This window comes from Charadrius vociferus, unplaced genomic scaffold, assembly GCF_000708025.1.
Source record: "Charadrius vociferus isolate BGI_N301 unplaced genomic scaffold, ASM70802v2 scaffold61, whole genome shotgun sequence".
Classification (NCBI taxonomy): domain Eukaryota; kingdom Metazoa; phylum Chordata; class Aves; order Charadriiformes; family Charadriidae; genus Charadrius; species Charadrius vociferus.
In genome coordinates, this window is record NW_009646945.1 from 15,987 (window position 1) to 88,075 (window position 72,089).

Genomic DNA, 72,089 nt, shown 5'->3' on the forward strand with positions numbered 1-72,089 from the left:
TGAATTTTATTTTAGATTCACTATGGAATTGGTGTCAGGTTACTGGAACTTGGGTGTTCCAAAAGCTAATTAAAATACCAAGTTTTTTAATGAGAAAATCTGAGGATGGATGGGCATCAAAACTTTAACTAAATCTAGCCTCATATTCATATAAATTTATATGTCTTTATATATTTTAATTTTTGTGATGTAAAAACCAAAGCAAATTTAAAGCTGTTTTTATTCATGGTGCATACTGTGTTTTTAGTAAGGTATGCTTTTCCTTGGCTTTATGATATGTTAAAAAGCTGAAAATACCATGTCAAAACATCTGAACTGGTTAATGCCTAGTCTTGTTAATAGCGACGGTGCTCATTCCTAGCTTGAGATCTAGTGTGTTGGCGGATCTTAAATTGGAAGTGGCCCTGGGTTTGGTTTAAATTTTCTCTGATCGACTTACTTAAAAGGAAGCTCAGTTGCCTTGTTAGCTTTGCCAACTCTGCTCTCCTATTTCTCTGCAGACTATTTCAGCTATTTTAAGTTGTAATTGTTGTTTCAGAAATCATTTATGCTGGAGAATGAATTTTTATGTTGTTTTCAATGTTCATCATCGAAAAATTTTGAGTAATCAATTCTAAAACATTTGAAATGTTTAACAACTGGTACCCCATGAAACTAAAAATAATTTCTGTTGAATATCAGGTTTAAATTAAAAAAAAAAATCCAGTAATTAAAAGTTTGTGCAAATAAGATTTTGACAGTAAAGAACATATTCTCCAACGTTTATGCAAGAAATCAAACACAATTTGATTTTTCTTAAACAGGGGAAAGCAGTAGATCATGCATGGTAATATTAATTGGTGATACTGTCAGGTGGTTTTAGGGATGTTAAAATGCATATTTGGCTTTAACAGGCTGACAAATTAACAACAGCTGCCTGGTTAAGTCAGGTGCACTTTCACTCATAAGTTTGTGGGCTCTTTTACTATCAAGGCAGTGAAAAAGTGAGCTGTCAAAAATGGTGGAAAGCAGTTCAGAACTGTCATTAAAATTAATTTCTGCTTATCTGTAAATAAGCACATCTATTAAATTTTGTGTCCTAACACTTGATGTTGTATAATACATTTTTAACCTGACAGTGTCCCTAAATTATCATGTCTGTTTGCTTTCATTTTCCAGCTGGGTTTTAATTTTGCATGCGTTTCAGTGAAATATAGTATGCATAATAGTTACTTCCTGGAAGCATTCTGGGGCTGTCTCTGCTAGTGTTCTCCAAAATGAGCAAGGTAGTGGAATTTATTTTTCTCTTGTGGAGGTTTGTTAGCTAATGGATAAGTAATACAGAAATGATCCACTTTATTTACATATGCATATGTGTTTTTCAACTTAATGTTGTTGGAAGAAGAGCTATAAGTAACAGGGATCCCTTCTTTTTAATGACAACCCAAACAACTCCAAAACTTAGTAAAATTAAATATTTCTATTTAAAAAAAAAATAAAAATTAAGCTCTGGTTAGTTTGGCAAAGCAATTTGTAATGTGTAATGCTTTTCCTTAGTTTATCATAGGAGCCTCTGTGAAGTTGTTTTTTTGAAGTAATGCCAATAGAAAGTGGAAGTTGTGCATCTGCTCGCCAAGCAAAGCAGAAACGTAAATCACACAGTCTTTCAATCCGAAGAACCAACAGTTCTGAGCAAGAACGGGCAGGACTGCAGAGAGACATGTTGGAAGGGCAGGTAAGATAATACACTGCTGCTTGGGTAATTTCCTTAACTTTTTTTAATGAGGAGTTTTCTATGCAAAGAAATTAAATAAACCTAAGTAATGAAAAATGTGCAGTAAAGCTGCAGGAACAGCAGACTTTCTTGGTTTTAAACGCTGACTGTCTTTGGAGACTGTTGATGTGGATGTTAACAGTGTTTCAGACCTGTGGAGCTTTTTATTAGCTTTTGTGTATTCTTACATGAATTATAAAACCATAGAGAAATACAAAGAAACAGCTTCTTTATTTCACTGCACCTCCAACCTCCCCCCTCCTTAAAGTTGAAGATTGATTCTTGGTTTCATAAGTTTGAATTTGGAATAGTAGTAACACAGGAATATGAATAAACCAGACTATTTGTTATTATTACTCTGATAGGGGAAGGTATTAGTGGAAATGCTGTTCTGCATTCCTTTCCATTAAGTAAACAAATATTGCCTGCTTGACAGGCGTGAGCTAACTTAAATTTTTGTTCTTTTAATTTGGCTGAAATGAAGGTGTAATCTTCTGTGTATTAAACTTAAGGGAAAGAACAACAACTATAAACTTCTGTAATTTTCTTAAGCATGTCAGTCTGTGTAGTGGATGCAATCTGGAGCCACTTGGAGTGCTTCACCTAACGATATTGAGATTAACTGTTGGTGAGGTTCCTATAGGAAGTGTTTGAAGTAGTGCTGCCGAAGAGGAGCAAACAGCAGTTTGAAAACTATTTACTGTCAAATTTAATACGCAATGTTAATGCCTGGCAAAGATGATGCAAACTTTATTTTTATCAGAGAGGTGTTTAGAAATACTGGCAGTGTTTGGCTACGAGAAACCTCACTTTTTGGACTCTGCAGATACTCTGAAGGGAAAACCTTGTGTTTTCTCAGTGTTGTGATAGATTATTTTTTTTTTAATTGAATCTATTACTCAGTTAATTACAGCGTTAGTTTTCTGGGAACTAACAGAGCCCAAGTCTTTCCTTCTAGTCACCTAGAAGTCAGATAGTGTAAGTACTTGGATAGAAAACTATTTGTGCATTTTGACTGTTACAGCCTTACTTTAGGAAAGGAGTGAAGGGCAGCTGAGAGGTCAAGGCATACTGTCACTTATGTGCAGTGAACCAAAATTTTAAGCTGTTTTGGTATTTCTTATCAAACTTCATAAGTGTATTATGCTGTAATGTTTTAAATGTTTTATGTATCATCCTATTTAATTTTGTTGACCTTTAGCCTTGAACAGCCAGTAGTAGATTCTAACGAGTAGGGAGTATTAATGTCTTTTCGCAGTGGAGCTGTAAACAGCATGAGATCTAGAAAAGTACTTTTGCAGAGAAATAGATAACATTATTACATGGTATTTTAATAGAGTAATTTAAATCATGCCAACTTTAAAGAGACTAAAGGAGTTGGATGCGTTTTATTATGCTGGTTACTTTAGGACAGATTTAGACTTGCTTATGTTTTCAGGCTCTGAGAAGTGGATTGAAAACCTTTCCTACATCTCTCTTTCTGTTTTGAAAGTTGTAGGAGGATAACTTAGTTTCTTTCATAACCTTGCTGTATGGAATTATTTGGTAATTGGATTGGAAATAATTCTTCTAACTGCAGTGTCTCTCTTAATAGTGTTTCATTTGTATAATATTCTTGTTTGATCAGTTTTGTTACAAGTTGGTTTAATCGGGATCTGTTTCATGTTCTGGTTGACTGTGAGTGCATGAACAAAACTACTGTCTCAAGGGAGAGGCAGATAAAGGTGCAGAAAGGAATATCCTAGGGGGACATAAGGAGCATGGCACCACTTCTTTCAGCACAATGCCGTAGCTTATATAGCAGCTGTGAAACTGGTGTAAACCTGAATTATGCACAAAGCAGATGTGCTCTGTGTCATGGTTATTAGTGGTTTCTCTTGCTCTTCTCTTTAAAACTGATGCTCAGAAATAACTTACACAATCGGGATCATTATAGGCTTTTCTAATTGTTTCTGAAGACAATCATCTTGACTGTATGAACCAAAATGTGAGATTAAATTCTGGTTGTTTAGATGCTGACTTGGTGGAAGGCTCATGCTGCCCTCTGATGGCTAGTAAGCACACGATTTATCCTAATTCAGTTTATAGGAATGGAACCAATTTCTTTTGGTTTGGGTTTGCTGGAACACTTAAGAACAAAACAAGCTATAATCATCCTTAGACTTGCATTGAATAATGAAGTTCATTTGAATTTGGGTGGTGTCCTGTGCTCCCATTCCCACTCCCATGGGAGTTTGTACTCCCATTCTAGTAATGCTGCTTCTGTACTTCTAGACCTGAAATAGTAGTTTGTGCTATGGCAGAAGCTGACTCAATTTTCTTTTTTTGCTCATAGCTGATGATTTCAAGATCTTGAAATTACATACTTTTGCTTTGTTTATAAAAAGCAGATGTTGCTGATGGGCATGTTCCCTGTAAGTTTGATAGAAGAACGTTGATATGTTGGTAATATGGTATACATGATACAGTATTAATTTCACTTTGAAATCTGGTAATTTGTTTCCTTGCATAGATATTTTTCAGTTTTTGAATAGAGCTGCATTATTTACAGGTTTGTCCAGTAATAAAATGTTGTCTTACTGAATTCTAAGATGCTGGGTTATATATACTCCAAAGGAGTAGCTGAACTTTTTTCTTCATTAGGCTCAGTTAAGTGGAAACTTCTCTTAAAAAAAAAAAAAAAGTTTATAGCTGGCTGCCTAAATAAATAATAAATGCAGTAAGTCAACTTACATACTGTGGTCCACCAGCAACTGAAGAACAGAACAGCTTTAGTAGAATTTATTTGGAGAGGGAGCAAGGACAGATCTTCCTTTGATCCATACTTGTAAAGCATTAATTGATTATAGTTATTAGGCTAACGTGCTTTAAATTTTAAGATGTTTGTTAGTATTAGGTACTCAACATACTGCGGTCAGTTGTCTTCTGCTTTACTCACTGTCTGCTCAACAATGTTTGATAACAGAATCATTGATACAGTGAGAACCTTGCCTCTCAACAGAAATCCTTGTTTTGGATATGGTATATGTTTGTTCAGGGGAAATATTGTGCTGATCTCTGTTATACAGGCAGATGAATAAAATCTAAATAACTTGCCAACAGAAACTTGTGGTCAAGCTTGGTATTAAGCTCTGATCGTATGAATCCTGTGTTAGTGGTTTTATGACATACTTGGTTTTGTGCCTTGGAATTGCTATGGAGCTTATACTGAAGAAAAATATCAGCCCTTGTCTGTGAATTTCCTTCAGAATACTTTCTGTGAAGAGGATATGCTTGAATAATATCTGGGGAGGGTAGGATTAAAAACTCCAGTTTCCTTTACACTTAGTTACGGTTAGTGACAAAAGTAGGTAAATGTTAAAAATATGCTTGCTGGGAGATGGAGAGAACTGTTGAAATCAGTTTAAGATTGAAGGGTAACTACACAAAATATTTGTAAAGAAAAATATAAACCCTGATATTTTCCCTCCTAGGATTCTAAACTACCATCTTCTGTCCGGAATACGCTCCTTGAACTTTTTGGTCAAATAGAGCGGGAGTTTGAAAATCTGTATATTGAAAATTTGGAATGTGAGTATCTATTTTTTCCAGCAACATATGAATTCTTTGGATTTAGGGTATAGTAGGAATAATTGAGATGCTTATGTTGGATAGTGTACTTAGCATAGTTTTTCTGTGAGAAGTTTAAAAATTGTTTTGAACTTGTAGCCAAAGATGGGGTTTGTGTCTTTGCAGGAAAATCACTTTCTTAGCTCTTTGACACAAGTAGTGAGAACTGATGAGTGTCATCCTCCTTGACTCTCGGACAAAGAAAGTGAAGTAGCTGTCTCCTTGTCATTGTAGGCTCCGGTATATACCATGTTAATCTGGCAGTAATTCTGTTCAGCCATTGAAGTTTGTGGCTTTTTTGTATATTTACAGGCTTAATTTTAATGATTTAATATTAGTAAATAAAATTGAAAAAATGTTTTACTTGAAAAAGTGTAAAATGTGGTGTTTCCGGATCATACTACTTAGTACATTGTGTAGCCAGCACCTGCAACTGTTCATGAATTTTGAAGTACAGCACTCAGATAAAAACTCCAGGTGTTACCTACACAGAATGTGTTTTGTTTAATGACAGTGCAGTCATATGGTAATAATGTAAGTGATCCAGGGTGACGTAAGAGGATCCATAGTAAGTAACACAGGCAGTTATGCAGTAAAGCCTCTGCTCAATTTTCCTTGGTGGATTTCGGAAGTTGTGTTGCGTGGCTTCGCTTCTGAGTTGTGGAGTCTGTCTGGTTTGGCTACAAGTCAAATTTTTTGTCACACCTAATCTGTTCCCACAGTTAAACCAAACACTCATGTTAAAAAAAACGTTCTTGCGTGCTTTTTGAAAATGTGCTGGTTTTTATTCTCTTAAAACCTCAAGATGGTGTAGGTTAAATGCTATCATCACTGCACATTTTTTAATGATACTTCTCACAATGGAGTTCTTAGCCTTCTGCTGAGAAGTTGGCTGGTAGGAAGAAAAGTAGGGATTGTCCCCTGCTGCCCCACTTCAAAAATGTTTGTCAGAAAACAAGTGGTAAATTTGTTTGTACCCTCCAGAGTATAACTATTTTCCTTCCATTCCACTTTTGTTTCTTCTGCATCTTCAGTCTTCACCTCACAGTTCTAGTTCACTCCTTTCAGGCAATTCTTGTATGTGCCTGGCTTGTTTGTTTCAGTCATCTGTTACTAAAAGCCTGTCTCTATTTACTTCTCTTTCATATTGTCTTTGTTTTATAAAAGTTTAGGTGTATGCGTCTGGAAACACAGAAATAATCTTGCTTTGCTCATTTCAAACAGTTGGATGTGATATGCAAATGTAAACTGACTTTTCCAGTGCTTAGAACTGAGACTTCTGTGAATTTCTCAGAAATGGCAAGAAGCATACTCCTGATGGGTCATATTCTCCCACATTTCAAACCTTGGGCGTGAACGACTTTAAAAAAGTCCTAACAACTTGTGGAAAGACAGGTCTAGACTTATTCTCAAGAACAGTGAAAAACCGCTTGGTTAAAGCTTCTCAGTAGAATTTCACTTGAGGAGAACACTTAAAGAATATCAGCCCAGATTTTGAGGAAAAATGTTCTTTATAAAATGAAGTTGAGCAACTTTAAACGAGCCCAGCCACTGGAAATCACTTATGAGTACCTAATTTGTTTTAGCTATGCCGTCACTCTGTCTTGTGTTGAAATGGCACTGGTGAGTATTATAAATAAGTGACAGAAAAGCATATTCTTGTTACAAACACATGGTTTGTCCGATGTGCAATGAAAATGTTTTGATCATATTTAATGTTTCTAAAACACTTGAATGTAAAATGTATGTGTCATTCTAAATTTTTTAGTGTATTTCAAGGGACAAAATAATACACATTTGCTGCACTACCTTTCTTAGTGAAACTCTAGCAGTAGACAGATATTCCTACTATTTTGTGATTAACAAAATCTTTTGTCAAGAAATTACATACTAATTCTGTGACTAAAAATATTTATGGTACTGCAAATTTTCTGTCCTGTTGGACTTAATTCAGTACAGGTGTGCCATGTATTTCACAGAAGCTGTTTTGTTAATCTTAGTCACATTTATTAGCAAAAGTAACAGTAATTAGAAGCCACTAATACTTTCCTTGGAATCTGGGTCAAGGTTGGTCTCTGGAAAATTCAGCGCGAGTCTTGGTTTATGTCTTGGGGAGACCTGCTTTTATAAAATCACAGTTGATGTCTTTTCCTGTCCTTAGCTTAAAATAGATTACTTACTTACCGTAACAGTTTTTAAATAGTATGTTAATGATACTGATTTTCTTGTATTAATGGGAATTTTTGTTATTGTTAGTACGTAGAGAGATTGATACACTTAATGAGCGTTTAGCAGCTGAAGGACAGACAATTGATGGAGCTGAACTGAGCAAAGGACAACTGAAAACAAAAGGTAAGAGAACCATGAAGAATCCTGAACTAGTATTTTTGAATTTACTGTTTTTATACTGAGCTGGCCAAAACGTAGAATCTTATTGAAAGGAATTAATACCAGTTACTTATACAAATAAACTAATGCTGTATTTGAAATATCTTCCTTTGAATTTATTTGTCTCAACAGCGAGTCATAGTACCAGTCAACTTTCTCAGAAATTAAAGACAACTTACAAGGCATCTACTAGCAAGGTATGAGACAAATTAAACCTCTACTCATCAATGTGTACTCATGAGACTAACATGACTGTCTTTATGTTGTAAATTGTGGTTTCTTTAGGCTGAGTAGTGCTGTTCTTTAAGTTAAACCTACATCATGAGGAACAGTATGTTTATCTTGGATTCATCAGTTACCCATTACTTCAACCACTCTATATGACATTTTTGCAGTAATTGCTCATCTTTTTTAAAGAATGAATGTTGGAGGGGAGAGCGTGTGTGCACGTGTATATGTGACATTACTCGTTTGTGAAGAGCTAAGAAGAATTACTCAATTTCATGAGGGAAATGGAGAACTTAGTAGGTAGTAAATTTCTGAATAAAGATTGGGGTATTGCAGTTGAAATGGGGATTTAAGCAGGCATCTACATATGTGCTTTTATAGTTTTGGTTTGTTTATTTTATTTTTTAGCTATGAGACTAGAACAGTTTGTTTCCTTTATGTTGCAAGCCTTGCAAATTAGTAGCTAGTGATCTTTTTGCCTGGTATCTTAGCAGAGTTACCCTTTCATGTGCATCTGTCTGGTATTTTTGTTTTTCTCTTTTTCTCCCCTTTTTCAGTTTTCCTAGAGAGTTTACCTGCTGCTTTTTTTGCCCTGTCTCAGGGTCATTTCATGATACTTTATTAAGGTTAAGTGAAATGTGAGGAAACCGCAGTGGGATCTGGTATGTGAACCAACTATATAAGAAGCTCTATGCTGACCTGTGTTGCAGGCTAATGAGAGGTTACAGAGTGACTGTAGGTGTCTTGGAAATGCCATCTGTTAAGTAGTCTGAAAGTATGAGAGTAAGAGTAGTGTGGTGAAAGAGATCTAAGTTACTGTGTTTTACTTGGTCTCCTTTCTATTTTATTGTTTTTCAAACTTTCTTTTTTATTCTGATGCATAGAGGTGCCTCTTCCTTTTTCTTAAGAGTTAATGACTAACAAATTCTTTAATGAGCCCACTTAAATAGGGATAACATGATATTAATAGGGACAATATAGTATTAGTACACCTACTATGTAGTTATAAATTAGTACTTTATGTAGTGTAGTGTTGGGGTTTCTGTTGGGGCTTTTTGTTGTTGTTTTGTTGTGTTTTCTTTTTTTCTTTTTTTAAGGCTGGTGTTAAATGCTTGTCTTCTTTTACTTGCTTGCAATGTAGCGCTCATATTCTTTCCCGGGCAAGGCAGGCGGACCTCGCAACTTCAGCATGGGAAGCTGGGAAGTATGGGGTGGAGACTCCTGGGTAACTGCTTTGCTTCATGGTGTTCGGATGTGCATGCACAGCAAAGTAGTCATGAGTAGTGGAACATGAAGAATTGAATACCTTATTATAGACATCGTACATAACTAGTTTATCAGTCGATACTCAACAGATGTTTGAATGTGCTGGTGTATTTCTTACCACAACTCTGAATCAGAATTTACTGGAGGGCAGAGAGGAGAGATGAGGGAAATGACAAAGTTGAGAGCATCTCTCTCCAGTGTGTTCTTTGAAACCTTTCTGCATGTCATGGGAATGGCTTTGGTTCAATTGCTGCGTCCTTCCTACACAGAAGAGTCAAAGCTGCAACCTTTTGTCTCTTGACTTACAAAGAGATTACAGCCAAAAGTCAGGAAAGACTGTATTAAGTTTCTAACAAATTAATCTTTCTGTCTGTATCCTGACTGGATGCAGTTAGAATTACCTAATACACTATCTTGGAAAAGGACATTTGAAGAGTTTTAAGCGTTCAACAGCTTTGAAATTCTTATGTCTGTATTTTTTATGAGCATTGACTGAACAATACTGTTCACCAAAAATGGGTTGTGTTTCAAACTCAGTGGGGTAGTGGATCGCAACTTTTCTCTTTAGCCCATCCTTTATAATGTTACTGTATGCCCAATTTAAAACTTGTCAGAAGTCTTTTTTTAATCTTTTTTCCCTGTGGGTGATTAGAAGAGACTTAAGTTTTACAAACCAATTGTTTTGTGTAGTTGCACATGATTATATTTTTCTGATTGCCAACCAATAGAGTTTAGGTTTGTTCTGAAAAGAGCTTTCAGTATTTGCCTGTTGTGAAAAAGCTGATCCCTGACTGCTTTAATACTGGTAAAACATGCTAAGACTGAAGCTGTTCATTTTCTTGGGAAAAATGCTGAGGTAAACATACTTAATATGAGTCTTTCATAGAAGATTCTCGTACTTCGATACTTTTTGTCCCTTAGCTGAGTTAGAAGTATGAATATTAAGTTGACAAACCTCATATCAGAAAAGGATGCTTTTAGCAGCAGATAGAGTAGATTTGGTGTTTGGTAATGTAAAAATAATTTTTTGTATATGTTAATGGACAAGATCCTGTAATTTAACTGTAGTTTGTAGATGGAGGAATTGCTGGGTGAAATTCATGTTTTGATGTTAGCAAGATGTTATTGCTGATGTTAACAGTCTCTGGGTATAACAGCTGTTAAGACATCAGGAAAACATAAACAGTTTATGCAGAATCCTAAAATAAAATGAAATTATATAGCTCAGTCCATCATGAACTAACTTCTAGGATTTCTCATTCTTTTGGATCGGGAAAAGGACTCTTAGAGCAAGGTATTTTTTCACCCAGCTGTTGAAGGGAATAAAACTTTTTGGAAGGTGTAATTTTCGACCTCACTGCTTAATGTTGCTCCACAGGAAATTCTTTTAATCAGTCACAGTGTAATGCTGCTGGACTGGTCCTGAGTTGACCAAGTTTTCATTCTTATTTCTAATGTGTCCTGTTTGCTTTTGCTTAAGAGACATTTTTACGGGGTGTTTCAATTTGTTTGCCATGCAGTTGTTTCCATTTGTATTCGGTTTTCAATTGTTCACATGGTAAACAGTTGTTTTCATGGTGTTTCAGTTTGCAATTTTCTGTTGTTTACATGGCTAACAATTGTTTTCTTATTAACAAATCTCTATAGAAGGAAGTACGTGAAACTATATGGATTTAAGAAAGAGGACAGACAAAACAGAAACCCGCTCAAGATATGATTGCCCACTTATTTGCAGTTGTAGATGATAATCTGGGATTTGCTGAAATTATTTTAAAAACTTTCGGCAGTAGAGAGGCATCTTTTTAGCAAGTTCTATGTTATTTAAGTATTTCCTTTCCTTTCTTGGAAGATTGTTTGTGTATGGTTAAGGAACCAGGAAGTTCAGCCTGGAGAAGAGAAGGCTCCGGGGAGACCTTATTGCGACCGTCCAGTACCAAGGGGGCCTACAGGAGAGGTGGGGAAGGACTTCTTACTAGGGCGTGTAGTGGTAGGACGAGGGAGAATGGCTTTAAACTGGAAGAGGGCAGGGTTAGATTAAACATTAGGAAGAAGGTTTTTGCTTTGAGGGTTGTAAGGCACTGGAACAGGTTGCCCAGAGAGGTTGTTGAGGCCCCATCCCTGGAGGTGTTCAAGGCCAGGCTGGGCTAGTGCGAGGTGTCCCTCTCTGTGGCAGGGGAGTTGAAACTCGATGATCTTCAAGGTCCTTTCCAGCCTAACCATTCTATGATTCTAAGTAATCCAGGGACTATCTAGTTTATCCAATTATTGGTATTTGAAATGAGGGACAGCAAAAAAGAAAGAAGAAAAAAAAAGAAAGGATGTGTAGAAAAAGTGTGCATTAAATATCTATATCTGGATATTCAGTGTTAGGTAGTGTTCTTGAACTCTTATCTTCTGTGTGTTCATTCAAGACTGCTAGTACTCCAAAAAGAGTTTTACAGTCTTGCTGTTAAATGATCAATGAAACAACTGCCCAGCAGTTTTGGAAAATTTGTGCTTGTTGATGAGTAGGAGATTTGATGCAACATTAGAAAGACAGAATGCAAGCATAGTTGGAGTGTGGGGCTGAGAGTTGAAAAACTTCAAGTTTGGAATTTGAGCTGAGCGCTATATTGGACCTTAACTGTTTACTTAATTCTGCTGTTCCACTTCTCATACTTGACTCCATTTAGTTTAAGGGCTATATTCCATGTGAAAGTTGCATCTGTAGGATTGTATTCAAAGCCTATGAAACTCTGCACTATGGTTGAACTAATAATCTTTGCCATTAACCCATTTTCTTTTCAATGCATCCTTAATGATTGTTCCTTCTGCTGTGAAACCAAAATGCATATTAGCTGTTAATTTGGAATTCATATAGGGCATTATCATTTCATCATTGGAAAGTTGACATGCTTAGGATTTGGAATGCTCTTGCAGATATTCTTTAACTTTTAAAAACCTTTTCAGAAGTAATTTGCTTTAATGACATATTAAAGACCTGTTTTGATACGAAAAACTAATGGGATTTTAACCTTAGTTTATTGTATCTGAAATGTAGACTTAATTAATTTTCTAACTTTTACTAAGCTGTAGATAAGTCTTAATGTGATTTTTGTTGAAGCATTAAAGGTTTTGACTTAACTGGTCAGATAGGTACCTGCCCATAATTGCATGCAGAGGAAAACACTGATAAAGTCGTCTTTTTGTTTCAGTTTTAACAAAGCTTTTCAGACAGTCTTTCTCAAAGCATAGTTATGACCTTCAAGACTTGTGGGGTAAAAATAGGGTATTTTTAACAGTGGGTTTGCTCTTACTGGAGTAATTTTTCACCACTCCTGATTTCATCTGCCTCTGGAAGTGTTACAGTGAGACAATTTTTTTTTTTTTTTTTAAGTATTGCACTCCCCTGTCACCTGAAAGTGTAGAATTTCTGCAGTTAAGTTCCTGTCTGTATATATTGAGTGTTTTCAGCCTTCTTGTATTATAGTGCCTTGTAGTTTTACCATTTTTGTTAGACTTCGTCCTTTCATTTGGTATTATTTATGCACATACTAATTTGGTTTTAATGAGTCTTCTCAGTTTTCCTCTAACAGCATTGACTTTGAGGGAATGTGCTTATCAAATGTTTAGATGAGTTTGACGTATCTTTAAAAAAATGGTTTGTTACACAAATAAACTGGCATATGCTCTTGGATTAATATTTGATTAGCTTTTTGCAGTTTTGAAGAAAAACAGCAGTGACTGTTTTAAATGGGAATGTTTCTGGATTTTACTAGTTATCTAATAAGTAGTACATTTTTTTCAAAGACGCTACACTAGATAACATGGATCATCTCTTAAGTTATCAGATGTGTCCTTTGGGAATAGTCAAGAAAAGGTTTTTTTGTTGTTTTTCTTTTTGGTGTATTTTTTGTTTCATCTGTGGTTTTGGGGTTTTTTTTGTTTGTTTGTTTAAAAATTATAATCGTATACTCAAACTGAACGGGAAGTGCACACTGCATTTGTATAACTCATTACTCCAATGAGGTTGTGTTATTGTAGTACAGAATAGTTTATCTTGCCTTTTGTAAAAAGGAGGGGTTATTAAAAAAGAAAAAAAAAAGTAATTGAGGTGCATTTTCATCTGAACTCACTTTCCAACCACCAAATGTCAAGTTCTTGAAAACAGTGAACTGTCAGAACACTAAAGAATCATTATGAAAAAGTTAGTATCTATTTGTATTTGTGAGATAATTATGTAATCTTGGGTCAATGTGGAAAAAAAATGTTGATCTCTCTGCTATTTCAGATTGTATCCAGTTTTAAAACCACAACATCAAGGGCAATCTGTCAACTGGTAAAGGAATATGTTGGCCACAGGGATGGTATTTGGGATGTCAGTGTGGCGAAAACTCAACCCGTGGTGTTGGGAACTGCATCTGCTGGTAAAGTTTTGTGTTCCTTGAATCTTTAGAAAATTCTGTTTTAGTCCCTCAACTATAGCAAATGTAGATCAAAAGCATACTGGAATACTGAGCTTCATACTGAAAGATTTGGTTTAAAGAAGTTTAGTAGCTGAAAAATTCTTAAATTGATGTTTCCTTGAAATGCATTTAACCCTTAGAAGGTTTGGGCATCCATGTTGATCTTTCTAAAGTATGTGCTGGTTAACTTCCATGCAGGTCATGCTCTCCTTAGTCAGCTGTAGCCTGTTGGGCGGTGTAAATGGGGGGGATTTGGGGAGCTGCTTGCTTGGAGAGGTCTCTCACGCAGAATGCTATACGGCTGTATACAGAGATCCCCACAGACTTTCTATCATAGGGTTGTTTAGTCTTTGTTTTATAGAAGCCCTAGACTTGGTCATAGTTTGCATATTCTTACATTCATCTGTCTTTTGCCTAAGGATGTAGGGTCAGCTAAAAATCTTAATTTTTCGTTCTTATTAACTTACTAGATTCCTTCCTTCCCACTTGAGAGGGAACAGGTACTAATGAGTAAGTCACTAAATCTATTATGATCCAAAAATCAATGTAGAGGCTTGTGTGGTTTTAGAAAACAATTAGTGAAATAAACCATAACCAGTTAGAATTGGTCAGTTTGAAGTGACAGTTCTTTGAAGCTGGACCAGAATCTGAATACACTTACTGGACATAAATATTACGGACTGGAAATCTCTGCTTCATAAATGGAACTGGTACTATTTTTATGTGCCCACTGAAAGACACATTTTGTCTTTGTGGGACATCTTGTCTTTGTCCTGATTTAACTTGGAAACAGCCATTCCCCAATTCAGCATTAAGGTTCACCCCACTTACAAATACTTATATTAATTATTTATTTGGGGTGTGGCAGGGTAAAGGAGTGGCATTTGGAGTGACTTCCTTTACGTAAGTTTTTGTAGTGCTCTGCGGTGACCTATATGCATTTGGGACTTCTGTGCAGCAAGTAAGTAGTTTGTGCATAGACCTCCCGTTTGTAGTGACTGCTGGACTTTTTTCACCGCTGAATGTTTCTGCGTTCTTTCTCTATCTCATGATGCACAGTTGGAGCGTTATACATAAGTATATAACCAAGTTAGCAAAAATATCAAAAGCAGAATTTGCCTTTCAATATGTATGGCAGATTAATGCAATTAGGACAGCACTTTTACTTTTTTGGGGAGCCGTGTATTAAGTTATGGTGATAGGAAGCTTTTATATTTTATATATAAGGTGATAATCAAGAGGATTTGGTCTGTTCTACGTTTGAAATCTATTTCATATGGTATGCTCTACATTTGATGATAACATATTTGTTGAATCGGTTAAAAGTGAAAAACACACATTTGTGACAATATTTACAGCGACTTTTTCATCTTTATAGATCACACTGCTTTGCTGTGGAGCATAGAAACAGGGAAGTGCCTTGCCAAGTATGTAGGGCATGTTGGATCAGGTAAGATAAGGGCATGTTGCGAACTGGAAACTGGGGGAGGGGGAAATGTGTTTTGGACAACTACAAAAATGTTTACTGTAGTTTCACTTGCAGGTTTGCCAACACCATTAACAAGTCAGTTGGGAAGTTCCACTAATCTTCATACAGAGGATGTTTTGTAATATGATTCTTTCCTGGAGAGGCTATTAAGACAGTTCTGTAAATGCTAAATCAATAAACAAGCCCATATAAAGAAATTTACAGGCACAGTTGCAATACTCAGAAGTTAAATGTCAGAACTCATTGAGCTCTCGCACATATGTAGAGCAAGCGAAGCTTATATAATCAGAAATTAGCTGTTTTGCAGGATCTGTGTTATATTTGGGATACAAAATACAGATGCTGGTTGAACATCTATTTGCAGTTCTTCGTTTAATACATGATCCTATATATAATTTGTTGCATAGTATTAAAACCTTGTTTTGGAGATAGTTAATTCAATATAGGTATTTGTCTTCCTCTATACCAATATGAATATTTCAGAAACAGTGAGTTTTAAACCCCTCCTAGGTTGAAGAGGTGCAGTGCAGTGAGTGTTTTTGATATTAATCTTAATTTTTGGTGTCCAATTTGATAAGTGTCTGATTAGCCCACTGCTGTCTCATAATGGGTTACAATATCGGGTTTTATATACCAAAGTTGAAGAGGTTTTTCATAGCTTTAACTTGCTGTTGGGAGTTGAGCACTTTGAGTGATTGTACCCTGGAGTGTAGAGTCACTCACCCAGAAAATAAGGAACGCAGTTATTGACCTGGTATGTTTGGTTAAGTAACTCAGCTAGCGTATCACATGAACTTTGTGGCAAAGATACAAATAGAATTAAGTTCTCCAGAGAGTAGTCAGCTGCTTCAACCATGAGTTCTACTTTTTTTTTTTCTGCTGCTGCTATATGACTTACAGCTCCTACAGCACAAAGACGCTAATAGATAGATGCATAGAAACAACTGGTGACACTTTCATTAGTTCAGATATCTCGGGTTGCTCGCTGCATGGAGAGGATACCTTTAGCCTCCATAAAGTTATGTTTAAAAACTCCAATCACTTGCATTTTCGTGCTGACAGTTATTTATTTTAAATTGCTGCTTGAATAACCATGAAAATATTAAAAGCTCTAACCTGTATTTAAACAGCTGTGTGTAAACTAAGAAAAAAACCCCCACTATAATTTATCCAATTATATATTATATTGAAAAATAATATATTTTTAATTTAGTAAAACTCTTTTTACTTGTTTACATTTGACAGTTGATTTGCAATGTAGCAAAGGTGTCGGGTGCCAGCAGTTGGTGCACCATTGAGTTAGTTCATGGTGAACAACTTAAGGAGTGTCTTTTTAGACTGTTTACACCGCACTCTCTTGACAGGAGAATAATCTATTTTACTGGATTTATAAGTTCTTTCTTGAAGAACTGTTGAAGAGAAGCTTATGGATTTTGCAAATGAAAGTGCTTAATAATGAAAAGTAATTGAATCTTATGCACTGAGATAGAAAATGAAGAGCTTTGTAGACTGACAGAATTCTTGCAGGTCTATTTTAAAACGATCATGTTTTGGTTACATATGATTGCAGGACTGAAATATAATTTGTATTATTTGCATTAGGTTTTTAGGCATTTGTTCCTGCAATCTTAAGTAATAATCAGAAAGTTGATGGTTATATATAGTAAGTTTTCATTATGTTAGACATAGTTACAAATACTTACATTCTCTTAATGGAAGTCCAGAGCATTATCTCCTGTCAGCTTGCACATGATTCTTTGAATGTGGTTTGTTTATCCTCTGTAATATGGAACACTTGTACTACATTCAAGAAATAACTTGCTAGAAAATATGTATTGTTTTATTATCAGCTATAGTTGCTTGCCTTGATACTACATAGGTTTATGTAATCAAATAAAATACCTTTCTGCTTTATCTTACCTAAGAGATTGCTATACTACAAAAAATTACTTAAAATTGGACTTCCTGATTTTTCCAATGCTTTAATGATAAAATGTTGTGAAATAATTCTTTTAGTATACTAACTTAAAACTTTACTTTGTTTCACACAGTAAATTCCATAAAGTTCCATCCAACTGAGCAAGTGGCTCTTACAGGTATGTAAAGTTTTTTCATTTGCTGAGTATGTTAATCATGATGGAAAAATAAGTGTCATTCGCTAGCATCTTTTTGGTTGTAGACCCTCTCCCTACTGCTTTGTCAGTATCCTTATTGATTGAATTATTTTTATATTTTAAGGCATAACAAATCAAAACTAGATCTTTCCATCTGTGTTTGTCATATCATTGTCATTTGTGCTTACCTGCTCCAAACCAAACATCTAGAATCATAAAACAGCTGAATGTTCACAAGTGCACGGGGCCGGATGGTATTCATCCCATAGTACTGAAGGAGCTAGCAGATGTTACGGCAGGAGCCCTCTCGATCATCTACCAAAGGTCTTGGGAGTCTGGGGAGGTCCCTCCTGACTGGATGTGAGTCAGCATTATTCCAATTTACAAGAAGGGCGTGAGGGAAGACCCAGGGGACTACAGACCTGTTAGTCCAACCTCAGTCCCTAGAAGAATTGTGGAGATTATACTGGGTGCTGTTGGAAGGCATTTAAAGAATAATGCAATCATCAGGCACAGTCGACACATGTTCACAAAGGGAAAGTCCTTTTTAACTAATTTGATATCCTTTTATGATAAGGTCGCCCACATAGTGGAATGAAGGGAAGGCGGTGGATGTAGTTTTTCTGGATTTTAGTAAGGCTTTTGATACTGTCCCTCACAGCATCCTTCTGGACAAGTTGCCCAACAGTGGGATGAGCAGGTTCACAGTGTGTTGAATGAAAAACTGGCTGAAGGGCAGAGCTCAAAGGGTTGTAGTGAATGGAGCTACATCTGACTGGCAACCAGTTGCCATCTGTGTTCCTCAGGGTTCAGTTCTTGGGCCAGTTCTGTTCAATGTATTTATCAATGATCTGGATGCAGGAGTTGAATATACCATTAGCAAATTTATGATGATACCAAACTGTGAGGTGCTGTTGACTGTCTTGAGGGACAAGATGCCTTGCAGAGGGATCTAGATAGATTGGAGCATTGGGCAATGATTAATGGGATTAAATTTAACAAGTCCGAATGGTGGATTCTATACCTGGGACAGAGTAATACCAGGCACAAATATAAATTGGGAGAGGAGTGGCTGGAGAGCAGCACAGCAGAAAGGGATCTGGGGGTTCTGGTCGACTGCAGGCTCAATATGAATCAGCAGCGTGCCCTGGCAGCAAGAGGATAAACCGCATCCTGGGGTGCATCAAACACAGCATAACCAGTCAGTCAAGAGAGGTGATTATCCCGCTGCATTCAGTGTTGGTGTGGTCTCACCATGAGTACTGTGTGCAGTTCTGGGCCCCACAATTTAAGAGGGGTGTGAAGGTCCTTGAATGCATCCACAAGGAGGGCAACAGAACTGGTGAAATGTCTGGAAGGCACGTCCTATGAGGAGCAGCGAAGGACTTTGGGTTCTCTAGTTTGGAGAAAAAGAGTCTGAGGGACGACCTCATTGATCTCTACAGCTTCCAGAGGAGGGGAAACGGAGAGGGAGGTCCTGGTCTCTTCTCCATGAGATCCAATAATAGGACACATGGGAATAGTTCAAAGCTGCACCAGAGGAGGTTTGCACTGGACATTAGGAAGCATTTCTTTACCAAGAGGGTAGTAGAACACTGGAACAGGCTTTCTAGAGAGGTGGTCGATGCCCCAAGCCTGTCAGTGTTTAAGAGGCATTCGGACAATGCCCTTAGTAACATTCTTTAACTTGATCAATCCTGAATTGGTCAGGCAGTTAGAGTAGGTGATCATTGTAGGTTCCTTCCAACTGAAATAGTCTATTTTAGTATATCTTAAACCTTTTTGAATATATGATGTTTCCAGAACTAAAGGTAAAGGATATTGTGATATTAAGTGTGCAGAAAAAACAGCTTGAAAATATGATTGTCAGTGTAAAGGTGATTTTAGGACTGAGAATACTATCAGTGCAGCTTCAGGTTTGAAAACTGTATAATGTGGTTAATACTATGGTTCATACGGTCCAGCAATTAGGGCACTAGCTTTGGGATTAAAGAGATCTGGATTCAATTTGCTGTTAAGTCATTGTAAAATGAGGATAATTATTACTGAGGTTAAAATTAAAACAATGCTGTTTTCTGCATCTACAGTGATCACTTTAAAGCAAGATAGGGAGTAGAATGCCTTCTATCTAGGCTAACAATGATTTAGGTTTGGATATTTGGATTTTCCTGTTTTCATATAACTGTAGCTGTTGTTTCAGTACCATAAACATTGTTGCTATATAAACTGACTTATAAAAGCCAAAACAAACTAACCAAACAAAAGCTGCCCATAGTTAGCTTTTTGTTCTGTTATTTTTCTGAGAGGTGGTTCTGCAAAGTATTTCCATTGAAAGTTTTCAGTTCTTCAGTGTCACTTGATTGATTTAGCACTGATTAAAATAAAAAATCTTCCTTCTTGATCCAGAATACTGACACCAGGAAATAATATAGGGTTGACCTTTCTTCTAGCCTTCTTGCTTGGTCTATTAGATGAGAGATCTTTCCTAGTGCTTTCATGTGCATTGCACTTGCCAGATCTATGCATACTCATAACAAACTGGTTTTCTTCTCAATCTAGAACTCTCAGCACTGTACCCCTAGGTATTAGAGCATGTTTGTTCTGTCCATAACAAGGAGAATCTTGAGTTTCTCCTTAGTTGATGATGGATAAGACTCTTCCAAAAACAAATGAAGTCTAAAATCAGATGGTACCTCCTGAGCTGTAAACTGGTGCTAGTAAAGCTGAGTTGCTTAAGGCAGAAGGATAATAGATTCACACTTGCTTTTTTGGGTTCCTCATTAAAACCACACCAAAAAAAATTTAATGAAGAAATCATTGAATGAAGAACCACTCCAGTATTTTGAGAAATAGCAAATAAGGGATGGTACCTGTTGATCTATTAAATGCCTTCTTCCAATGTTACATATTAGAACAGCAGTCGCGTTTGTGTTCCGATATGTAGTATTTAAGTGGATGCTTTCATTGTAGGAATTATTAATTTGGTAGCTACTTATATTTTGCATAGCGAGTTATGTTCTTACCAGTATTGAAGCCAGGAAAGTAACTGTTGATGTTTTTTTCTAACCGTCTCTTAGAAAAAGATGCAACTCAGTATTGCCAAATGTAGTGTTAAAACTTATTTTTATTGTCCATGGAAATGCTGTTATTTAGCCTCTTTCTTCTTTTTTTTTTTTTTTTTCACCTCTCTTCCCCCCCTGTGCAGCATCTGGAGACCAGACAGCTCACATCTGGAGATATATAGTACAGTTGCCGACACCTCAGCCAACTGCAGACTGCAATGTAAGCAATCAGCTTACTGCAACTAAACTAATTGCACAGCAGTTTCATCAGATACAGGTTTTGTGATACGACTGAATGTTAAATTTATACATAATTTAAAAATTACATGATTTCAGGATTGGAAAAGGTGGGATTTTAAGGTTTTAGTTTAACAGATATAGTTCAGCCTTTCTTTCAAAAAAGCCTTCATGTTTTCAAAGATCTATGGTGCAGAATAGAATATGCAGCTGCAAGTACATTGACTTTTTGTTCAAGTTAATAAATGTGTACGTAAACAAAGTGTTGAGTAAAATTTTTTTGTAATCAAATCGTACGTAATCATGAAGTTCTTTTTAAACTACTTAGTGAGGTACCTGTGTTAGCTATAGTTGCTATGAATTTAAAACTGATCGTAAAGACATATTTTTGGTATTTATTTAGTTGTGTCTGTATTGATTTCTAATCAACCCTTGCCAGCACTCATCACACTATCTGATGTTGTTGTCCTCAGGCTTTTATTTAGTCGGTATTTACTGTAGACTGTCATATGCTGTATTTGACTTAAAAGCACCCTTACTAAATTGTGAAGATAAACATGAAGCAGCATGAGCTTCTCAGTAAGCTGGGTAGGGGCAAGAGATGGCTGTATAATATAAGATAGATTTCTGAATGGAAAATGTTTGATTCAGTTTTTTTTGTTTGGCATTTCCATTTTGAAAAAGCAGTACAAATGTTATCTTTTTCACATCCAAATATCATGAAAGAAAAGCATGTCTTGCATAAGTGAAATAGGGTTCAGAGATCAAAGCTTTATGGTATAGCAAAAGAATTTATTTTGCATCCAGCTTACATCAGCACTGCGTGATGACTATGTATTGACCAGTAGACAAATATTGATGTCATTATTTTAATTCTAATGGATCAAAATACGGCTGTAAGTTATTGTCTTCCTAAAGATTAGAACACTGTGTCCTGTTAGACGCTTCCTACACTTAAAAATCGAAAGGAAAAAAAGTCCCTTGATACATGTGCTGCAGTGAAACTTGAGGGCAATACAGTAATGGGAATGGGAAAAGACTTACCAGATAGTAAAGGGGACAGATACTCAGAGCTAAACAGTTCAGAAGAGATTTTTTTAAAATGAAGTAGTTATTAAAACTGTATTTAACTCACTGGTATTATTCTGTCAACTAAGGTTTTGATAGTGAATACCTGAATAGGTTAGATTCTACAGACTGAAGTTACCCACCCACATTCACATTAAGGGGATTGGGAAGCATTTACACTGTAAAAAGTGACTTGGAGACATTCCTTCCCATTTGTTCTAAATCTTTTTTCTCTTGCATTTTACAGCAAATGTCTGGAGAAGATGAAGTTGAGTTCTCAGATAAAGATGAACCTGATGGCGATGGAGATGGTTCTAGTGACTGTCCCACTGTCAGAGCCCCATTAACTTCCCTCAAAAGCCATCAAGGAGTGGTCATAGCAGCTGACTGGCTCGTTGGGGGGAAGCAAGCTGTGACAGCGTCGTGGGATAGGACAGCAAATCTGTATGATGTAGAGACTTCTGAACTCGTCCATTCTCTTACAGGTATCTGTCCACTTACAAAAAGATAAATTGGTGATTTGTTTTTATGTGTGGGTTTATTTGTAGATATGGAAACATTGGGAAAAGCAAGTTGTTTCTCTGGACTACAATGTGAGCGTGTACAAGACTTGAACTGCTGCTTAATGTTGTAATGGTTTCTAAAATTCCAACCTTGTTAATCCTCTGAGCATAAATGTGTGTTCTTTTAAGCTTGTGATATAGCCTACGAAGCAGTTGTCTTTAAACTGAATGTAGCCAAATTTTAGTTCTTGCAAAATATTTTTGCAGTGTTCATGACATATTAAGTAGCCATAACCTATTGCTACTTAATAATCACGTGAAGTGAGTAGTGAGTTGTTTTGCTTTTAAATATAGTTCTAAACTTTTACAGCAGTAGTAACGTTAGAGTTCAGAATTATTATTATTATTCTTTTACTGTTTGAGGAAAAAAGAAAAAAATCATCAGCATTTCATTCCAAGTGTATGTGGAAATGAAAAGTCTTATTTTCATTACCTTACATGTTCTCATCTGTGATTGTAGGGCATGACCAAGAGCTAACACATTGTTGTACACATCCCACCCAACGTCTTGTGGTGACATCATCTCGCGATACAACCTTCCGTCTGTGGGATTTCAGAGATCCTTCTATCCATTCTGTGAATGTCTTTCAGGGCCACACAGAGTAAGTGACAGTTCCTTCGCAGGTTTTTACAAGTTCCAAAAGTATAAATGTATTCAGTTGCGAATCTGAACAAAACTCTTCCTGTGCTCTTTTTGAGGTACTAAGTTCATTCCCCTGTTTTATGAGACTGATTTTCATAGAAACCCCTAACTGTCTTCCTTCAAATGTAACACAGCAGTACTTAATTTCCAAAACAGCAGCCAGGGCTCTTGGTGTGATATTGCTTATATGGTAAGTCTAGATAAAAATCCTTACAGTTAAAGGTCCTTTAATGTATGAGGTTGGTTTTGGCATTGGTTATGCCTGTAGTTTAGGGGTATTGCTGTAATGAAGTTGACCAAGCAGATTACCTCTGCTTGTCATGACACTGTGTGAAATAAAGGTTACTTCTTTGGAACCAGTTGGGAAAAAAAAAAAAAAAGCAGGATTAATTTTTACTCTTTAAGCTAAAGCTTCGAATTTGTACATAAGAAATTAAAGTAAGGGCACTGATTACCATGTTCTGTCAAAACGGTGTTTTTGGTGTCATGTTTTTAGTTACCAATTTAGGCTCTTATACTGGCTACTGTTGAATGTGGGCAAATGCAGTCATGAAAATCAGTGTTACAGTGTTGACTTACCTTTCTGTTAATCAGAGCTTTGATACATGGAAAATGCAGGAGTAACTTTGAAATACTTTATCCAAGGAAGTGAATCTTTTTTTAAGATTTTTGAATGTTTGAACTTGAGTGTTTCAGAAACAAATTTCACCTCCCTTCTTCAGAATAAAAGATGATTGTTAATCCTATCTCAAAACAAAACCAACAAATATTTATTGCGTTATGATTTAGTTTCAGTATCAACTTTCTCATTTTCCCAGCTGTTGGCTAACCTATATATAAAGTAAAACCTCTTTAAACACTCCCACCTTCTCAACTTGATAAATTACTTGCTGCATGGCAATGATCCCATATAAGTAGCCATTTTCTCCTGGTACAAGAGTAAGCTTAAATTTGTGGCCTGCATCCTAGAATTGTTTCATGCCATCATTTTTGTACTCTTCTATCACTTTTTCTAGGATGACTTGTAAAAATTGGAAGTTTTTGTGTCCATTGGTGCTTGTGTTTTTTTCCTGAGCTAATTAATTGCTTTGTCCCAGGCCATTTTTTCAGAGAAAGGAACAGGATTGACATCAGTGTTTTTTCCACATGTATGCTGACCAAAAGATTTTGATCTGGGGTGATGGTGCATACTGTAAAAGCTGTTAGCTGGTATTTTGGCCTTTATCACTGAGACCTATAAACTCTCAGAGAGTTTGTTTTATCAATGGAATATACCTTGAGCAACCTCTTAGATCACTCTTATTCCAGGTTTTAATTGTCTTCATATTTGTGTTTGTCTGTTGTATTGTCTGTCTCCATTTCTTTGAATGTATGAATTTTTAGTATTGACATAAGCTTTTTAATCAAATGTAGTCCAACTTTTAAGAGTCTGAAAATTGACTTTTCTGTTTAATGGATAAAGTTGTTTAGCGCTCTGTTTTGTAGAAGAGGTAAATGTTACAAAGATTAGTATTTCACTGAGGAATGCAGTCAGAGGGGAGATGGGAGCTTGGTATTTTGTAGTCAAGACATACTTCGAAGGATTTTATTTTTTGGTCCGTTATTGTACTGCTTATTAGCAGTATTTTTAAACTGTTCTCAAATCAACACTATAACAATCTCACATTAAGCAGCATAGAAGAAACTGTTTTATGTGTTGACTGGAAAATACATATACGCAAGACATTTGTTGGCTTTGCTGAATATCTATTTGAATAATTTGCCAAGTTTTTAATATTTTGATAGGCTCTTGGAATCAGTTCTGTAAATTGGATGCTAGTCATTAACTCTGATTTAAATTCCTCAACCATGAGTTTTAACAGCCTCTTGCTAAGTACTACCTGATGAATAGCTGTCTAGAGCTCATATAGAGCAGCTATTTTTTTTCTGTCTTTCAGCAGACCAACTCCTAATGCATTAAACTGATATAATTAGATACCAAACATCTCAATCATCAGGCCGACGTACAGTTTATTGTGTTTTAGCCCCCAGAATCTTACTCCATACTGATACTCCTTCTCACAAGGGATCCAAACCATCACTGAATCCGAGTGATGCATGGCTTGGAGTTTCAGTTTTGGTCCCTTGCGCCCTGTTTGACACTGCCTGGCACATGCTTCTGCCTTGAATGCTGTGAAGCTCCTCTTGGGGCTGAGCCCTTCTCCATGCAGCAGAACTGAACGAGAGCCTGAAGAGTGAGGTCAGCACTGATGGAAGGCTCCTGGCCAGGGTGATGCAGCCTTCCCACAGAGCGTGACAGCCTGTGGGAGGCAAAGGGGGCCCATGGCTTCTGCCTCTTGAAACTTTGTATCCGACATGGTATTCGTGCCACCATGAGCATTTTTTAGTTTTGGAAATGCAAGGGAGGGTATTGAGACTTGAAACCTGCCTGGAAATGCAGGGGTTTTGTTCCCTGGAATGTTACGCTTTGTGTCTGCGTGTGTACTAAAGACACGTGTGGATAATGTAACTTCAACTTCCTTTTTAGTAGCTTTAGTGAGTTACGTTGAAGATTTCCTCAAAATGGCACATTATCTTGTAAAAAATATAACAGAATGATGCTGATGTGTTGAGAGACTGAGGTGTCCCATTATATGCAGTGTGATTTTATAAAATTAATTGACATTCGAAAATGGAAAGCAGTTGCTGTATATCGCCTTGTATTATAAAGTGACGTTCTGTCAAAATAGGTGTATGTATACCAGCTATGAGAGTTTGTTTGTATTTTAAGTAAGTGGACTCAGAACTCACCTATTATTTTGGTGTTCTGAGCATATGGTGGCTTGCTTTATGAAAAGTGGAATATTTCTTATTGTCTACTATTATGACAGCCCAAGACAACAAATTATCCTCCAGTAAGGCCAGAAAGGATCTGTTGTGATCAGCATATCTGTTGCAAGCTTCATGCATTGATGCCTGTTTTGAATTAGGAAGTAGTTTTAGTAGAATTGCCAAATGTATATTAGGTTGTTCCAGTGATAAAGATTTCAGCTTAGCCCCTGGTAGATCCTGTAAGTTGCTTATCCCGGTGTGTAGTTCACCTCCCCATTAAACTTTTTGTGCCTCCCTATTCTGAGCTTCTCTAGCTTCAGTTTCTAGCTGCTGTATTTTATCTTTAAGAGCTTTGTTTCCTATGTTAATAGATGTGTAGGTGATAAGTTTCCTATACTCTCTTCTCTACAAATTACCAGTTCTTTATTATAAGTTACCTATTTTGCCTCAATATTATGTTTTCCGATATCTTTTGACATTAATGTATCCAAAGATTTTTTTTTTTTGCATTTCAAGGCTGCATTCATCTGAGTCTTAAAAGCACATTCAGGTCTTTTTTGAAGTTGCGTCTTCCCAGGGAAGTTTCCGAATATGTAAATATTGCTTGTTTACATTTTTCTTGTATATGACTATTTCAGTTCAGTAAGTGACTTATTTGCCCGTGCCCTGCTCGCATAGTGATAGAAATATCTTCTCACGTTTTGTTTTAGGTTTGCCATACCCACAGTTCATGTCACTACTTATTCTCTACTGATTAAAAAATAATGAAATGGTGTGGAAATAAGACTGATTTTTGCTTAAATATAAAACTTCGTTATTGTCTGTTTCTGGGTACACACCAATAGGATTTCATATTACTAGTGCTGTTAATCACCAGTCACATCCCTCTATGAGGTGATTAACAGAGCCCTGGGAAAAGGCTACTTTTATATTAGCATCCAGACACTTACTTGTTGCATGTTAATTAAATTGACTTCCTGAGTTAAAGCATCCAAAAATTATAATGCGGACTCAAATTCCAACACCTTTTTCCCAGCAGATACTGCTTTAAAATACATGTTTGATAATATATAGCACCAGGTGTTCTCCTATTGAGAAATTATTGAATTTAGAGGCTATTGATTAGAACTCCAAGCTGAACTAAGGTGGTGCTCTGAAGAGCAAAACACATCTAGCGTCTACATGGCAATTTTCATTCCAGCTTCACTTCTGCTTTTGTTTGCCAACCCCTGCACAGCCGTGTCTTGTTGGGACTCTGAAGGCCATTCTTTTTCCAACCTGGTGACCTAGTTGAACAGCTCTGGTGTTGACATTGTCTTGTTTATGTGTTTGATGAGTTTTTCCTGTCTCTTCAAGTACTCTGCATTTGCTGAGGTTGTCTTGATGTGCAGAGCCTTCTAAAGTGTTCATATTGGACATCTTTACCATTTGTAGCTTAAAAAGAATCTTAGTCTGTACAGGTCCAGTCAAGTACTTTATAGATTTTGTGAATTTGTTCTGACAATTCAGTAACACTGGAAATAATTGAATACCCTATTGGCAACAGTGTTTATTAGCTTGTGAATTCATATACATCTTTTAAACCATATGCTGCTTTTGCTATAGGCTTGTAGTATGTTGATGCTTATATGCAGCTAAGGACTTAGTTGGTAAATATCAAAGTCTTTTGTTTTGTTTAGTGAGGGTCAAAGGTACACAGTGGTTGAGCACATATCTCTTGAAATGCTTGGAAAAAAATGTTTGAATAAAAATGTGTAGGACTTCCAAGTCTGGACTTGCAAATCATCCTTCAAATGTTGTTTTCAAAAGCAGTTTTGGGTTGCGATCCTTAAGTGAATATCCTTTGTTAATGCTTCTTGACTGTTCAGTATATAGTTATGCACTAATTTGTCATGGTGATTAAATGCATTTTTGGCTCCAAAAAAAGAAAAATTTGAGCAGGTGCTTTTGACCTAACCAGAAAAATGGCAAAGTTTGTTTATGACTTCTTAAACGTACTGATCTTTGTAGCTAGGTTGAGCCAGCACATCAAATATGAATGTGCGTTAGCTGTTGGGTCTATATCTTTGTGTTACTTTCTGGGCAAACTCAGAGAGAAGATTGCTGAAAGTGTGTCTTATGTTATTTCTGATTAAGAGATGTACAAGGTGATTTAGGGCACTTTCAGAATACAGTGTATTCCTTCTCCTTTCACTCTGGTTGTGTGGCTATAGGAGATCACAAGGGAAAGTTCCTGTTCATTTGCTGTCTGTACGTCTCTGAATATGCAGCTAGATGGGAACTTTGAAACTTGAGAATTGCAAATATGTCTTGCTTCCTCAAGGTTTCGTCTTCAAATTCCTATACTTGCTGGAAAATCTGAATTAAAAAAATTAAAAATATTTAAGCAGCACCTGATTCTGACATTCTGGGCTGAATTCTGACATTGACTGAATTGGGAATTAATGTCAAAATGGCATTCTGTATCAAGAGGCTAAAAACTGCTTTAGTTTTGTGGACACAAGGCGCCTGCCTTGCTCTTGAAAGACCAAGTGATGGCAGAGGGGAAATGCCTGCTTTTCAGGCACCAATGTCATTAGACATCCCTGTTGGGAAAGTAGTCTTATTCTAGATATCCCCAATATTACGAGGTCATGGTTAGGTATTCTGATTCAGCCATGTTTTCTTGGTGAAGCTAAAGTGTATCTAGATGTAGTTCTAAAAATGCAAGTTTTGCACCTTTGACTAGAAGCTGTGGTAGGAAAGGGAGTCTTTCGTGCCAAATGATGTCACCAGTTGGATGCTGTGGGTGGTGGTTGACCAGTTTAAAGCATCTTCCTTTCAAAATAGTCCTGTTCTTGCTGCAGCTATTAATGCCATCAGTGATGCTTTGTCTATCATTTTTCTGTCACTTCTAATCAAAGAACGCCTTAGGCATTCACCATGTGTGCATCTCTCAATCTAGCTTCTGTAAGAAATGCAAAAATTTTCTGATGAAACATTCAGGTTTTTCCCCAAGCCTTACTGATTAAATAGATGATTCTGATATTACTTTGACTATTCCTACCTTGTTCTGTGTGCTGTGTGTTTGGGGTTTTTTTTATTTACCCTTGCGTCTTATTGAAAAAGCCCCCAAACTTGCCTTTCAAACACGATTCTGATCCCACATTTGCATGTGCATTTTTTTTGGAAGGTAGTAAAATCTGAGGTTACAGACTTTATATTAGGGAGATTCTATAACTTCTGTATATTTTCTTTTAAGTGAGGACAGCTAGACTTTCTCTGTTTTGAAATGGTTTTTTTGCTATATTTGTATTAAAAGAGTAATCAAAACTCCCTGAAGCTTAATTCCTGTTTCCTGTAAAAGGAAGGAACTTAGGTATTATAGTGAAAATCAGTTGCAAGGAGGCTTTGCTCTAGGAAATGCTCCTTGGAGTTCTAAGTAACTCATCTTACTAAGTTCTCTACTAATGCTCTTCACTTTGAAATGGAGAGGCATGCTGCAACCACCCTTGAAATTCTGGAAAGTGACTAATTCTACAACTGTTCGTTGTATTTCAGTTTTTGAATAGCATGGCAAGTAAAAAAAGTTACAGCACTGTCACAGAGTTGTCAAAGTACCTGAAAAAGCAATTTGAAAGATAATATTCTTTGATAGTTTTATTTCCTTTACATTCTTGAACCTTTTCTGTTGTCATTGGCTAACTTCCTTATGGTAAAAATTGCTTCCTAATTAATAAAGAAATTAAAAAAAATGAATAAACTACTCCTTAGGCTATAAGAATAATTAGAAGCCCTGTAGCTGAAAGAAAAAAAATCCTTTAGGAGTTTTAGTTTGGGGAATGGGGTATGTAACGTAGAGGTTTAGCTGTACTCAGTGTTAGCCATTAGGGTTTTGTCAGTCACATCAAAGAAGTTGTAGGCAATAAATTTGTATCCAGTTGCTTATGAGTGCTTTAAGCTTCACTACAGTAGGTGGAGAGAATCTTAATTCCATTCTTGAATGCATGCCATAGAAATTGCTATGTTGTTTGTGTTTTGTTTTTTTTTTTTTTCAAATGACCCACACAAAAGCATAGCCAAAGGCCTTTTCTTTGTATCCTATTTAGTAGAGCATAATGTTATATAGTGTGGTGGTGTTCTGAAGCTTACGTAACATATGCAGCAATACTACAGGGATAAATGGACCTTTTTTAATCCCATCATAAATGTAATGGAATTGATTTTAAAGATATCTGCACCTTAACTAATTTACTAACTTGCCATTGAGTAAGTCTCAAAAAAGCTAGTGATTGTTTTCAATCTTGTATCATTTTATTATTTTAAGACAGATAGTGAGAAAAGGAGATACTGGCAATTTTCTCTAAATGTCATGAAACACATATATCTGGAATAGAAATTGTTGATTTAAATGCTAAAAAAATGACTTTTCACTGCGAACAGTTATCTCTGAATTTCCCCTCTCCCTGTTTTGTGTTAATTCCTTCATGGTTTGGTCTTAATGTTTCTCAATTTGGAGGAAAAAGTTGTGCTGATATTTGGAGATAAATTCACCACCAGACTTTATGAATTGTATGTGTAGCTCTTTGTGGAATCGGGTGCCTTTAGCGTTTCTAAAACCTGAATACACAATCAGACGTGGAGGTATTAGTGGGCTCCTTACCTGGTACTCCTGTGGCCAGAGCTTTTGCCCTTTAAAATGGGCGAACTGTTGTCCATATCTGGAGGTTTTAATCCCAGGTCGTGGCTTGCCTACAGGCTGCGGACTGCTCTGTGTGGGTATACACTTTGTTCCTCTGAAATAAAGGAAACTTGTACAGGAAATGCTGTCCCAAATACAGCTTCCTTTAGGTTTTGTTTCTCAAATTTTACTACTTAAAATGAGAGAGGCATATTTGAGCACTCAAATTTTGCTGTTTAACTACATTTTGGTGTACATGGAACAAATTTATATGAAAACTCTGTTTTAGTCCATTTTCTCTAGAACTTCGTCCCACACACAGATTAATGCTTATGAGTAGGACAGGCACAAAAGCATGTTGTCTCCCAATGTTCGATGGTAAATCCTAGTATAGCTTGCAAATCAAAATGGAAAGAGCAGTGTTAACTTTTTTTTGGTGCATTGCCAATAAGGGTTCTGCATCAGCATTTTATGGTCCAAGTTTTTCAACATTTTTTTTTTTTTCTTCCCCTTCCCTCCCCTATGTGTGAAATTTCAGCAGATTGTTATGCAAAACAGTTTTGTGTCTCAGTGTGACTGGGGAGACAGCTGTTCAGCCTAATGAGGAGTGCTAGCGCTACAGTATTTCTGTTGATTGAGACCCACGGAGGGAGCAGGATGTTCGAGGCCAGGCAGTGGTGTGTGGTGAGGAAGTGCCACGCTGTCAGCTGGAAGTACACGCTCGGCTGCTCCCTACGACAAGATAAATGAGTTTTGCTGGGGTTTGGCGGAGGCTGAAGCTTTTCTGGAGAATAGTTGTAGCGCACCAAACTCCCGGTGGGACCCACGGTTTGAAGTGTCATAAGACTGCTTCCTTTTTGCCAGATTTTTTTTTTTGTGTCCTACAATATCTGTCATCTTTTTGAGTTATTAAAATCCTAATGTCTTCTAGCATTCCATTAACATAGGGTCTGATGATCTTTTGTTGACGCTTTTTATTAATTTAGCCAAGGGGATGTTAAACACAGGTTTTGCTGGGTTATAACAAACTGAGGACTAGTCTAAACAGAAAGTAAAACTAGCCCCATGAAAATGCAGAAAGAGGTCTTCTAATTTTTGTCATGTGGGTGGGGTTAGGGAGGCAAACTTTTGAAAGGTTATTTGTATATTGGCTGTTCTGCCAACTTCTTTCTTCCCCCACAGACTTTGCTTCCCTTTCTTCTCACCTGAGGCTGAAATAAAATAGGCTGAAATCCTATTTTATTTTATAAGTAGGAAGTAGTCTTTCTTCTTGTTGCTATTTTCCCTTAACTAAAACAAAAACCCAAAACCCAAGATGAGATGCATCTGTCTCATCTTAAGAGACATTCCAGATTAGAATAGCAGAGGAGACAAAGCATGATCTGTGGTGTATAAGAAAACCTATGAGCACAGCACTTGCTCATGTTTTCTTAAGTCAGTGGTATTGTATATATTCTTGAATTTAAATGTATGTGGTTTTTAAATATCAACTCAATATGTTCCACTTAAAAAAAATAAAAAACCCCAAACAAACAAACCCCAAAATAACCTACCTGATCTTTACTCAGATTACAATTAAGTACTGATAACCCTTCCCAGAATTGTCAAGTTTGTGAGAATGATTCTGCTTTTGGCCTTTCTAGACTTGGTATTAAGTTACTTAAAACTTCTGGGCTTGCAGTATTATTTTGAAAATGAGATATTTTTGACAATTGAATCAAGTGTATCTATAGGTTCCCCTAGAAGAGTAATATTTCTTTTTTTTTAACGCACAATATCTAGGAATGTTATGCAGTACATCCATATACTGTTTGCTTTGAAAGTGGGACCAAAATTCTTGATCATAAACAGTGGGTTCAGTAAAAAGTGCTTTTATATCTATCCTTTGGGCTTAAAGCTCCTTATGAAAAAGGCTGGTTTTGTAGTTAGGTGTGCTTGCAAAAAGTGCGTATCACAGCCTGCAGTGTCTTACAGGGATGGACTGTTGGGTGGGTAGGCAGAGGACTCAGACTGTGAAACACCTTTAAAGATGTCACTGAAAATGGCTCAGCAGCCTTCCCTTTGCCTTTCTATTGCTTGCCTAGTCACCAGAGAGAGCTACAGCAGAACTTCATTGCATTTTTATTTTACAACCTTTTTTTTTAGTGTAGCCAGTAATTTCTGAATGAATAGTTAAACTGAAAGCAGTACAGAAAAGGATTTTGTTTTGAGAATCTTCTCGTTTTTACAGGAGCGGAAAGGGTCAAGCTAACCTATAGTTGGCATTCCATTTGCATGGCAGTAGTTTCAAAAGTTTTGAAAGGTGGTAAATCTAAGAATGAGAGAATTTTACGTGGCCAAAGAAATAACTATACTTGACAGTGATAAGTGATAAAGCGAACCAATATGAGACCAAAGAAGCTGGAAAGTGTTTAAAGTTGTGGAAAAAAGCATCCAAAATTGGAGGGTTATTTTAAGACAGTTTCACAACATATTCCACCTGTAATTAGGATAAAATGTACGAGGGAAAAAGTGATCAGGTCTGTGTGTTGGCAGCAGAATGCTAAAGCACTTTGTATTCAGTCACCTGGAGCTTTTCTATGACTTGAATTCCTCATAGTGTTGTGTACAAGGAAGTCTCCCAACGTATGTGCAATGTATGGAGATTTAATAGAAAATTTTAAACTTAAAACCAACACTTTTTCAAATGGGTTACGGCAGTATGGAGTATTTTGCAGTATTTACAGAGTTATTTTGCAGCTTGCATAAAGAGCTAGTGAGGAGAGAAATTCAGGCATCAGTAAGTTTAATGGAGGTCAGGCAGGTGGAAGACAAGTTCTGTGCTAAAAACACACCTACCCTATTCTGCAGTAATTTGACTATGTGAATGAGTTTTCTTCTCAAATGCAAAGGTGCCTGATGAAAGAGACCTCATCAGTTGTGGCCTTCGTGTATGTTTTAACTTTTTGACTTCTGGTTCATAAAGTCCAGAAGATTAGGCGAAGACCTCTTGATTCTTACTGTAATCATCTCCCTAGTAGCTTAGCTGCACTCTAATAAGGCATTAGGAAACTTGGTATCATGAATAAAGTGGGCCTTCATCCTAATTAAAGCTTAATTTGGTGTCAATTTAAATTAAGAGGCTTGCATAAACTGGTCCGTTGTGACCTGGCTAGTGCTAATCTCAATCAGCAGCTTGGATAGGACATGAATTCAAATTTCTGCAGAACAACCGAAGTGACAGTAACAACTGACAACTTAAATTAAAATTACTAAATCCTAAGAAATTGATGTGCATGACCCAAGTTACAAGATAGGTCATTAAATCAAATCTGTAGAAACAGAGTTGAGAAGCCTTCTCTAACGATTTTAGGGAGAGACAAAAATGCGTTGTTAGTACATTGTGTGGTCAGAAAATAACTGGTTTCGAGTTGAGAATTTATGTGGTTCTGAAATGAAAATAGTAGTACAAAAACTTTAATTGGATAATATGAAATAATAGGTAAAAGATTTTTAAAAAATCACCTCATCATGAGAACTATTCATATGACCTCAGCAGTATACTGTTCTCTGAAAGTATAAATTACAAAGAAAATAAAATTCTATGTATAATATCTTCTGAAAGTAATATATTTATTATTCCAGTTCTTCCAGTTGCTGGAAATAGTCTTGGGAGTCTTTCTCTGGCTGCCTGCATGCATTTATGAATGTAATGGGTAAAATTTGAAGAACTGTCTGGTCATACTTTGTATTACTACTGCTTGCCGTTTTTTTGTCTGACTCTCAGACTTTAGCTACTTGTAAAATGGGAAGTCACAATTAGAAATTGTTAGATTGCTGTAGCTATTGCTAGTGGAGTTATACTGGAAGCTCTGTGTATGTATTACAGCGTGTGTAGGTGTGTGTACAAAACAGCTTTAGCTACATCTCAGGTCAGGTATTTTGGATCTCCTCAGAGTCTGTGCTGTAAATGACAAATGCCTGAGGTAGTTCTACAGAAGTCTTTGGAGAATAAAGGAACTTGACTACTTGTCTCAAAGCACTTGAGAGGAAGAATTGTACTGTATGCTACTGATTCAGTTTTGGTTGTCTGATAAGCCATAAACATTAATATGGAACTTCAAAAGTGAATTAAGTTTCAAGACTGGACATGTTTAGCTCATGTTAGGATCGGTGGAATATGAGAGATGCCTCCAGAGTGACTCTTCACTGTTCAGCTTCTTTCCCTGGCACTACCACCAAGCCCTGTATACCTTAAGTGACACAGCTTCTTGTAAGAATATTATTTATTCTGAAATACCCACTTGGAGTTTTAATATTTCAGGTTGCTTTGGTTTAAAAAGAAAGAAAGAAAAAAACCAAAAGGCAAGTTACATATTTTAAAGGAAACACAGGAACAGAAAATAGAACTTTAAATCAGATACTAGTTTAATAAAGAACTTCAGAGCTTGACATCTTTCTTTTTACTCCTGATTGTTTAGCACTGTGACATCTGCAGTTTTCACTGTGGGAGACAATGTTGTTTCTGGTAGTGATGATCGCACTGTAAAAGTTTGGGATTTGAAAAACATGAGGTCTCCTATTGCAACCATCCGTACAGATTCTGCAGTCAACAGGTAAGCAGATCTGAGTTACTACTTTTCTTAGTTCACTGAATATACATTTAATTTTAGTCACTAAAATTAAAGTTCAGATTTATGAGATGTTGAAAAAGGTCTGAAGTGGTTTTATAAAATGCAGCTATAGTCAACATTAATTTTTAGTAAATACATCATATTGCTTTTCTGAGATTTCTTATATGGGTTGCAGATGTTAAGGCTGTTTATGCATCTAGTACAATAGAAAACACCTTAATGGTTTAATAATTTTTTTCTTTTTTCACCTGTGAATTCTAATCAGGAAAAAATCAGCTCTGTCACTTCTCGTGAGCTTAAACTTCTACTGCCAAGTTCTATTTGCCAGGCTCACTGTTTTGTACATAACCTACTTTTGTCTCTTCTGTGCAGGATTAACGTATGTGTCGGCCAAAGAATCATTGCCCTTCCGCATGACAACCGACAGGTTAGATTATTTGACATGTCAGGAGTACGATTAGCACGCCTCCCTCGCAGTAATAGACAGGTAACTGAATATTTATAGCTTTAAAGTATGTCTGTTCTTCTTTCGTACAAGGTTAAAACTAGGATTTGGTCTCTCTAGTTTAAAAGATGGAAAAATGCTGAAAGGCACTTGTCTATTCAAATATGCTGCTGTTAGTTACTGAAATCACCAACATGCAAATACGTAACGTATTTTGAATTTTTTAATTGGAATTGGTTTCAACTGGATTTCATCATAATTTTTCTCCTTACTAAAGTGAAACTAATGTCTGCCTTCTCCATGACATGGAAAAAATGTCTAAGAGCATTTAAAATGTGTTTTAATGTCTTGATGTGAATCATATCAGAAAAGTGACTCATTATGACGATTGATGTTTTGGTTTTTAATGATGCAATTTTAAATTTGTTACATAAAGAAACATAAAAGGAAGAAAGTGGGGGTCGGTTTTGTGAGCTCACCTTGTATAGTTTGGTGATAATTTTTTTTAATTCTCTGCTTATGGACATAAGCATTATGCAGGGAAGAAAATTCTTGGTATTTGGTACCAAGTAGTAAACCATCCTTGCTGCAGCCATCTTGTGCATTTGTGGTGCTATTTGGCATGGCAAGCATCACTAATAGAGCAAATTAGACTAAGTGAAGTTAATTGGATTATGCCACTTCAGTCGTCGTCTTTGGGTGAATTCAGCAGCTCTTGACAGAAATTAGGAAAGGGTTTTAAGGCTTACTTAGTCTTTTTTAACCTTTTTCTAGTTAGGGTTTTTTTAGTCTATTGTTTAGTCTTGATTTTTTCTTTTTTCTTTAATATTTCCATTCAGGCTGACACTACTGAAATCATGTCAATTTTTTTTTTTAACCTAAGTGTTGGTCAGAGGAGTCCTTGGGGCATTTTTCTAAACTGCTGGATTTGAACAGTAGATAAGGCATTGCTTTTCCTCAATATGACATTCCTCCTGCTTGTAGTATTATCCCTTCTGAATTATGAACGGGATGGACACTTGATCTTGCATTTTATAACAAAGAAGTTGCCAGCAAGTAGTTCCATATTTTAAGAGTGCTTTTATAAATAGAAGTGCTAAAATCAAAATGCGATTTGCTTTTGTAAATAAAATGTAATTAGACAGCAAACATACCTTGGAAAATGCAAAAGTTTTGATGCACCTGTTTGTATGCTTCTGTCATTATGGACCCGGTGCTGGCAATTAAGGAGTTCCATCCCTATAAAGATTTTTCCCTTGCAGATGAAAGTAACAATTACCTCAAGTACCGTTTGTAAAAACTGGTGTGAGCATTAGCCAAGTTTGCGTTTCGAGTTGCACTAACTTGTTGACATTGAAGCTTTCAAAATATATCGTAAGTGATAACTGTTATCTCCTGAACTGCTGCAGGGCCACAGAAGGATGGTGTGCTGCACAGCGTGGAGTGAGGACCATCCAATATGTAACCTCTTCACATGTGGATTTGATCGTCAGGCTATTGGCTGGAATATCAACATCCCTGCTTTGTTACAAGAAAAATGAAATGCTGGAAGAATTTTTGCATTTTATGTTGCCATGGACTTCGACACTTTTGCAGACTTTTCTGAATACTGGTCTGCTATCGCTGTAAAAGCTCTTCCTTAAGTGGAGACTTCAGCAAATGTTGTTCTTGTTACCACATTGTGCACAGTTTGCATGAATTGTACAGAAAATGTGATTTTTTTAAAATTAGTTTGTCTTGTGTATGAAATTTTATATTTTGTCATCCACTGGTCAATATGTTCACTGTTGCATAGAGCACATAAATGTTCATAAGTTATTTAGCATTTATTAGATACACAGTAGGGCATTACACTTGTGACATAAATGTGAAACTTCTGTAATTAATGTAGAGAGTGTATAGCAGTCTGTTACGTTTTTCCATGACTCTACATATCTGCCTTGTGTTAAAAAGACTCTGCAGGGCTAAAACTTTGAAATGAAGTGTGAATTTCACTAGTTGTATGATTGTAAACATTTTCCTGTTTGCATCTGATTTGGAATACTTTTTTAGTGCTGCAGTATAGTGCAACTTCAATTCCATTTTTATTCCAGTTACTGGAGAAGTAGTAGATTTGAGAAGGAAAACACAAGCAAGTTGTAGTAAGTGTAGACTGCCGGGTTTATTCGGAATGCTTTTTGTACTTTTTCTTTTGAAAAAGAATAATATTCATTCTGCCCATCTTATATAAAGTGATTCTAAAATTTCATGGCATTTCATACTAGCAAAAATCCAGAATATTATGATTCTAATCACTGAAATCCAGTCAAGCAAATTTTGAAGCACTTTAGTTTATAGCTATTGTTATAAACCATTTATGAAAGTTTGACTTTACCAGTGAATGTGAGCTGACCTTTGTAAGAAGGATTGCATCTTTTTGGTGATCTGCCCAGAAAGGAAATAGTTTTTTGGGGGGTTTTTTTTGTTGGGGTTGGTTTTTTTTTTTTGTGTTTTTTTTTTTAAATATACCTACAGTGAGCATACTTTTAATTATGTTCACTTCCCATATTTTTATTTTGAGCCAGCAATACACAGTAAATGAGTACTACCTCAGAAATGAATGTTGGTCAAGATGCATTGAATCTCTCTGTAGCTTAGAAAAAAGCACTTTTGGTCTCTGGCTGAAGTATTATTTCTGACATGAGAGGAAAGACAATCATACTAAATGTGATCCTCAAAATAATTAACACTTAAATCTAATGGAGCAATACAATAAGTAAACATCATCTGTCACCTTTCTGTTGTCAGCTGCGGCAAGCACTGCTGCAGTCTCTGTTCTGTTCCAAAAGGGGGTAATTAACATAGGTCTCCCTTCTTTCTCCCAAATGATCTTACTCTGGTTTTCCTCCTCACTGTGCTTAGCCTTTTTTGCACTGGCAGTGAGATCTTACACCACAGCTGCCGATTATATAAATAAATGCATGTGGCAGCTGACATCTTCAAAAGAACAAAAAGGCTGCTTCAGACAGACACTTCTTTTTAGCTAAAGGGAGACGCTGCCCCTAACTGTCTGACATATCACCGTGTAAGATGAAGGGTGAAGGGTAAGCCAAGGGTGCACTCTTACGGGGGAACCGTGGAGTTTATGGAGGGTTGGCATAAGATAAGTATTAGGAGCTTTTTATCTCATGATAATGATTTTGTGAAACTATAGCTGTGCTCATGTCCTCTACAGCACTGTTTATAATGACATTAAGGCAGATGTGTTAACTGTTTCTCATGTTAACTAATGTATAAGTGCGTTGGAGTGCGATGGGATAGGATGGTGAATGCATCATTGAGTAATCATAGGGGAACTGGGGTCCTAAAAATGGTTTTGAAGCATAACATTGTGGAAGCTCAAGGTATTTAATGGAGAGTGTATGTTAGTATCTTTATAGTACAGGTCATCATACAGATTGTTACCTTGTTTTTTTCTGGTGGTTATTTTTTTCCTTTTTTTTTTTTTAATATAAGAAATACACAGAATTATACTGAAGTAATCTTAAAATACCAAAACTAGTGAGGTTGCAGAAAGCAGCTGCAGAATTTGAATTCTTCTGGTAACGAAGGTTGAAGGATCGTGTCAAAGTTTATTTTCACTTTTTTTTTTTGTGTCGGGGTTTTGAACTCTTGGGTAAAGCCATTTGATGTTGGGTTGCGGGTTTTATTCTTTAAGAAAAGAAGACTCACGTTTTCTTCTAGTTGATAGCAGAGAGAACTTTACATGGGTTGATGCTGTTTAAAAAACAGAAGAATGTCTCTCCAGCCAGTAGAAGCAGTTTCTGCAGCACAGCCTGCATATAGTATCTTGAGCAACGACTATCCTTTTATTACCTGAGGCAGGGGAGAGGGTCGCTGGTTTTGGTCCTGCTAAACTAAACTGTCTGTTTAAGCTTCTCGAACACATACGTGATACAGGACCAGTTAGACTCTATGCAGTTTAATCATCATTGCTGCAAACTTTTTGTATCACCAGAGGGGACAATCCTCTGGCACCAGGACTAGGATGATTACATGCTTTCACGTTGAAAAAAATCAACCAAACAAGGTGCTAGAGCCACGTTCTTATGAGCAGGCTAATACTTAATCAGCTAAACACTTAACTATCACTTATCTTAATTTTATATACTATACGGAAGGTTAAGCTGAGGCTGCTATTCCCCTTGAAGCAAATCACACATGAGCAGCGGTAGTGGCTAAATACGTAGAAAACATTTCATGTCTTTGAATGTTCTAAAGAGGGTTTTTCAGCACTGAACAATGTCCAGCATTTCATAAAATGGAGGAAAGTTGCAGTTACAATTTCAGTATTGTGCAGAATTTCACAGAAAACTCATCACTGGGCAAAATCAAGCTTTTACGTCTTTCTCTCAAGCAACGCACATCAGTTTTCACAAAGTCTGTGTATACTTTGCAATCAGAAAGATCTGGAATGAAACATCTTTGTTGCCTAAATCTGTGAAAACCACCTTTTTGGAAAAAGAATTTATAAGTTATGTGGAACCACTTTTTATTATTCTGCTAATTTGTTTTTAGATGTAAAATGTTTTTCTTCATTATGATTCAAAATGCATTAAAACATTCAACAATTTTTTTTTCAAGTTGCTGTTCTTCTGTGTTGCATTAAGGTTGCTATTAATCTTAGTATTTCGCTTTGTTAGTAGTCAAAGAATCTTTCTCTCTGCTTTCCACCCTTTTCTACTCATAAAGTGTGTTTCCAAGGCAGTGCTGGGCACTGTTTGCCGGGAAGAAGGCCAGGTCTGTCCCTTACAGGGACTTCTGTAGCGTGGTCGGTCACGCTGCCAGTGAAGTACACAGACTGAGACAGTGCTCAGACCTGCATTGATACTGTCTTCTCCAGTTTTGCATGAAAAAAATTGTAATTGCATTTTTTACATGCAGCTTATGCGAAGTCTCCATGTGACTTTTCACAGTGCTCTATAAATTGATATTTTAAATTAAGTCTAAAAGAGTTTTGCTGTATTCTAAACAGATTACAAGTGTTGCAAAACTTCCCCGATGAGAGAACCCCACCATCAGTTTTTCTGCAGGTTAAAATAAAGGTTGTTTGCTAGTGTTGCGCCCACATTATCCAAAACATAAAGCCTTGCAATGTTAAAATAAATCCCCCAAACCTCGGTGTGGTAGTAAGCCATGCCGTTGGGTTTGGGATGCCCGGGCAGCGTGCTGCCCAGCCAGCACCCGAGTGCACAACATTGCTGTACGCACACCCCGTTTTCCTCCAATGTGCTTTAGGATCCCTTATGGCCACATTTTGAATCCTCAGAAGTTAGTGCTCTGGAAAACTATTATTAATTGGTGTTGCTAGTGATATGAACCAGAAATAAAAGACCAAAGCTACAAGGTGGCACAAGAAGTGAGGGCTGGATGGAGGTAGAATGCCCAATCCTGGTTTAGCTGATTTTAATTGAGGAGTTTAAATCAAGTCAGGGCTTATTGCAACTGATTTGAACTTGTGATACTTGTAACCTCTGTAAATCTTCTAGTGACCTAAGTTACATCTACCCTTTACAAAGGCCATTTCTGTTTGCATTTTGGGGGGAGAGGATTTGAAGATGAGTATGTGTTGAAGCCTAGATTTTATTTTATTTTTTTTAAACCTCAGAGTAAATAGTGTGCACAAATAAATGGTTTCAGTAGGATGTCTGTGTTCTAACCTGAAGATAAGCTGTGGGAGAACCACTCTGTCATGCATCGTGGTGTGCTCTTTAGACTGGTGTAGAAATTTTATTTAATGCTCCATTGAGACCAAAGTATGTCACTGAAAAATTATTCAGCTTGTGATATTTTATTTTTAAGTAGTGTTGTTACCTTTTCTAATTCCCACAGGTCATAGTTTTCAGAACATAAGTAATTTGCAGGAGCTTACAGAGGAAATTCCATTTAATTCAGACTGTAAATCCTAGTCAAAACGTAGCAGTGACTGGGAGAGGTGTCACAGTGCAGATGTCCTGTGGATGGTGCTTGTCAATGTCCTCAGAGTGAAAATATTCATTAGTACCAGGGCGTGCCATTTCTCAGTAGTGACGAGGTGAGGCTGGTGAGCATTTGCAGCGTTTTACCCTGAGCACCCAGTCCCCTGAGTGGGAAGACAGGGATGGGGAGCAGAATGAAGCCCCCATAATCTCAGGGGAAATGGTGAGTGACTGCTACAGCACTTAGACACACACGAGTCTCTGGGGCCAGATGGGATCCACCCGAGGGTACTGAGGGAGCTGGTGGAAGTGCTCACTAAGCCACTTTCTATCATTTATCAGCAGTACTGGGTAATCGGGGAGGTCCCAGTTGACTGGAAGATAGGAAATGTGATGCCCATTCACAAGAAGGGCAGGAAGAAGGATGTGGGGAACTACAGGTCTGTCGGTCTGACCTCGGTGCTGGGGAAGGATATGGAACAGCTCATCTTGAGTGCCATCATACGGCACATGCAGGACAACCAGGTGATCAGGCCCAGTTAACATGGGTTCACACAAGGCAGATTCTGCTTGACAAACCTGATCTTCTGTGAACAGGTGACCCGCTTAGTGGATGAGGGAAAGGCTGTGGATGTTGTTTACCTGGGCTTCAGTAAAGCCTTGGACACTTTCCCACAGCATTCTCCTGGAGTAACTGGCTGCTCATGGCCTGAATGGGTGTATGCTTTGCTGGGTAAAGACCTGGCTGGATTTCGGTGCCCAGCAAGTGGTGGTGAATGGAGTGAAATCCAGTTGGTGTCCAGTCACAAGTGGTGTTCCCCAGGGCTCAGTACTGGGGCCAGTTCTCTTGAATATCTTTATCAGTGACTTGGATGAGGGGATCGAGTGTGCCCTCAGTAAGTTTGCAGGTGACACCAAGTGGGGTGGGAGTGTCGGCCTGCTTAAGGGTAGGATGACTCTACAAAGAGATCTGGACAGGCTGGATTGATGGGCCAATGGATCGATGGTATGAGGTACAACAAGGCCAAGTGCCGGGTCCTGCACTTGGGGCACAACAACCCCATGCAGCGCTACAGGCTTGGGGAAGAGTGGCTGGAAAGCTGCCCGGCAGAAAAGGACCTGGGGGTGTTGGTGGACAGCCGGCTGAATATGAGCCAGCAGTGTGCCCAGGTGTCCAAGGTCAGGGGCATCCTGGCCTGTATCAGGAACAGATGGCTTGTATCAGGAACCGTGTGGCCAGCAGGACTAGGGAAGTGACTGTCCCCCTGTACTCTGCACTGGTGAGGCCCCACCTCGAGTGCTGTGTTCAGTTTTGGGCCCCTCACTACAAGAAGGACATTGAGGTTCTGGAGTGTGTCCAGAGAAGGGCAATGAAGCTGGTGAGAGGTCTGGAGTACAAGTCTTCTGAGGAGTGGCTGAGGAAAGTGGGGTTGTTCAGCCTGGAGAAAAGGAGGCTGAGTGGAGATCTTATCTCTCTCTACAGCTGCCTGAAAGGAGGTTGTAGCAAGGTGGGAGTTGATCTCTTCGCACTAGTAACAAGCAATAGGACAAAAGGGAACCGCCTCAAGTTGCACCAGGGGAGGTTTAGGATGGATATTAGGAAAGATTTCTTCCCTGAAAGGGTTGTCAAGCATTGGAACAGGCTGCCCAGGGAAGTGGTTGAATCGCCATCCCTAGAGGTATTTAAGACAGCTAGGCATAGTGCTGAGGGACACGGTTTAGTGGTGGTTCTGGATGGTTGAACTCCGTGATCTTAAAGGTCCTTTCCAACCTAGACAATTCTATGATTCTGCTAAATGGTGCAAACTGTCCGTGATGACATGTACAATAGAAGGTACCTAAAAAGTAGAAAAAAGAGTTCTGGCTTGAAGTATTTTGAAAATGGAAACTTTTTTTTAGTCTGGCTGGTGCCTGCTACACAGTGGAATGACAGCACTGCTAATTAATCATGTTGCCTGATGCTACTGGAGGCCCTGTTTCCAACTGCTGCTAGCTGCACAGTTCCACCTGCTTCCACCAAAACTTGCCATGCTTGGTATTCGCTTTAGAGTGTAATACTAACTCCGTGTGGTTCCCCGCTCCCACTTGTATATGTCATCTCTCTCCTCTGCCCAGGGTGGAACAGATTCAGTTACATGTTTATTTCAGAGTACAGTGCCAATGAAGAGAAACCTTTGTGTGCAGCTCTGTGAAATGAGACCATTCAGTGGTCCTGTCCTGGGAGCAGAGGCTTGATGTTTGTAGCTGACTTTGATGTGAATGTGCCGTTTGTCATCTTCATGATTTTTTTTTTTTTAATTGGTTAGATGCAAATTTTCCCTCATGAAGTTTCCTGAAGGCTTTATACATTAATGGTCTGGGGTTACTGAAGGCTGAATCAAGTCTGTGCACCTTAACTGATGAGAGAAATTAGATTTGCAGTGATGCTGTAGGTGACTCGAGACATCAGAAAGGAGTAGACAAGGATTTCAAATGCTGGAAGAGTTACGGAGAAGGGGTCCAATCTAAGGGTAAGGAGCCTGCGGTGTAAGCAGGAACGGTGGCCCTGTATTGGAGATTTGATATGAGAAGGAAATGAGATTATATGAGAAACCTAAAGAGGTAAATTGGTGATGAAAGTGTTGGGACTGCAACTGAGGAACACAAAGGAAGAATAATGAAGGGGAATGAAAAAATGGAATAAAAATGGGATAACTTGGGGAGCCAGACAGAATGAGAGAGCAAAGTGGGTAGGAGGAGGTACATGTCCAAAAGAGGAAACTTATTGGTCAACTGGGGATAAACTGTGCTGGGAAGCAGAAGTCTAGTGGATGCTCCTGACTTGACGAGGAGAAGGCAAAGGAGAGATGGGAACAGGGTAGGGACTGAGCTCACTGGGAAATGCGGATATCAGGATGTGCTTACGTCCAGAGCCTGGTATGGAAGCTGCTGGAATCACAGAATCACAGAATCTCAGAGTTGGAAGGGACCTCTAGAGATCATCTAGTCCAACTCCCCTGCTAAAGCAGGATTGCCCAGAGCACATTACTCAGGACTGCATCCAGGCGGGTTTTGAAAATCTCCAGAGAAGGGGACTCCACAACCTCCCTGGGCAGCCTGTGTCACCCGAACTGTAAAGAAGTTTTTTCGTGTGTTGGAACGGAACTTCCTATGTTCCAACTTGCACCCATTGCCCCTCGTCCTGTCACTGGGAACCACCGAGAAGAGTGTGGCTCCATCCTCCTTCAACCCACCCTTTAGATATTTGTAAGTAGTAATAAGGTCTCCCCTCAGCCTTTTTTTCTCCAGGCTAAAGAGTCCCAGCTCTCTCAGCCTTTCTTCATAAGGGAGATGCTCCAATCCCTCAATCATCTTGATTGCCCTTCGCTGGACTCAACGCTGGAAGTTCAACATCTCCTTTGCATTTTTTAAAGAACAGGCTGTTCATTTCAATACCCTCGGTTTGGGGAAAAACTTGCTTGCTTATATAGACCCAATTTTAATTGTATATATTCCAATCTCTATTGTGTGTGTTGTAATGGTGCTGATATCACTCAAGTAGCTGATGCATTCACTCCTAGGATGAGTAATCCTAACAGAGGATTACAAATATTACATACAAACAAGCTCCATTGTATGAACTTGAGGTACGACAGCAGGGCACATGGCTTATTAGGAGTTGCTCCTGGATTGGAAATCTCTTGAGTGAACAATTGATTTGGAAGAAGATTTACACTGTTTTACACGGTCCCTTCGAGAATATGTGGCCAGTCTACAAAGAAAGTTTCAGCATTTTAAGCTTGACATGACTTCAGAGCAAAATGCTCTGAACACATGCTTTAATTCTATTTCAATTTAGTCTGAATTGACTAGGGAGTCTCTTTAGCTAAGCCAAGATAGAGGCATCCGAATGTACAGATTACACCAGGGAGAGACTGCTGTATTTTCAGTGGGGTCTTAGTTGTGGGAATGATGAAACTGGCCTTTCCTTCAAATTTTAACTTTGTTGAGATGTCAAAATTTGACACCCACTCTCACAATTCCAAGTAAGTAAAAAGGTTATTTTTGGCTTCAGTGGTTAACATTCTGACTTGACTCCAGTTGGCCTCAATAACTGTACACCTAAGGATACAGACAGTGTCAGTCTCATGCAAAGGTGGCATTTTGTACCTTCGTCAAAACCATTACCTAACGGAAAAGAGAACAAATAACTAGTTAACTTCATCAATTTAATGCTCTAAGCATATGTAAGTTTAGCATTTAATACTTTTAATGAATAATTTTTCTTCTAAGTGCTTAATTTGGATAAAGGCAGAAATCTGATTTTAATTTTCTCGTTAGTTTTTTAAACCTTATCTAAATCTTAGCTATGTCACCGAGATCAGCCCTATACAGACACGAAACTGAACCTGGGTGTTTTGGTGGAACAATGGGTGTCCTCTGAGGCTATAATTGCTGAGCATATAGTAAGGTGAGTAATCCTAACAATGAGAAAGAGTAAAATCTGATACAGCACACAACAAACAACACTGAAATCAGGTTGATAGTGTGATAAAACCTTGAAATACAGGATAAAAGCATTAGGGAAAAGGGAGAGAAATGAAGGAAAAGCAAAACCTTTCAGTGGCAGTTTAAGGGTAGAGGGAGTAGTGATAATATCATTATTAATTAGGATTGTTTTTCAGTGCGGGTAATTGCAGGATGTGTTGTTTTGGCCTTTTATGTTTTATGAAGCTTGCGAAAACTGTTTCTGCCAGAAGGCTGTCAAAAAGTTGGATGCTGTCATTGAGTGGTGCGACCTTCAGAAGTGCTGCGCTCCCATCAGCGTTCTGTGCAGTCTGGCGGGTGGTTAGTAGTTTGGGAAATCAGATTCATGGGCCTAAACACGCATCTAGAAACTTCATTTTAGATGCCTGTTTTAGAAAACTATACCCTAATTTTTTATATCTTTTATGTTGTTGCTTAATTAATATACTGAAAAGTTCTTGGACACAGATGCATGGTTTACTGAAATAGATGAAAACCAGAGAGAGGATTTTCCCTCCCAAATTATATAAGGCTACTTGGAGTTTACTTTTGGAAAACTGAAGCTATGTTGTGTCAGTTCCAGATATTACTACTCACTGATCAGTGAATAAACATCTTCTTTCAGATGCTCATTGCTCTTGCTAAAATCTTTTTACCGATGCTGAAGTCGTAGCATAAGTTTTCTATAGAAAAGGAAACTGAAGGTTTAGCTGAAGATGCATTTATATACATATATAAAGAAAATCCCCCACAGTTCTGCCATTATGAGCAGAACTGAAGAAATCAAACCTGAACACATGTATTTATGGTGCCTTGACCATTCAAACTGTTGCCATATTTCTGAGAAACCACCTTTATGATGAGTAGGATTACAGTTAGATCTCTCCTGTGGTTAACATGAGGACACCACTGGATGCCCAAGTGCAGATGAGCTACCAAGGGAGACCTTCTATGCTTAAAAGCAAGTGTAAAAGCAGGCAGTGATAGAGACGAGGTACAGACTTCTGTCTCCAAATGGTTTTTGACCACAAAATACAACTTCTTGAGGTCAGCAGGTGAACAGCTTTTATTTACCTTGGTGGAGGCAAAGGGTCTTTACCTTGAATATTAATTCCTATATCTGAAATAGCATAAAATGAAGCTTGATTGTAACTTTCATGCCAGTGAGAGATGAAACCACAGAGAGATAAAGTGAAGGACTTTGCCTTCAACAGCGATTCAAGCCAAATAGGAACCAGGTGGCAGAAATCAGGAGGAAAGAGCTTGGTTTTACACCAGGCTGCTGGAAGAAACAGGGCGCTGGGAAGCTGTCTGCAGAGCTGGTGGTGCACCATCCCTCCCCAGGACTTCTGTTGACCAGGAGTCTCTCTTTTTGGAGACAGGCATTTTTAAGAATGCCTTCAAGGATTTACACAGTCTCTTTCTTATTCAATCAAAGAATCATAGAATATCTTGTGTTGGAATGGACTCATAAGGATTATTGACTCCAACTATCAATACTTGGCCATTATTTGCCCCCACCTTTGCTAAGGTGAGCGAAGGAGTTAAAAGATGAAAAAACTGAATAAAGCCAGCATCTGTGAGAGGGGAGGAGGAACGGGCTGTGGGACAGGGAGGGTGACATTGTATTTACACAAATTTTCTTTTGCAGGAGCTGATGTGATTCAGTGCAGTGACCCCCGGGAGCAGGAGCACCCAACTATCTGAGCTGAGGCTGTGGGCACAAGTCAGCTCAGGCAGATCCTGACTGGTGTTTTCACAGGCTGAGAAATCAGGTGAAGTCTCAAAAAAAAAAAAAAAGACTCACTTCCCCAAACTCCTAGCTGGTTTTTAATAACTGAAATTTAAGAAAGAGTGACATAATATTCTCCTTACCAAAGAGATCAAACTTTCTGTTGATTACAAGAGGCTTTGCCAAAAGGGTGAGGTTCTAGTAACCTCGCTGGGGGTGAGGCCTCCCCCAACAAGGTATTAACTGTGTTTGCAGTACTGCTGCACGTGGCCCCGAGTGCTGTAGAAACACTATGTTTAATGCCATGTACCTATAAGTATTTTATTTGTTGGGCTCTTGAGTATCCAAACATGCTCTGGTTCTTCCAGACCCCATTCCTCCATGCACTGCTGTTGGTCTCAACGAGCCTTCAGCAATCAAGTGTTTGCAAGAGTTTCATCTGCTCGTTTGAGTTTTTACCCTGAACCCCCTGGAACTGTATTTGAAATATAACATATTTCTGCTCTCCCACTAGAAATCCACAACCACAACCACTTCAACTGTCCTCTACCCCTCACCAAAAAAGGGATTTTTTCCCCCCTTCAGTGTCTTCCTGTCTCAAAGTGACTTGGAGGGGGCAGAGAAAGGTAAAGCCAAATGTGAACAAGTCTACATCAGGCTGTTTCCTAAGCCGCTTCTGTGATGCCGCAACCAACTGCTCTGGCAATAGCCTTTGTATTTACTTTCGCATACTGAAGGCCAAAGATTAATTTATCTGGACGTCCACTCCACCTTGCAACAAAGCCTTGTGTTATACTCGATAACATGTAGAGCTATTTTAATCCGGCTTAATTTGATCTTGATCTTTAGTTAATATCCTTTTGATGTTTCCTCTAACCTGTTTTCCTGAAGTTTGCAAGTATAAAATCATAGGAGCAATGGTATCTACCTTCTGATCCACTTTGTTAATAAGCTGATTACAAGTATTTAAAGTTATCTTCTCTTCTCCAGATGCAACAGAACAAATGACCTCTAAACACCGTCAGTCTTGCCAACAAGTTACAGAGCTCTTGCTAGAAATAAACAATGTCAAAATGCAGATGCAGACCTTGATCCTGTGAGGTGAACCATTGTAAAAGTCCAGCTGAGCTCGGTGGAGCCCTATCAAGGCATAGATTTCCAGTCCTGTAGTTCCATCAAATGTGCAATTTTTGACTTGAAGAAACTGCCAATAAACTGCGTAATTTACACAAAATATTTGGAGAGTATCATAGCGTGATTTCTCTGCAAGTAAAATGGGTAGGTTGTTGCCCTGGCTGGGGTTAGAGACAGCACAGCCTGGTGCTCAGCCCAGCGATAGCACAGGTGCTGCTGCTGCTGACCGTGCTTGCCTCCTGCCTCTATTCCTCATGCCTTTAGTCTTATTTTTCTACACTGTAAATTCTTGGACACGGTCAACCCCCTTATTATGAGTTTGGGTGGTGGTTGGTGAGCTGGAGGCTCCAATATAGGCCCTTCGTCTCTGGGGCAGAAGGGCTGTGGGTATCCGTTCTTCACACACAGCAGTGAAGAGAGGGATCGCTCTCGGGGGTGACATCCAGCAGTTGCTGCAAATGTGTGTCAGCTCTGATTTGGTGACATGGGACTGGTGGGGCATGAAGACCTGGTTGGGATCCTCCTCTGAGGACCTGTGGAGGGGCAGTTAGAAGATGAATGAGAGCATGGGTTTTTTAGCACCCAAGTGCTGTGGAAGGAAGCTCCTTGCCCCAGGGAATCTGACTACCTGGGCCAGGGAGATTTGAAGTGATGGAGCTTCTCCTTTGTTTCTTGGGTCCATGAGACACCAGTGAATTGCCAGACTTGCAGGTGAGCTCAGGCCATCAGAAAGCTGCAGGCATTGGGATAGTGTCATGTGCTTGTTGAGTGATCTGCCCTTCAGATGTGCTGAGGAAAACTCTTGTCTAAGGGTTTCACACAGAAAATGTGCTGCAAGCCAAGACCACCGCTATAGGGCTGCACCATTTTCCCCCATCAGAGGGCCCATCTCCTCTCTGTGACACTGATTTTATACTGATGTAGCTCAATTACCAACATCAGCTTTATACTAGGTATGCGAGAGCAGAGACAGATCCTTTTTCTTATTTGGGAAGAAAACAAGTCTCTTCTTCTTTGTTAGGAATGGCTCTGCAGGGAAAGAAAAATGCAGTTTCCTGCCTATATGCCCCCTGGTCCTTTTAATGGAAAGATCTCATTGTTTTAAAAATGAGCAATTATTCAGGAATGTACATACACTTGAAAGATGTTAAATGAGGAAATCTCTGACACTGCCCTTAAAGCTGCGTAATTTAATAAATAATACGCAAGGCTGAATTCTTAATTTTGGTATTTATCTTTCCATTTTTTCAATTTAACTCATTTTCAAAGGGGAAATCAGCAGCAAGCTATGTGAAAACTTCAGGGAAGAATGAAAGAAATGTTCTGGCTGTGGCAGGACAACAGGTATGTGACTGATTTGTGCCAGAAGATGGTGTTTGTCAGTGGCTGGTGGCCACTAAACCATCTCTCCTACCCATGTCAAAGACTCGTTGACGAGCCATTAGATGGCCAGGCTCGGGAACACCACTTCCAGCCACCCCATCGGTCCTGGATCCTCCACCTTAGGGCTGGGGAGAGCAATTTCATCATCCATACAAGATGTGCCCCCATCTCACAGCTTTTCTGAAGTCCTGCTCTGTTGCTAAGGCACCTGCCTTATTTTTCTTCTTTTTCCAGAAATTTTGCATCACGTGCATTTATCAAAACTCTCCGTGGGTGAGCAGAGCTGCTGGCCCCAGGTATTTCCCAGCAAGGGCTGTTCGAGCACACGATGTGTCGTTAGGAATAAACACCAGCAGAGGGCACGCCGAGATATGCAGACGGGAAAAAATAAAATTACGTATGTTCAGTTTGTCTGAGGAGTTAGGCAAAACTCTGTTGGTTCATAATTCATGTGCCTGTAGGACATTGTAAGGGAATATAATTGGTCTGTCAGGGCAGTGGTGGTATTTTGCTTTGAAAAATGCTATCAACAAAATATCTTAAAACAACTACGAATGTAGCATGATTTTAGATGTGCTGATGGGAAGAAAAGAGCCTCCCTTCCCCTGGCTCACCTGGTCCTCTTCCATTAACTTTTACTCCACAACAGTTATGAAAAGGTAATAGTATAAGCAGAGTTTTGCTCTTTTAAAGGCCCAGATTTTTGCTTTTTAATAATTTCATCTTCCATTTTTATATAATTTTAATTAAATATATGCTAGCTTCTGTTGCTCTTCAGAACTTGATTTACGCTGTGTAGGTTTTTGGCATGAGATGTTTTCCAGCTTTTCTCATGGCTGGAGCTGAACTTGTCAAGGGATGCAAAGAACAGCTTCTACAGCTATGTCAGTCAGAAAAGGAAGGTCAAAGAAAGCATAATGATGTGCGCGACTGGCAAACTGGTAACAACAGACGAGGAGAAGGCTGAGGCACCCAACAACATTTTTGTCTCAGTCTTCACTGACAACCTCTCTTCCCACACCTCTCAAGTGGATGGACTGCAAGACAGCGACTGGGGGAGCAAAGTCGCTCCCACTGTAAGAGAAGACCAGGTTTGTGACCACCTGAGGAACATGAACATACAGAAGTCTGTGGGACCTGACAAGATGCATCCAGAGTCCTGAGGGAATTGGCTGATGTAGTTGCCAAAGCCACTCTCCATGATATTTGAAAAGTCACAGCAGTCAGGTGAAGTCTCGGGTGACTTGAAAAAGGGAAACATTGCACCCATTTTTAAAAAGGGGAGAAAGGAGGACCCTGGGAACTACCGACCTGTCAGCCTCACCTCTGTGCCTGAGAAGATCATAGAAGAGATTCTCCTAGAAGCTATGCTAAGGCACATGGAGGACAGGGAGCTGATTTGAGACAGCCAGCATGGTTTCAGCAAGGGCAAGTCCTGCCTGACCCACCTGGTGGCCTTCTACGATGGAGTGACTACATCAGTGGAAAAGGAAAGAGCTACGGATATCATCTCTCTGGACTTCTGTAAGGCCTTTGACATGGTCCTCCCACAACATCTTTCTCTCTAAATTAGAGAGATATGGATTTGATGGGTGGACTGTTTGGTGCATGAGGAACTGGTTGGATGGTTGCATCCAGAGAGTAGTGGTCAACAGCTCAATGTCCAGATGGAGACTGGTTACAAGTGGTGTCCCTCAGGGGTCTGTAATGGGACCAGTATTGTTCAATATTTTCGTCAATGACATAGACAGCAAGATTGAGCAAGTTTGCAGATGGCACCAAGCTGAGTGGTGCGGTTGACATGCCTGAGGGACAGGGTACCATCCAGAGGGACCTGGACAGGCTTGAGAAGTGGGCCCATGTGAATCTCATGAGGTTCAACATGGCCAAGTGCAGGGTCCTGCACCTGGGTTGGGGCAACCCCCTGTATCAATACAGGCTGGGGGATGAAAAGATTGAGAGCAGCCCTGCTGAGGACTTGGGGGTACTGGTAGATGAAGAGCTGAACATGAGCCAACAATGTGCGCTCATAGCCCAGAAGGCCAACCCTATCCTGGGCTGCATTAAAAGAAGCGTGGCCAGCAAGGTCAAGGGAGGTGATTCTGCCCCTCTACTCTGCTCTGGTGAGACCCCACCTGGAGTACTGCATCCAGCTCTGGAGCCTTCAGCACAGGAAAGGCATGGACCTGTGGGAGCGTGCCCAGAGGAGGGCCATAAGAATGATCAGAGGGCTGGAGCACCTCTCCTGTGAGGACAGGCTGAGAGAGTTGGGATTGTTCAGCCTGGAGAAGAGGAGTCTCCCAGGGAGAACTTATAGCAGCTTTTCAGTACTTAGAGAGGGCTTATAGGAAAGATGGGCACAAACTTCTTAGCAGGGCCAGTAGCAATAGGACAAGGGGTAGTGGTTTTAAACTAAAAGAGGAAAGATTTAGACTAGATATAAGGAAAAACATTTTTACACTGAGGGTGGTGAAACACTGGCACAGGTTGCCCAGAGAGGTGGTAAATGTGCCATCCCCGGAAACATTCAAGGTCAGGCTGGACAGGGTTTTGAGCAACCTTATCTAGTGAAAGATGTCCCTATTCATTGCAGGAAGGTTGGATTAGATGACCTTCAAAGGTTCCTTCCAACCCAAACTATTCTATGATTCCATTCTATGATTCTATGATTAATATGCTGGTCTGGGTGGGATTGTGCACACTGAATGCCCAAATGTGAATAGTCCTGGAGAATAAAACATCCTCGAGACATGTCTCCCACAGTAGATGCAAGCAGCTAGCTAGCACCAATATACAACTGCCTTCTACCAGAAATATTAATGACATCTGTTGATTAATTGGCTGTAATTTTACACTGTGCAATGGATGGGTCTGCCCAAAAATCCTGTGGAAAGCTATCAAGACCAGGGTGTTCCCTGCTGTCTGTGTCCACAGGATGGGAGTTTCAGGCTGGTGCTTGCCTTTTGCTGGATTTCCGTTCCTGTTGGTGGGACGAGGTGGTGATGGGATGAGGTGGTGATGGGACCAGGAGCTGGTGGCCTGAAGTGGTGATGGGACCAGAGGTTGGAGGGATGATGTGCTAAGGTGACTTCATTGCCCAGGTCAACTCAGGTGCAAGGGAGCTGATGCTTGCTGTGGGCAGAGTGGAATGGAAAATCTGTAGCACATAGAAAAGAAAAATCTAAGCTTGTTTTTTTTTAAATATTCAAAGATAGTAAAGTGTTTTAGCTAATCAGGTAAAGTGTTAAATCCAACTCTTCTACACCTTTTAGTTTCTTATAGATCAGGAACACAAGTCTCTCCTCTAGAGTCATTAAAAAGTGGTTTTATTTTGGCAGGTGGATACAGGGGGCTTGGTCCTTACTTGCATCAAGCTAACATTGGTCTGGAGCAGGCACCGCATTGCTTGGGGCTGCGCTGCAAACCCGAGGAAGGGTCAGACTTGGTGCACCTGGCTCAGTTGCTGCTCGCCGATACTAGGTCATGACAGCAGTGCCAGTCTGACCCAGTAAAATGGCCTGTAATACCTGCTGGAGAGCTCCTCAGTCCCTCTGGAAACACACAGGCAGTGTCTGCAGCTAGGCTGGGATGCCGAGATGCTGAGATGCAGGGAGTATTAACCTGCCAGGTGATGGCCAGGGGCAGTTCTGGCCCCACCAGCAGCTCCCCCCACCTGACTGGCTGGGGCTCATTAAGGGGGGGTCCTATTTAGCCCAGGGCTTTGCTATGGACAACCTCTGTCCAGGGAGAATGGATCATGTTAAAAATTCAAATTCCCTTCAAAGACATGTTTTCTACGATCTCCCAGCATAGTTAAGACTCCTTACTGCATGGAAATGTACAGTTGCTCTCCCCCTGCCAAGTACTCCTGTCTTTCGGGCTCTGAACAAAAAGCAGTTGGCTAAAACCATCCTGACCTACACGGGGAGAGCCTCATTCAAAGAAATATTATCTGTGCGTGCTCATAATGGAGTGAAGTGAGATCCCTCCACCAGGAAAGCCTTGCTCAGATGGACACCTGGGGTCAGCTGGAGACAGCTGGGACAACCCCAAAGATCCTTCAGGAGGTAGTAGCTCCAACACCTCAGATGAGTCTCTGTGGCTGGCACGGGCTTGAGTCGAGCAATTTACAACCGGAACTATTGCAGTTATAGATGTGCTAACAGGTAAAACAGTCTGCACATAGCTTCTACCTAGGCTTGGCAGGTACACAAAGTACACAGCAGCAACCACCTTAGGTTTTTCCAGTTGTTTTTTTTTTTTTAATTGTTGGATGGGAGGTTAATGGCACAAGTGCATGGGTGAAAGCAGCTCCAAGGTGTTTGTTGTTACTCATTTAGGATTTATTTCAAGGACAGCATGAAGTCCTTCTTTTTGCTGTCTTTTAGGCAATATTTCTTTGAGAAATACTTTGCCACCCAAAACTATATGTTGTGGTTGACCAACATAGTTTGCAAAGACATCAAGTAATGTCTACCCCTGAAAAGTTGCTTTGCTTTGAGGCAGCATGTGGTTTTTCAAAGTAACTGAGCAGTCTTTGATTCTTTTAGCTAAGCAGCAAAAAGATCCCCAAATGAAATGAGGAGTTTGAAGTAAACCAAAACATCTTTTTCAATCCAGCCAAAAAGTGTTATTTTTCTCTTCAGAAAGTAAATAACCTGACACTTAGATATTTTTGGATAGTCCAAACTGTGCTTGTAAAAGCAACGTGTAGGTGGAAAGCATCCTGCACTTTATAAGAAGATTTTCTTTAATACAGGTACAGTAATATTTCCAATACTGCCTTTGGTATCCAATCAATCTCCAATAAAAAACCTTCTCCTGAATTAGAACAACAACAAAAAAATCCTCAAAAAACTTGTTTTGGTTGGCCAAAACCTGTATAAACTCTAACTAACAGAGAACTGGTGGAGCAATAAACAAACATGTTTAGCACCTAAGGCACTGGTACCCTCCACAGACTCTAAGAGTTCATTAAACCTTGCCCTGTAAACTTATGGACCAATTTTGTCTCATGCTGTCTACTCTGCCAAGTTCTTGCTCTGTAATTCCCTAAACAGGATAAACTCCTAAACATTCAGCCAGCAGCAAGAGCAGCAGCTGAGCGTAACCAGCAGTCCCACTGCCTCGCTCGCTGCCATGCCTGCAGCTCACTTTGATCCCTGCTTTAAACGATCATTATAATCAATGGAATAATCAGGGAAATAGCCTGCGTTGCTGCCTGTGCCTTTCTGCTGGACGCTTGCTGCCTGCCCCAATGCATCCCCAGCATCAGGATGCCTCTGGTCTGGCACTGGGGACCTGGGACTTTGCCTAGGCTGACAGCACGTGCCGGTGAGTGGTTGTGATGGTGCTGTGTCAACAAAGTTCATCTCAACTCCCTCCAGCCACCTCCAAAAAGGAGGCATTGTGATGGTGATAGCTACCTACATCCAGCTTACACCAAGCGTGTGGCTTGTGGAAGGCAAATGTCATAGGAGACAAATTCCCACCTACACTCTGTATGTTATTATATGCAAAGTTTTAAGTTGGCATGCTGTTCCCAGTGAGTGAGGAGTAACTGGGAGGACTTTATGAAACATTTACAAAATCACAAAGTTAAATTCAATTGTTTGTATTTTTACGTCTCTTTTCATTATAGCAAAATATGTATATTCAGCAAAATGGCAGTTCTGAAGTACAGGAAGTTATCATGGTTTTCCTAGCAAAAGGGAGGTATTTAAAAAAGCAAAATATCTTCCTATAATTATTTCCTTTTTCCCACCCCTCATATACTTACTTTCTGCTCTGTGAGCTGGGTCTGTGTTTATCACAACTTAGTCCTAGGCTAAGTGGCAGCCACTCTATGTTAATCTAAGCTATAATATATTCTTTATTGAGTACAGACCTCAGAAATGCCTTAGAAAATTTGGAATACAGTCTCTAGGCCTATTTTGTGCTCCTCTAACTGGCAAATCACGCAAACCTCCTAGAAAGAGAAAAATGTAAGCACATAGGTCATACGCAGTCACTTGTAAATAGCTTTTCAGCCCTCAGAAAGTCCCGCTTTTAAAGTCCAATAGACGGGGCCATGCCTGGTTACCACAAGGGATCTGTGACCCTCTGTTGCCTTCCAGAATGAAGCCCCCATTCCTGCCTGTCCTGGGCACCAAGTGGATGAAGGCTTAAATGGTGACCCAGCTTGTGCTAGAAATGCCTTTGCTGGGCAGGACCGAGCCGTTCCCCTTCCTGGTTTCAGGCAGAGAAGGAGGATGGGTGATACTTAGCGCTGAGGGTGAGCACTCTTTTGACCTTTTGTTTTATAAGGATGATGCTGTTTGCAACCACACAACTTTGCAGCTGGGTGTAGGGAGGTGGGAATCACAGTGCACTGGCAGGGCCTGGGGAGGGTGGCCAGAGGCACGTGGTACATGTCCTCCATTAGATGCCCATCTCTAAATGCTCATTCCTGACCATTAGTATGTTATAAAAAGAGTGAGTGTAGCTCTTCCACCCCTCAGCTATGTTTACAGAGACGGTGATGACAACCACTGGAGCCCAGTCTGGTGGCTGTGTAATAGGTGGGCAGCTTCCTCCTGCACCCCCAGGGCCTGGCTGCTCAGAGGCACCTTCGGTACAGTGCTGAGGTGACATGAGATGGACTGTCTTTGAAAATGGCTAAGTCGAGAGAAGGAGCTGTGTGATAGACAGCTGTGAGACGCTGGTCCATAAATGATGGACCTGTTGGGTCAGGAGATGCATTAAGCTCAGTCCCTCACCCTTGATCCTTACTCGAACTGACCCAAAAACTTGTCTTCCTGATTTGGCCATGGACCTGTCTTGCCACCACAGACTTGCCCAGCAATTGCTGTGCTGTGGCTGTCCCTGGTTTCCATCACCAGAGCTGCTTGAGTCTCCTTGCTCAGGGATGGTGGGACTGTGCTCTTCTCAGTGGGGTGGCTGCCTGCCATCCTCACCTTCAGCCCTGGCTAGGGGGTCACCTTAGTAGCTGGCCCTAATTGCTCCCCAAGAGTTTTCTTTCTTAGTTTTATCTAAATCCCATGATTTTGCCACCAGGAGTCCATAAACTATTCCATTTCATTGACCAGCATTCTAGCATCAATTTAACTACGTGTTAAGCAGGGCTGACTTTCTGAAATGGGGCAAAAACTACTGTTGTAGGACACTGCTGAAATCATGTGATTTGGGTTTTGAACATTTCTTATTGAAGCCAACACCAAGCTCCAAGTAATTTCAATAAGAAAAGCTATAACAAAATGTAGAAGTATGCATATTTTAGTCACTAGGTGGGAATGAAACACTTGACTGTGCTCTGGATATTGTATATTGTTCAGAGTTTCACAGTAGTTGCCTTTGTGCTGGCACATATTTTCAGTATATTTCAAAGAGCTGGAATAATTATATATACAGTTCTGGTAAGTGGTTAATACAGATGATATGTTCCTACAGAGAAAGAATGATAACAAGTTCAGTAATTATGGGGAATGGGAATTAAACTTGACGAACTGCATGGGCACAGTAGAATTGCAGTCATGAATTTTGCTTTTGATTGATACCAAGAACACATAGCTGCTGGAGATGAATAGTAACACTGAAATATGCACCATCCCAAGAAGTAGTTTAACTTTGTGTATGTATGTGTCAAGTCTAAGTTGAATGTTTGTCTTGAAACATATGATTATTAAAGAAATATAAACCTTGACCTGCAGAAATCAAGTATGAACATCTAGTATATTTTGAAAGATGTTCAGCAATATTTTTATTTCAGACTGGGCACCTGCTATAGCTAAATTAATGGGGCTTTTCAAAACTTTTCTCTGAAATGTTCTTTTCCCAATTTCTGAGTTCCAAAACTTCTTGAGCAGCATCTCATACAGTGATAACAATGATGATGTGAGACCCGCCTAGAGCACAGGGCTAGACCATGATGAAGTTCATATTGTGGTATTCCCATGAGTGTTGTCCAGGAGATGCGGGGCCACCACACCTCTGCCCAGCCCATGGCCATCACCCCAAGGTGGCAGGCTTCGGCTGAGCCTCCCTGTTGCAGATCTCAAGTGAGTGGTCACGCAGGGGAAAGGTGCAGACCCCTGCTCCTGGAAGCCATCTCTGGGCAGACAGGTTGTCATTTGTTCTTACATATTTCAGGTTTTGTGCATGCTCTGCTCCTGCCTTGTAGTGAGCTGGGCTGTACCCTTCTTTCTTGGCCCCTTAAAGCCCAAGCCTTCTTTTCTCATGTGGTCTGTGCCCAGCAATGTCAACTGGCAGGTGGTGTGACTTGCTGTCCCAGTGCCTTTTGGGGCTGATTTCTTACCGAGTCTTTTCTTACAAGCTCTTTTGGAGAAGTTGCTGCTGCTAATTAATCTCATAGAGGGCCAGGCTCACTCTTGGCCCTTAAGGATCAATAGTGTTTGATCAATTCTGTACTGATTAGCATTGGTCATTTCTGGCTTAAAAAGGGTAAGTCCTATCTGACTCACTAACGTTTTGGGCTGTAAATTCTCTTTTAGCACATTAGCACTGCTTTGTAGCGTGGTATTTGATGGATGAACGTGTATGTTATCTATAGCTTATTTTCTTGAAGCTCAGCCCAGAAAAACAGTGTACTCTAGTCTCTCTGGGAATATTGCAGGGTACCTTCATTTTCAGTCATAACCACATTTAGTCATAGTGCTGCTGTTTTAAATTGGGGTAATGAAATCTTGACAAGTGGTTTGGACAAACACAACACAAGCAATAACAGAGGCTTTAATAAAATGAAAGGATTTCCAGGGAATACCTTCATTTCTTCCCTCCTCCAATTTAATTCTTTCTGAGAATAATCAGACCATAACATAAGACTAAATTCAAGAGATGAAGTTCAGCTGGAGAGGAAATAATGTCCATAAAATGTTTTCAAAGGTTGTTCATTTGTTTGAAATGAGTTCTGTGAGTTGGACTGATGTGCCTTAAATACTTTATAAGCAAAAATACTTTGCACTTGAAGTACCTTTTCATCCAGGGATCTCAAAGTGTTTTAAAGGAAGGGGGAAGGGTAACTGTTGCTGCTGCCTCTTGCCAACAAACAGCAGATGGCTGAATCTTTGAAGGCAGCTCCTCCAGACCTAGTTCCAGTGCAGTGTGGGTTGAGGGGACATCCATTCCACGACCTGGTGTATGCACAGGATGGCCACATCTGCCTTCCATGTCCTCCTCCCCACTGCGAGCTCTTGTTCCAGCTTCAGTCTGCGATGTGGGAAAAGTACAAAAGTTTTGTTGTGTGTTTTGGGGCATTTGGCTGGACAACCAGAGGTGCTGTGTCAAAATAGCAGTTGGTTTATTAGGGAAATCTCGGTCAGGGTGAGCTTCAGTTCAGATGATCAAAGTAACCTTCATGCAGGTCCAGAGAAGCTCCAGAGTCGCCCCCCTCCCCTGCATGGTGAATAAATAGCAAATGCTCAGCATTGCCAGAGCCCAACCTGTGCTCTGAAGGCACATGCTGCTCACCCACCTTGGCCTTTGTGGTAACCCTGATGAGCTTCACATGGGTGTGTATGTCTGCATTACAGCTAATTTACTCAGTAGGATGGGTATCTCCAAAATCCCCTAGTCTGGCAGCCAGCAAAAAACTCTCCCAGAGCTCCAGTGATAATGACTTGTCCCACTGAAACAGAGAAAAAACCTAGCCTTTATCTTTCCTGCTGCTGTGAAATCTTGAACGTTGGCGGCATATAAGATGTCAAGGGAGTGATGGCTGGGGAGGGGTTGGGACATTGTGCACCGCCTTTTAACGTGGGAAAGAATTGAGGATTATTTCATACTTCTGGATGTTGGCCGACAGCGTGCTAACAGGTCAGTCTAGCTGACACGGCCTGTTTTGAGTCTGGTCCTGGTGAAGGACATTTCATTTCCAGGTGAGAGATGAGGCCCTTTACTGGAGTTCCCTGTATCCCACAGTTTCTTCTGGATACACAACTTTTAGACAGAGGCCTAACGGAAGTCAGTCAGGTGATGACGAGGCTGCGTGCTTCATTAGTACCTTTTGTGTTTCAGTGGACAGTGGGGCAATTAACACAGGGCTCATTACACAAGAATTTTGACCATTTGCTCTGCTTATTCATCACAGTACCTCCTGTGAGAATACCAGAGACTGCGATTAAGCACAGGAATAATTCATGTAGCTTCTTCTTTGAGATTTCTGTCACCTTTTTGGGGTCTAATTGTTTTACATCCTTCATTCCTGATGTACTTACGGTGAATATACACAGCACCCTGCACAGAAACTGTGCTCTTCAGCTTCTGGTTGAGGTTATTTTCTGCTTGCACCACAGACCAGTAGCTTCACCTGAAAAAAAACTCAAAGTAACAGCCTCAAGGTCTAGCAAGGTCTAATAAAATGTTATGAGAACCACAAAACAAGCCAGAATAAGCCCAAAGGGTACCTGCTTTGGTCCTAATCCATAAGACTAATGTAAAAACATTACAGAATGGCTTTATCGGGCCTAAACACCTCCAATCACCTCACCGTTTGTTTTTGGCAACAGATGATGGGTGCCCTTAGAGGAGACTGTAAGAACAGGACAAGCAGATAGTGACATTTCTTAAGAACACTCTCCCAGCCTCCAGCAGCAAGACCTTTTTGAGCCAGATATGATGTCTTCATATTTCATAGCTTTAGATGGATTTTTCTTACATTAATTTTTTTATTATATGCATCATGAGAGGAAAAATCCATAATCCTTTCCCAGGGCAGGAGAGGTATCAAGGAGGTCCAGTTCTCCAAAGGGCAATATCATCTTCTGCCACAGTCCCAGCCTGCAGGTTGGGAGATGCAGGGCCCATTTCCACCACCGTCACCGAATGTCACCACACCACTGGTGTGGATCACTGCCCTTTCTGCCCTGATGTTGCCCTTTTCCTTTTTGCCTTCTCCCTCTCCCACCAGTTTCTATTAGCTTGGCCACAAAGTCTCTCTGCAGAAGCCAGACCTGCTCTATTGGGGATTTCAGACATGGAGACATAGGTTGCACTTGTCCAAAATGTGCCAAAGGAGGACTCTGAGGGACATGCACCTGGAAGAAAAAAGGATATAAAATAGCTTTAATTTTAGGCAAATAGCTTCTCTGGGCCTCTCTTTCCTATATCTATAAAGTGCTTCTCACTATAATGTCAACAGATGCTGTTGGAAAGCCTATATGGTGTGTCCTACACCACACAGGGCTACGACTGTGTAAAGGGTCTTTTTGAAAATCTGAAGAGAGAAATTGCATAGAAATGGTGTAATAATTTTCTGTTGGAAAGTTGGCTTTTAAGATATGGCTACTGGGTAGGATTTTAAAATCTGAGGAAATGCAAAGGCTTTTATTTCCAAGTGGCAGGATAATGTCAAGCACAAAATATCTTGTATTTTAAAAGATGGGGAATGAAACTTTGAGGGCAGTTTTCAAAAGCTTTGACCAAAAATCAGTCTTAGGTTCCTAAGTCACTTAATCTTTACTGCTGATTCAAAGTGCTGGCAACACTTATTCTGTAGTTGAAGGTCTGCACTAAAAAGATATGGGTCACTTCTGCTAAAATCCATGCAATTATTGAAGTTTTCAAACATTTGGAATAAATTAAATGAGTATCAGCTGAATATTCACAAATGGAATATTTTATTTTTTAGAAAACTGGAAATGCAGTTTGACCGCTTGTTAATGAGTATGTTAACAAATCAGGTTTCCCATTATTTGATTAGCACAGGAACTAATGTATTCTGCCTATGAAGCTGATGCAAAGAGGAATGCTGAGCCCAATCAGTTCAGAGCTGGAAGAAGGTTTTCTTATTCTGCAAAGATTTAATTTGCTTTTCCTGCTCAGCACCAAGCTGATACAAAAGCCTCTCAGTGAGAAAAATAATTGTGCTTAGGGCTCGGCATGTGGAGACATCGGGTATAGAGTCTGCAAACATCCCAGCTGGTGGCAGAGGCTAATGCCTGAAGAAGATCCAGCTCCCCAACCTCACCCCTGCTGGGACCAGCCACCTTCCTGCTCACAAACCCCCCTGCAGACCTCCACCTTGGCATCCTTCTGCACTTGGCTCAGCAAGTGAGCAGGGTCACCAAAAAGCCACCGACCCAAGTCACTACAATGGCAAGCCGTGGCTTGGCAGCAGTGTCGCAGGGGTGGGCACCATCTCCACTGCCCCGCAGGAACAGGAGGAATCTCCCGAGGGGGATCCAGGACCTGAGGTTCATGTCCAACAGCCCAGGCAAGGTCCTAAAATGATACCCTCGGCTCTAGGGGACACCTCTGCTAGCGTCCACCCCTGAGCTTTGCCTGGGACCTACCTGTGTGGTATGGAGACTCCTGGGAGTATTCAGGTGCTGATGAACCAGCAGTTTCTAATTTAAAAAAATAGTTGTTTCAGTAAGTGTTTCCTGGCTGGAACTGTTGAAGTATTTTAGCCTGAGCTAACAGTATCATATTGCTAGCAGGGGAAGCTCATTCCACCTAATTGTACTAAGCGTATGGTGATGGAGATGGGAACCTAATTATCTTCATCAAATTGATTTCATTTTGGTTACCACACGGCTATTAAAGGAATGACAATAAATTTTGGTCTCTTTGATCAGGACTGGAGTTTAACCAACATTTCTAAAGTCATTAATGTGTTATGCCTCCCCCAGGCTAATGATTTGATTATCATGTAAATGTACTGGAGCCAAACACTTCAGCTATACGTTAAGGGTGATGGATAGAAAGTTTTGAAGAAATACATGTTGCACCTAAATACAGCAGTAGTGAAGCAGGGAGGATGCCAGATAGCTGCTGGCAGGCAGGGAGAGACAGACACCTGGGAGCTTGGTTTTAAACCAGCCCAGAGCAGAGAAGTGCTGAGGCACCCACGACAGCCCGGTCCGGCCCCCGCCACCTTGGATGCTTCCCTGAGTCTCACCTGTGTGAGGGTGGCAGAAGTGCTGAACTGCCGCTGGGAAGAAACAGCGACATTTCTTACTTAACTTTTGTTCTGATATATCTATAACTAAATATCTGTGTAGTTATGTAGCGCTGAGATACTCCATGGAATTTTAGTTTTCTTTTTTGATGTGCCAAAAATATGGGTTAGGTAAGGTGGTGCATCATGGTACATTATTGTTATTTGTGCCTATTTTAAAATATGTGTGTGTATGTGTGTATATATATGTTGATAATATACATGTTACTAATGTGCTATGGCTATCACTTGCACACCATAACACGGTATGACATATTAAAAGATTTTTACATTTAAATATCCCATTATGTATTTTAATGTGTGTTATTTTAAACCCTTTCTGTCCAGCTGCTATCATTTTTTTTTCTTTTACAGATAGATTTGTATTGAAAGAAAACCTTTTGGTGCTTTAGCTGAGGCGACTTAGTGTACCGGTTCAAAAGCTTTGATGTTTTGTAGCCCACCAGCTGCTAAATCACGTAGTCCCAAATGTTCAGGGCTGCGCAAGTGATGTATTTGGTAACGGCTGGAAGTTGCCCCACTGCCCAGCTGAATCCTTGGCCGCAGTTACACCCAATGTGTAGTGAGAGCCAAAGGCATATGCGGATCCTTCAAAGACCTTGCATGATTATAGACTGCCACCCCAGCTGCCTGCACAACTTGTCCCTTCACTAGTCCTCCTCTTGCCCTCCCCCTTGGACACGTAGTGGTAAAATATGTGCAGTGCCCACCACATACTAGAGGAAAAATGGAGCCTGGACAGGAATACGCAGTCAGTGCTGTTTCAGGTTGTTCTGGTTTGAGCGACACAGGATTAACTTCTCTTTCTGCAATTTTAGTTTTCAGTCTCTTCTAATGCTTGGGAAAATGGCATTTTTAGAAGACTCTAGTGTCTAATTTTCTGAACATATCTACTTTATAGCCAGCTATGGTATGTGGGTTTCAAGGTCTCAGTGGTTTCGAGCTCGCCAGGTGTAGGATGAGGACAAGCGAGACCTGGGCACTTGACCCAATCTGGGCAACAGCATTATTTCATACCATGAATGTCACATTCAATATAAACTAGAAAGTTTGCTGAGGATTTTTCTCTCTCCCTTGATGGCTGTGATCCTGAGAACTTCTTGCCCCGGTGCCGGACCCCTGAGCCCTTCCCTTCCTCCTCAAGCCATAGCGCTCCAGTGTCCAATATTTGCTGTCCACTGCTGGAAGTGCACAGCTTCCGACTGATAGAATGGGCTGAGTATAATCCTTGTGTAATTTATGTTCTTGGTATCGAGATCAATACTGGTTCTTTAGTATTATTAATGTTAATTACTTAGTCTTATTCTATTGAATCTGTTTGTATTTCGATCCTCGTGTTTCCTTGTTTTTTCCCGATTCTCCTTCCCAGGTGGGGAGGGGTCACTGGGTGATGGAATAGTTGTCTAAATGACAATGAATTGTTGTGGCTTCTTCAAATCATAACATGGGTGTAGGATTTGACCACATGTTGTTTGAGCAGGTGCTGTCTCTTCACCCGAGCTGCAGAGGGCTGGAGCTGGGGGGGATCCAGTGTGGCCTCGACACCGAGCAGAATCAAACATGTGTGTTGTGCTGCTCACAGGTTTTCATCTAGGTTACACTGAAAGTCATGGGACAAAAAGATTCCCCAGTCTTCCCAGGTAATTGATTCCTGAGGGCAATTAAAGAAATCAAGGTGCTCCTACTGCACAGGAGCATTGCACACCATCTCTGGCCCCCTCGGGCAGAGCGTTCCCACCCTGGGCTCCATGCTGGAGGGGCAGGAAGGCTCAAGGAGGAGCAAGGTGTTCACCCAAAGGGGGCATGGCCTGGCAGAGGCACTTCTCACCTGTGGGACTTTGCCGTGGCCACCTTGGCACTCTGTGCCTCAGTTTCTCATCAGTAATGGGGCAGCATAAAAACTATGTGTCATTCACTGCTCTGTTAAGGGCAGGGGATGGATTAGATGTACTGCAGCTAATATGGGGTTATTAGGAACAATAAACATCTTGCCTATGTATAAAAATCTGGTTTTAGGGATAAAATCTTCAACCTTGCCCAAGAAAAGCCCTAGAAAGGCAGTGACACTCTCAGCAGAGGTGAAGGGAGAGGAGCTGGCAGGGGCAGGAAGGGCTGTGAGGTTGGTCCTCCTGTCTTTTGGGCTTCACACGCCATCCCGTATGCAGAGATCAACATTTCCAGCAGCCTGTCCTTGTCTCGCCAGCATCCCCGCAAATGCCGCTGTTGGTCATTCATTATTGGGGCTGGGAATTCCTGGTGTTTCGGCTGACTTTCCCCCTTTCCCTGGAGCCTGATGCTGCTGCCAGTGCAGAGGCATCGCTGTGCTGACTGTATAAACTCACAGTTCCCCCACAGGGCTGGAGGTGCACCAGGACAGCACCAGGGCACTTGGAGGTGGCAAGGAAAGACAGATACATGCAGTATTGCAAGACAGGGAGAAAAAAAGGCAGGAACCACCGGTGCTTGAGAATGAATCTGCAGAGCTAATGGCTCCTCACCATGGAGAAGGAAAATTCCCCCTCCATGCCCCCATCCCCATCCCTCTCCGTCACCCTCACCCCGGTCCCAGCCTCCCCTGGCTCTGCAGCCTCCTGGCCCCACAGAAAATGACTTCAGCTCCCCAGCCCGAGAGATATTTATCTTATTTTTTGCTGTGTCAGTTTTCTGTCCATTTAGTGATTTGAAGCAATTTGGGAGGATGGCAGGGAAAAGGCAGGATGAGCAGGCAGGGCAGGGAAAGGAAGGCAGGGAGAGAAGGAAAAGGGGGGCTTCCTTTTTTTGGGGCAGCAAGCGGTGAGGTTGGTTGAGCCTGGACTGTGGGGCTGTGCCCTTAGGGACCTTGCACAAAGAGAGGTAGAGAAGACTGGCTCGATTTTTGATTTGATTTGATTGATTAACAGCAGATAGTGACTCAACTTCAAGCATGGGGGGGGGAGGTTATTTGTTTGCCAGCCTAGCCCTTACAGTGCACAGACATTTGTAAAGAGACTTCAACAACAGGTCAGCGTTTATGGTCCATGTGGAGGAAAAGGGAGATCCACATGACTTTCCTGAAGCCTGGAAAGAGGCATGTGGGAACAGGTCTTGCCTCACTTGCCTTTTCCTGCGTTACAAACCACCCATCCCTCCTTGCAGCATATGTCCGCTCCAGCTTTGCGGAAGGCAGCAGGAGTGATGCTGAGAGGTAGGAAATCTCAAAAAGAATCAAAATACATTAAATGGGCACATTAATAAACACAGTTCTCCAGTTGACAGAAATGTATTAAACGCAGGTGCTCATGTCACTGTGCCTGTCTGAAGAACCACTCTGTTATATTTCAGCGAGAACCGGCAGCGAGAAGCCCCCACCCACATATCAACATGAATAACCCCCTGCACCGCGCCCCACGTGAATGCTTTACAGGCTGCTGATGGGCTGCGATGTGCAGATTTTCCAGCTTCTCCCAGTACGTTACCATCTCTTATTCTGCAAATACTGCTCTCATTGCACAAAATATTTAGAGATATAAAGAGTTTTTTTCCAAGGAAGGGAAATAACGACCCAAGGAGAACAGCAGTTTCTCCAGTGGGAAGCTCTGAGGCCTCACAAGTGAACACGTGCGTTTCTCCAGCATTATTTGTAAGCTCTTTTCAGTTACGTGCATTCACAGGGAGTTGAGGGCTGATGGTCTGAGTGTAGATATAAGGGTGCAAGGGGAGCTGCATTTGCAGCATCACCATCACTGCACAGAGTGGTCCCTTCGCCTGCTTTCCTTTTTGCCCCCTGCCCTGTGTCAGCGCAAGTACATGTGCGGTGCTTCGGTGAACTGGCCCGAGCCCTAGGACCTGCTCTGAAATAATGTCCCAGGATAAAAAAGAGAAAAAAATGTGACGAGGTTTTCAGGAGGATCTGCTTCCCCGCTCCGCATCACTGGGCCCCTGCCTGGACTCTAGTGCCAGGGATGTGGTGGGGAATGACACAAGGAGCAATGCTTTTTTTCAGAGGCAATCCTGGCTTAAATGCAAGTAAAACTACTGCTTAAACAGCAGGACATATAGCCCAGTAAGCCCCCTTTTCCGGTAGGGAATGCTGTGGCCAGCTGATGGATCATTGAGCACCAATGCCCTGGTTCAGCGTGTAGGGTGGAGTCCTTAAGCAAATACATATAAATATGTACATATACACATACACACACACATGGGCTACAGCAGCTCCTTGGGTACACTGGAGTTTTTATTCCTTTGGAAAGCAAACCAAAGGCCAGCCCCGGCAAGCTGGAGGCGGCTGCTTTGTTTGCTGGCTTTTCCTGGGCAGCTCCTGCCGTTTCCCCAGTGCAGGCTGCTGCTGCCAGTGCTCGGGGAGAAGGATGCGAAGGACTGAAGGGCTCTAGTCTGTTAATTTATTTTAATGAATATAAATTAATGCAGTTTTCTTTTCTCTGGCTTGCAGATATTAAAGGCCAGTATGACTCATAAGCATGTTCTATCTTATCATCGGTGGCAATAATGAATTAATCACCTCTGATGGAGGCTCCTACAGCCCTGTTGCAGGCGGGGGGAGAAGACATGCAGGGCTGGGTGAAGGCGAAGGACCATGCGTGGCTCTCCAGCGGCTGCAGGCACAAGACAACACGGGGCAAGCCGAGTAACTTCCACACCCAGCACCTCTGCAGCAACTTGTCCCTGTGCAGCTTAGGACCCCTCTAGCAGTAAAAAAGACATCTTAGAGGATAGAAAGACTATCAAACTAGTCAGCCAGTAATAATAATAATAACAGTGGAGTCAGGAGCTATTGCAAACCTCCATGCAAAAGATGGAGAGAGCTGCTTCATTTAAGATGTATTTTTAGTTTGATTTACTGTTTCTCCATGTGTTGTTTTACGTTTATCTATATTAGCAGCAGATACTCAGCAGTGCTAGCAGAGGAACCCAAAAGTGCCTGACCTCGGTGACACTATGACACCGAAAACAGTTGGTCTGGGACATGATCGTGCAGCTTTCTGTCAGGGAAATTTGTAGTAAGAGCTGGCAAGGAGAAAGATGCAGCAGCAGAAACTTAGCATGCTTATGGAAAAAAAAAAAAAAACCAAAAGAAAAAGCTACAACTTAAAATGACATCATGGACCTGCTCCTGGGACAGAGGTGCTGAACTGCTGTGATATGTGGGGGACCGTGCTATAGTGTCCTTCCCAACTTCCCATGAAGGTCTGTCTAATCTTACCTGCAATGGCTGAATAGAGCTTTCCCCCCATGAAAACTGGAAGAAGGATGACAAAAGAGGAGAGAAATTAGCAGCAGGAGTAAAGTATAGTACTCCCTGGCCAATCCCATAAGCACTAAAACGCTTCACCAGTTTAATGTCATTTCACAGGGTAATCTTCAGCCAGCCTTGTCTAGAGACACTAGCAGCCTGCTTCGGTGCTCAGTGGTGCAAATCATTGAGTTACACTCTGAAAATACAAGGAGAGGGAATGATGAAGTGTTTTCATGTACCTTTTTCATGTGACCTTAACCACCCTATTCCCTTCATAGACTGAATTCTGCTCAGTTACACTAGTCTGAGTCCTTGGAAGTCAATGGGTTTGCAGTAAGGTGGCAGAGTTTTACCTTATTTGGACAATCCCATAGCGTAGTAATCCAAAATTATTTTTTTTGTTCATTTCACTGACATTTTTGGGATAGATTGATCTCTGCATCACCCCTTGAGTAAAAAAGGAGTTCTTTTTAAAATTACTGAGTCTTCACTTTTGCCACTGTTCTTCAAGAGAGACCAGTAGGCAATGAGACAAATAGACGGACATATTAGCCACTTCTGATCTCTGCCTCACCCCTTAAGTAACCGAAAAAGAAGATCAAAGGAAGATAAAAGAAAGATTTTTGGGAAAGTCACACACACAGAAAACAGAGCTGAACTTGTACAGCAGATATTTCAAATGATGAGAGAGGTTCTTCAAATGTATTTCCACTTGTTAGAGGGTCAAAGAGTTACTGGGTCAGATATGAAAAAAATAGATCTGAGAAATGCTGAGCCACCACAAGGAAATTCTAATGCAAAGACTCACATGGCAGTGATGGATGGTTTTGGTTTTCCAATGAGTACAGATGTGTCAGGGCTAGGAACCAAGTTTTGGCACAAAAAAAAAAAAAAAGGTTCATATGGCATCAGTTCTCTTAGCAGGAAGGCAGGGCCAGGGGTAGTTAGACTGGTGGTGCTGGGAGGGAAGAGGACCTCCCTGGTGGGTATGGGAAGTACAGCATGTGCTAATGTGGCTTTGAGGTCCCAGAAGAAGGAGAGGTAGGCACCAGTTAGTCTATCAGAGGAACTGGTCAGACCCAACAGTATGTACCATTCCTCATAACTTTATTTTTCTTTAGGGGAGGTTGTTTTGGTAACATTGGGTGTAAAGGAGGGAGCCATCTCTTCTTGTCTTTGATCGTTTCATGGCAGTGAAGGCGTCTGTTCAGGGCCAGAGGAGAACAAACAGGACCTTTTTCTCTCCACAGCAGAACAAGACATTAATGGTCTAGCGGAAGTAATTCTGTATTGCAAAAGAAGTTGATAAAATAGAACATAAACTTCTCTAATAGAGGATTTAATTACCAGGAAAGCCAGATTGAATGAAGCATTTGAGCAGAACTATTTCATTGCTGAAAAAGCAATGATTATTAATCCCCTTTCTCCAAGGCCACATTATTTACTCAGGAGGCCTTGGAGTACTAAGAAACCACATGTGTTTATACATGTGCATGTGCTTGTATGTCTTTGTGTTGGTTTGGGTATTGGGTTGGTTTTGGGGTTTTTTTTGTGCCCAAACAGATTGTCACTACCCTTTAAAAAGTGTCAGATTTTCTCTGACTTCACCCAGATTTCCAGCTAAACTGGTGTATCCACATGATCAAGCTGAAACCAGCCAAAGTAATCAGGTCTCAGGGCTGGAAAGTAGGCACAACAGTAATGAATCAGAAGGCTTAAAAAGCTCTTAAATTGCTATTTCATTCTTCAACACACAAGCATGGCCATCAAGGTTTAACTGCAGCAGGAGGACTTATTTATTTTATTTGAGAAACAGGCACTTTTCTGAAGCCCTCTATTAGTCGATATATCAGCTTGTTCATGTTTTATGTTGTTGTTTTTCCAATATACAGTTGGAAAAGAAATAACTGTGCCTGACGACACTGGGGTGTACGCCTGTAAAGTTTTAAATGCAGTTCTGGTATTTAGCCTTTAAACTTAATGAGATTAAACACAGAATCCATCCATACAATTTACCCTAATGACTGCTTTGTAGTTGTTTTCGGCAGCCAAATCGTGTCACGGTGTCTGCTATGGTCGGGCAGTAACAGCTACTTTTGGAGGAGAAAACAGGCTGGAAACTGCCTGCTGCGAGCTCAGCCGTGGCCAAACTGCCCAGGAGTGGGCTGAGGGGCTGCCAGGCTGCTGGGAAGGCCCCACAGGGACCTCTTCACCTCCACCCTTTGCCCTTCATGGCCTGAGCTGTGCTTGGTCCCTGCATTGGCACCAGGGATGCTCTCAGCACGTCCCCTCTGGAGCCTCTCAGCAGGGACAGCTGATGCTACACACGGTTTTTGCCAAGGTAGGAATTTTGGTGTTTACTTCTTTTGACACCAAAACAACGATAAGCTCATCACTCTGAGGGTGGATAGTGGCATAAACAGCCTTTCTGCTGGTGTAGCTTCTTTCTCTTTCGGACAGTGTTACTCTGCCATGACCATTTTTACTGGTAGGGAAGTAACTGCTGTGTCTGAGGCTGTGGTGAGGGAGAGACTATGGAGTTTGCTTTATCTATATCCAGTTAAAGCAATAAAATTTATGTGTGCAAATACACTTTGAGATTTATAAATACTGAGAATCTGTCGCTTTTATTACTCAAGGCAAAAATCCACTGTGGGTGGAGGAATTGGGTGAGCTCACAGTGATTTTTTCCACACAGACGACTTCACCCTGCAAATGCTTTCATCTCCCCCCTCCTCCTTATCCCACCCAAATACCTAATGACATAGATCCAAGCTAAAGAAATGCAACCGCAACAAAGTCTTAGCTTGAAAATAAAGCTATGTGTAGCCCCTGCCCTGCTATGTTTGGGAATGAAACCCATGGGATGGTCCCTGTGTGTCCAGCACTGACTTTGACATGAGCTGGTGAGGGGTCTGGAGCACAAGTCTTATGAGGAGTGGCCGAGGGAACTGGGGTTGTTTAGCCTGGAGCAAAGGAGGCTGAGGGAAGACCTTATCGCTCTCTACAGCTACCTGAAAGGAGGTTGTAGAGAGGTGGGGGTCAGCCTCTTCTCCCAAGTGACAAGCAATAAGACAAGAGGAAACAGCCTCAAGTTACCCCAGGGGAGGTTTAGGATGGATATTAGGAACAATTTCTTCCCTGAAAGGGTTGTCAAGCATTGGAACAGGCTGCCCAGGGAAGTAGTGGAATAGCCATCCCTGGAGGTATTTAAAACACGGGTAGACGTGGTGCTGAGGGACATGGTTTAGTGGTGATTTTGGCAGTGTTAGGTTGATGGTTGGACTCGATGATCTTAAAGGTCTCTTCCAACCTAGACGATTCTATGATTCTATGATTTTGTGAGCAAGGAAAGAGCCAGCAAGCTGGTGGGACTCCCTGTAAGATGTTGGGCTCAGTTTTGTCCTGGAACTAAACCTTCACAAGGAGGAGGACAGGAAAATATCTTTCTAGACAATTTTTACAGAGACTGTGATTATACTTTGACAATGGGTGCATCTGAAAGGCTTTGGAGGCTTTGGTAACACCAAGGAACCCTGTGAGGACTGGCCGAGGGAAATAATCTCAGGGCACCAGGTCATTCTTATACACTAATGTATGTTAAAACTTTGCATAGATGGTGTCATTTGGGCTCAGTGTGACTTTGGTCTGCTGTAGCTGAATACTGATAGTTTAAAGCAAGAATAAACTAAGGCCACTCCACCAATGAAGAAGGCATCTGCAGAGATGCACTGACTTCAGACCTTTTGGTCATCACTTTGGTTTTCTTAAGCA

General features: G+C 40.2%; 1 protein-coding gene across 1 annotated transcript; it reads left to right on the plus strand.

The window, feature by feature from the left end:
- Positions 1–1,576: 1,576 nt before the first annotated feature.
- WDR37 (WD repeat domain 37) lies at positions 1,577–37,317 on the plus strand. The gene is made up of 13 exons (XM_009895084.1): positions 1,577–1,714; positions 5,227–5,323; positions 7,619–7,714; positions 7,883–7,947; positions 13,515–13,650; positions 15,068–15,139; positions 17,230–17,274; positions 20,498–20,574; positions 21,907–22,144; positions 22,683–22,824; positions 34,797–34,931; positions 35,322–35,436; positions 36,804–37,317. Exons 1-13 carry the CDS (start codon positions 1,577–1,579, stop codon positions 36,933–36,935), a joined length of 1,488 nt encoding a protein of 495 aa, XP_009893386.1. The 3' UTR covers positions 36,936–37,317.
- Positions 37,318–72,089: the final 34,772 nt, after the last annotated feature.

Excerpts from the sequence above, each read along its gene's own strand:
- WDR37 (XM_009895084.1), top strand. The coding sequence starts at position 1,577 with ATGCCAATAGAAAGTGGAAGTTGTGCATCTGCTCGCCAAGCAAAGCAG. Across the intron at positions 5,324-7,618 it reads GTATATTGAAAATTTGGAAT|TACGTAGAGAGATTGATACA; the intron begins GTGAGTATCTAT and ends TGTTATTGTTAG. Across the intron at positions 13,651-15,067 it reads GTTGGGAACTGCATCTGCTG|ATCACACTGCTTTGCTGTGG; the intron begins GTAAAGTTTTGT and ends TCATCTTTATAG.